This window comes from Ctenopharyngodon idella, chromosome 7 (assembly GCF_019924925.1).
Source record: "Ctenopharyngodon idella isolate HZGC_01 chromosome 7, HZGC01, whole genome shotgun sequence".
Lineage (NCBI taxonomy): Eukaryota > Metazoa > Chordata > Actinopteri > Cypriniformes > Xenocyprididae > Ctenopharyngodon > Ctenopharyngodon idella.
Window position 1 is genome coordinate 39599314 of NC_067226.1, and position 68720 is coordinate 39668033.

The 68720-nt window shown below is 36.8% G+C and overlaps 1 protein-coding gene and 1 long non-coding RNA gene across 23 annotated transcripts in view; one reads left to right on the forward strand and one right to left on the reverse strand.

The window, feature by feature from the left end:
• The window catches only part of LOC127515855 (adhesion G protein-coupled receptor L3-like), a 342582-nt gene extending 312282 nt beyond the window's left edge, over positions 1 to 30300 (reverse strand). For 16 of the 22 annotated variants that reach the window (XM_051899977.1, XM_051899970.1, XM_051899965.1 and 13 more), the window contains exon 1: positions 29791 to 30299. The gene's annotated coding sequence lies outside the window, so the exon portion shown is untranslated. Of the gene's footprint in view, positions 1 to 29790 lie in introns of all 22 variants that reach the window. The other 6 variants (XM_051899982.1, XM_051899979.1, XM_051899981.1 and 3 more) reach the window with 2 other exon arrangements.
• A 2461-nt stretch (positions 30301 to 32761) lies between these two features.
• On the forward strand, positions 32762 to 60505 carry LOC127515862 (uncharacterized). The gene is made up of 4 exons (XR_007930874.1): positions 32762 to 33023; positions 33705 to 33775; positions 35484 to 35658; positions 59284 to 60505. It is a non-coding gene; the product is annotated as an uncharacterized LOC127515862 (long non-coding RNA).
• Positions 60506 to 68720: the final 8215 nt, after the last annotated feature.

Here is a 68720-nt window from a genome sequence, read left to right on the forward strand (position 1 = left end):
AATAATATTTTCTGGATGTTCAGGTTCTTCCTCTCAGTCTTTATTCACCTTTTTTTCCACGGTTTCTCAACAGAAATTCGTAAAAGTTGATTATGCCAGTTGTATCGTAACTGTATAGAATAGCATAGTTCTAATAGCGGAGCACATTGTAACGCAGTGTTACAACGAACCCTATCTGCGCAACTGGAATTTAAACCTGGTTAGTGTCTTCTGATAGTTAGTGAAGCATTAAAGAACTACCCAGACTGCTAAACAACAGATAGGAGATTAAAATAATATCAGATTTGTCTAATTTTAAATAAACACAAAAAATATAGATGAAAAAATAGCTTAAGTAAGAAATTTACTTTTGCTATTGTTAAATAAATGTTCAGTGATATCTTCCAAAGATTTCTGAATTTTGGCGCAATTTTTGCTCTATATATTGTCGATATGGCAACTAGTAAATATGCTAAGTTTCTTCATGCTAGCATGTGAGGAAGTATTTAAACCATGTGTGTTACAACTGACCCCGCGTTAGTTTGTGCCCTGCGCAAAAAAAAAAAAAAACAGTTCATCATAACATCGTAATATACATCATACACCCGGCATATTGCCAAATCTACACGATTTTTCATATCAACAGAAAAAAATATACCAGGATAACCTGGCTTCTCTCGAGACTCCCCTGCTAGTTCGTTGTTAATGATATGCTAAAGCCCGCCGGCACATTGACGTGATTGGTTACGAGGTATTTTGTGACGTCACAGACACCAGCGATTTCAAATCACGTCTTTTTTTTCACTGCAGTTTTAAGGGAAAAAATACTCAGCAATGGTGTTGACATATGAATTTGCACATGGTTTGTCTTAAAGCAGTGGTTCCCAAACTGGGGTACGCGTATCCCTGGGAGTACGCGAACAAAATGCCAAATTTTGCCGTTCATTTAATTCTACCCCACCTTAAAATAACATTAAAACCAAGCATGTATTTTCTAACAGGCACAATGCTGTGACTACATGACATCCAATCAAAATACCACATCTTTTGCGGTCAAATCTGACAGCGTCCATTTCCACATAAGCAGCGTTCATATGGGTGCATATATGTTGCGTGCAGAGTCTGCCTTAGCAAATCGCTCTACATTACTGCAGCTCTCGACAATGTACAGTAGATTTAGCACTTACTAGCATGAAGAACAAATAGCCTTGCACAAAAGGTGCATAAAGATCAATTTAAGATTCAAACTCTTGATACAAAACATACCTTTTGTGAGTTCTTGTTTTTAATGTTGATAATATTTTACGAGCAAGAATGCAAATCCAAATATCCACACGATTGCAAATGTGACATTGATTTTATACAACAGTTCAAAAAACAAAAGAGTAATATTAAGTTATGTTCTTCACAGTATTGTCAGTATTTGCTCTATTGTGCAATGAAAGCCACAGCAGAACTACAACACAGCGGTAATTCGTGAACGCTTTGAACGACTCATTCGTGAAAGTCATGATTCAATGATTCATTCATAAATACAGCCACTTGCTTCGCTAAACAAATGACTCGATGACTCACGCATTAAGACAGTGACTTACCGCCATCTACTGGCAGTTTTAGTATTTGAAATAATCACTTTTCACGTTTTTATCATTGCATGTCTCTATTGAACCTTTAAAAAAAACATTATTAATGTTGTAAAGGTATTTATAAAGATAAAAAAATGCACTGGAAAGTCAATTTAGGGGGGCAAATATTGTCCCTTAATGGAAAAGGTGCAGTCTAAGCGGAAGAATGGTTAAATGCCTCAGGGGGTACTCCAGTTTGGGAACCACTGTCTTAAACCATATTAAAAACACCACACAGACATATAAACAAAAATTAAAAACTTGATTTTCACCACAGGGGGTCTTTAAGAGTCAGAAATCATTACATCCAGGTCACACTTAAGTATACTATTTCCGTAATAAGTATCTTTAAAAGTATACTTTTTTTGGCAAGGTTTGGGTTCCTCCTTCAGTGTCAGGATACATGATGTTCCAATCCCAGTCTTAATCTGAATGATCTGATATCCATTCTTAAAATTATTGATCAATCTATGCCATTTTATAGTTGGTGTGGCATGATTAGCATGAAATATTATTTGTCTCTCACAAACCCATAGGACTTGGTTTGGAGAATGGATGTATATTATTTGTCTTGTGCTTCTCGTTCAGCAGATGTCTGTGTATCAGTGGCAGATTCATGCAGGTCTCACCATCTAAGGAGGTCTATAATACCTAGAAAAAGCTTAAGAAACCAGATGGCATAAGTATGAGTCTACCTGCAGGGAATAACAGGATATGCAAGGATGTACTTAAACTCCCTCTTACGTTTTTAATACTTTATACATCCGAGCCAATAAAAGCACATTTCCTGAGGGTGTGGCAACAGAGGAACAGTGTATGATGGGAAGGTGAGAATGTTTAAGACAGGCAGAGAAGTGTGTGACATTTAGTCAAGAGGAGGCGGTGATGTGACTGCGTGTGTCCTACTGCGCTGCATCTGTCTGGTGCCAGATCAACCTGTGACATTTCTAATCTGCCTCTCGACTACTCCTACAATTCCCCCTTTCATTCACACAAGCTGCTCTTTACATGTCTCCATCACACACACAGTCCCCGTTCAGACAGACTGTAATATTTAAAGGTGAAGTGTGTATTTTCTTAAAGTTTAAAATACCATCTTAATACGCAGAGACATTAGTATTCCATTTGTAGGTCGATTGCCCCTGAAAACACATTGTGGCTTATCAGAACAGAGCTATCTTTGTATAAATATACCGACCAGCACCGACATCGCAACACAGGCTCAACCAATCAGGTGAGTTGGGGGCGTGTCTATATGTTTGTCTGTCCAATGAATCACAGAGGGAATGTTTGGAAACAATCATTTTTCAATTCCATTCAGTGATGTTAGGCATAGTCCATGCGTACACGGTTATTTTTATAATCTACGTTTTTCCTCCATTTTAAAAAAAGAAATCGCGTCCACACGAAAATGCAAAAACATGCTATGAAGCCCTGACAAGAACATGCCAAACCAATAGGTGGCGGTATATCCCTAACAGTAAATCCACGTTGGCCAATCAGAAGCCTGGAAAGAAGGTTATTACTGGTTCCGGTTCACAAGCCAAAATCTCCAGTTTCGCCGTCTACATGACAACACTGTGTGAGTTGATGATGAAAGAAAGAAAAATGTGCAAAGTTCTTAAAAATGTAATCTTGTATTAATGTTGTTGTTTTTTTTTTTTTTAATATACAATATTCAACAAAGGTTTCAATGTAATGACTCTAAAATTATGTGGTGTAATCAACAAGTAAAAAGTAATAACATATTTTTGAATTCATGTGAGTGTGCACATCTGATTATTTTCAATGTTTTTTAATATATTTTTCATGAATATATGTAAACCATATATATATATATATATATATATATTAAATATTATGAATTGTTAATTCATAAATATACCATTTCTGGGGAATAGTACCACACAGCAAATTTGTTGCTGTTTCTGCTGTTTTGCTTGTTTCTGTAAGTATTAAGAAGCAGTGAAGCAGTTTTGTTAGAATATTGTTTTTTAAAAACAATAATAAAAGAACATGCTAAATTACTTGGGCATGGAATTTAATTCTTTCAATGAGTTTTTTCTTAAGATATCATCCTGATATTTTTGCCCCAAAAAATATCTATATTAAATATTTAGAAATTAAAACCATGCCCATTATATAAACAACTATATACATTCAAGTCATTGTATGTATAAATTCCATTTTAAATATTTTGCATAAAAGTATTTTTGAAGAAATTAATACATCAACAACACCATGTCATTGACCTGGGTATTACCAACTACTGCCGCAATGTGTCACAATTCAATATGCTACAATGCACTGCGATATCATAATTTTAGTTTAGTACGTCTGTGGCTATCGCCAGCCGAAGCATTTGTTTGCCCGCATTGTCCTGTAAGTAAATGACATCTATAAGTCTGACTAATCCATAGACACTAAAAAAAAAACTCAAGACAATCATTATACTTCCAGAATGATCTCAAACTTTTTCCAACTCAAATATTGCAGAAGACAGCAGAGTATTTCTCCAAACAGGGCCATGTCATAGCACAGGGGCGGCAATTAAGCCATGTGTGAAGATAACATATGTGGGTGTTTATGCTGACTTGAGCTGAACTCCACAGCGATGCAGATGGAGACGTGTTGGCGATTAGTGAGTGATTGAAGGTGAAAGCAGCATCTGAAAACATAGCGGAGGAGAACAGACTCCCACATGAACGTGTGACCACAGCTTGAGTCTCGGCCCACCTGTTTCTGTGTCTGCAACATGATAAATGTTTGTAATATGATACTAGCGACCCCAGCAAGCCGCTCTGCCGTCTTAGAGGGTAATGTCTCGATGGCAGTCCTTGTGTTGCAATATGCTGCTATGAAGGAGTAGGTCGAGAGTGAGTTTTTATAAAGGTTACCATACAGACAGCGGAACGGCTCGTTATAGCCATCTAGACACTAAAATGATAAATAACTTCAGAGGATTGGCTCTTTTAAAGAGGCAATTGGAGTCAGGTTGTTCAGTTAATGAGATAAAAATTGTGAGTTTAGCCAGACTTGCCCTATTGGAAGAACAGAATTGCATTGGTCACAATTGGGTCTCAATGCACCCATTTCTATTTGCACTGTACATAAAACTTTTGCTCTGTTACAATCATCTTAATGACCGAAAAGGCTTACAAAGACTTTTGGGTCCAGCAATCTGAAGCAGATTACCATAAACAAAAAAAAATAAAATTGAAATTCAAAACCACTGTTACTCTACCTTAAAGTCACCATCCAACAAAAATCACCCCAAGAACCAGACAAATATTTCAATAGGTCACAAATAACTAAGAATGGGTGATGTGACAAAATCTGAAATTACAACAAGTAATTTTATTTCACCATAACGATATATATCACAATACAGTTGTTTTTGCTGGAAATAAGGTTGTTATGGTCAAAGTCCCTTTAAGACAAGTCATTTCACTCGGCGGCCATCTTTGAAACGCATTTTGGGCATGCAAGTGCAGCTCCTATCTCTTTTGGGAAACATCAAATTCTCCAAAGCTGTTCGCCAAGCTTTCAATTAAATTTCATATTTGAAATCACGAATGAAATCTGACAACTGTCACATGAATTTTGTTTCTAAACGATTGAATCTTGACATAAAACGTCATTTTTTAGGCTGGATCAACATAACGCGCTTGCGCAGTCCTAAGTGGAAGCGTGCGTCTGACTGTTTCTATAGGAACCGGAGCTTCTAACGGCTGCTGCAGTGACGCAATGACTTTACCAATTGGCGATTGGCATTTATTTAGAAGGCAGGACTTATTCTGCCATAGTGCGCATTGCACTTTCTCCCATTCATATTAATGCGAGTGATACATTAATGCTCCCATACATATTAATGCGACTAAAATTTTAGAAAAAAATTATGTTTCTCGATTATTTCAATACCACAGCAAAAACTAAAAGTAATATAAGTAAAATTTCTCAAGATTACTGAAGACAAGTAAACTGTCACTAACAAAGAAACTAATGACAAGCAATGACAAAAAACAAAAATAATTTGTTAGATTTCGGAACGGTTTATCGCACACCCCTACAAAGAACCATATATATTTAAGGATCTATACATCTTACTTGCATTGACTAATATATTAGTGTTCATGAGTCCATCATCAGGCAAAAACTGAACATGTCTGAGCATGTCATGATATGCTAACAAAGATGCCAACTCTCAAAGAAGAACTCAAGCTTTCAGTAAGTGGGTCCTACAATAAGAAAACAACACTGCCCACCAAATCACAAAATTGAAGAGCGACGTAATAAGGAATGGGTCAAAATTCCTCCAAGCCGATGAGTAGGTCTAATCCACATTTGGTTATAGTTACTGCTGCCCGAGGGTCACGCCACATATACTGAAGTCAAAAGTTCACATATTTTTACCAGCTCAGATATTCACTATTGCATCATTTGGCTTAATAAGTAAGTAAAAACTGTGCAATGTCTGCTGTTACCTGTTGAATTAGGCTCTCTTGATGTAGTTATAAGATCTGATCTCAGTGTAGGTTCAAATTTATGCAGAAATACAGAAAATTCCTAAGAGTTCACAAAAAAAAACTTTCAAGTATGATTTTACATATTGCATCAGAGATTGCAATACCCAAAAATCTTGTCATTTATCAAATCTTAAAAAAGTTGGATAATTCAAAATTGTTTCTGTCAAAAAGAAAAGTATGTTTCACTTTAGAGACATTCTCACGATGTTAATAGCAATTAAAAGTGAAGAAAAGTTGAGAAAAAGTTTTAAAGAGTTTTTTTTTTTTATAGACAAGAAAGTCGTCAGTGCAGATTTGGGAAGATAAACAAGAGATTCGGTGGAATGATTCAGGAGGTATTGTTCATTAAATGGATGAACAGATTTGCAATCTGTTCATCCATTTAAAGAACAACACCTCCTGAATTATTCCACCGTGTCTGTTGTCTTTTTCCAACAAGTTAAAAGAGCTCTTAACACATAAATTGTTGTGATATCAGTGTCATGTTAACAATCTGAAACATTACTGAATATTTTACTGACGGATATAAATAGTAAATGGGGTCTTACACTAGAGCCTACTGTTTCATACAGTATTTGATATGCACATTTCTAAGACCTCTAAATGATCAACATGATCAAAACTTTTCTGAAAAACCTGTTGCACACAATCTACTACATGCCTTCTGTTGTCTGATTATTAGTTTATACTTTTTTAGCAAGTAAAAGAACTTTGGTATAATAGTAAAAACAGCCATATTCAGGATTAAGTATCATTTAAGGAAGGTTTTTATGTTCATCTCTCAATCATTGTATTGAATTGCATTATAGTTTTAAAACTACAGAGCTTTGATCATAAAACTAAGCATTTAAATATCATCTTACTAAGACATATTATTGGAAGATATAGAGGGACAACTGATATTTCTATGCATTTTATGTAAATAGTCCATTATACTGTTATAAAGATCTCATTGAATTACATTACAAACTATCAGTATTTCATCTTACTTTTTGGCCATATAAATATCAGCATCTGCACCAAATTCCATATTGTTGCTCAATTCGGGCCTCTGAATAAAATAATAAAGTGTTTTTCCTCCTCGAGTTTGAGCTCCATATTCTAACTATAAAGCCATAAAAGCCTGATGTATCAAACGTGATACAAAACATAAAACACAAATGCAAACTTTTAAAAAATATATTGTCTAAATGTTCAATAAATTGTTCCATTAAAAAAAAATAAAAAATTGGATTCTGACTATTATTTCATGTGTCATGTTAAAAATGTTTTGTGAAACAGCTCAAAATCGAATACAACAGCTAAATACGGTTGCCAAGAAAAGAAGCAAATAAAGGCCTTTCTTTGTCCTCGAATGGTGAAAATGTGGCGCTTGCTGCAGTGTCTCAATTTTTAGCTCTCTGTCGGTAAACGGGCCACGCTTGGCAGAGCTGCCCACAGCGGTCCTTTATTCGGCGGGGCTGTTCATAGATCTGCCTGCTCATTATTAGCCTGACTGAGTCGGGGTCTCGGCACTGACATCATGACTGATTACTTTCTGTTACCGCAGGCACCCCGTGAGGGCGGCACCTCGCCGGGGAGCACGGAGACTGCCACGCTCTGACCCCGTCGCCGCAGTACCCCAACACACGTGCAGCCAACATCGCCACAGTAACCTGACAGCTCGAGTGATGTTTGGGGCGACTGAGCACTCACGCTAGCTATGACAGCTTCTCTCCTGCATGATTTCGCTAGGCCATGGTGAGTGATGGGTTTATTTCGTGTCTCTCATCTAACACATTGGGGAACGTGGGGAATTTACGACCGTTAAATCTTTGACAACTAAACTCCCGAAGACAAATGGAGCTCTGGACACTATGGACCTGTTCTCAAAGTTCATCTGACTGTTACGCAAAGAGGAATAGGATGTTCAGGCCAGGGTTATTATAGTTAACTAAAACTATAACTTTCGTTATTTAAAAAAATAGTAAAAAAAAAAAAAAAAAAAAAAGCAACAACAGTAATTCATTTTTAATTAATAAATACGAGTGCTGTCAAATCGATTAATCGTGATTAGTTGCATCTAACTTACTAACTTAAAAGTTTATAAATATGTGTGTGTGTGTGTGTGTGTATATACATACATATATATATATATATATATATATATATATATATATATATATATATTAGGGCTGTCAAAATGATATTTTTCCTGTTTAACGCGTTAAAAATAACAATTAACAGCATCCTTTTTTTTGGTCATCTTTTAGCTAATGTTACATTATATGATCAAGCTGTCATTCATTCAAGTGCTATTAAACTATTTAAGCATGATAAGATGCAAAAAATAACTTAAATCTGTACTGGCGCGCTGTCTTTGAATCTCCTGTCTGTGTGACAGACATGACTTGTGCGCTCAGAAAGCACTTAAATAAGTTAAATAAAGTTAAATGACTGTAAAGAGTTGTGAGGACATCAAATGTGTGTCAGATCCGCACCGTGTGTCTGATCTTAAAGTGACAGCAGCCTAATAAACCTGCTGCTATCTGTCATTAATGTTAATCAAAGAACAAAAGATAAAAAAAAACTCACTGCTCTTGACTGAATAACTTTTGTAGCTTTAATAAGGATTCATCTATACTTAATTTATAATTTATACAGTGAAGACTGTGAAGTGTTTGATAACTTTCTGTATTTCTGTTTATTTCCTATCTGTTAGATCAAATATTTGAAATACACTGCCTTTATGTTGTTTCTACATTAATTTGGAGATTAAATGTGAAATTATTACAATATAAAATTAAGAACCGTAATGTTAGGTGCGATTAATCGCAATTAATTACAGAAAAATGTGTGATTAATTAGTTCTTTTAATCGATTGACAGCACTAATATATACAGTGTGTGTGTGTATGTGTATGTGTATATATATATACATATATATATATATATATATTATTCATACATATATGTATATACGTACATACATACATGTAGGTACAACAAATTTATATAAATCTAACAATAAAAATTAATAATTATTTTAATTCATTAATGTCTAGAAAGTTTAGACATTTAAAAAAAAAAAGAAAAAGAAAATTACTTAAAACTTAACTAAAAATAAAAAGAAAACAGAAAACTAATTCAAAACATTAAAAAAAAAAAAAAAAAAAAATCTATAGCATTTCAATGATACTAAAATAAGGCCACCCCTAACTCAATCAAGCCTCGTCCTTGTGTTCTGCGTCTGCGTGACCTCTGCTTTAAATGTGATGGCTCGCTTCATCTGCGGAGTGCTCAAGAAGGCCCTGCGTCGCTAACAACATCCAACCCCTTGCTCTCTGACAGGCGCGATCCTACCCGTCAGCATTTCCGAACTCGGGCTTTGAGACAGTCAATTAGGTTCAAGGTGAGAGAGACGCATGTCATCGTTTAAAGCGCTCTGCTCCGCTGGGCTGCGCATCAATCTTCGCCTCATTGGCCGGATGACGGGAGCGGGATCAAACAAGAACCGTTATTGGCCGGAGGGTGACAGGAGGGATTTTGTGCAGAAGATTATTGGCTGGCAGCACTGGTGTTGCGGAGATCATTGGCCGCATCAATCCGGTGATGGATCGTATTCAAATGCACCTCCGTTTCGCTCTGAGGGTTTTTATTCTGATACCTCAGCCCTCCTCAGAGACCGCGGTCGGATCGGCAGGACGTGACTCGCGCTTCCTTCCTTAATTCCAGCTTCAAGCTATCGATCGGATGGAAATCAATTGAGTCGAAAGCCACAAACCCGCAGGGGGAGGAGGCCTGGGAGAAACGCAGCCAGGCAACCGAGAGCTCAGAATAAATCCCCCAACAAAAGAGGTGGAGACCGATACAACTCTTTACTGCATGAGGAGAGCGTTCTCCAAATTAAAAACTGAGCGGGAATAAATCCGACTTCATTAAGAGCTCAGCTCACATAAGGGCCCTCCAGAAGCATGGAGCATGGAGTCAGGTGATGCTTAATGGAACCTAGCTTTGTTAAAAATGAGTAAATGTTAATAAGATCTTAAAATGACTCAATGAGTCTGAGTGATAAAAGGAAATGACGCCATTTCTCTTTCCTGCAGGCCCCTCTTATCAAGAAGAGCCCGTAAGTGACCCAATTTCCATACTGAAGTCTTTGGAAAAATCTGGGGTGTTCATTGTTATCCGTTCATTTAGAACGATGTTCACTTTTTCCGTCTTGCAGGTCTCTTGTAGCTTTATCAAATTGACACTAAAGAAAATGTTACAAAAGATTTTGTAAATAAATGCTGTTCTTTTGAACTTCCTATTCATCAAAGAATCCTGAAAAACTTTGATAATCAAAGGAAATGTTTCTTGAGCAGATGTATCATGTGAAGACTGCAGTAATGATGCTGAAAATTCAGCTTTGTCATCAAAGGAATAAATTATATTTTACAATATATTACAATTGAAAACTATGGAAGCCCGTTTCCGCCACATTTAAGTAAAAAATATGATTCTTTAAGTCATAATATTGAGTAACTTTATCATAATTATGACTTAATATCTCATTCATTGAGAAAATTTCTCATAATAATGACTTACTATGTCATAATAATGAGAAACTTTCTCGTAATTATGACTTAGTATCTCATAGTAATGAGAAACTTTCTCGTAAAAACGACTGCATCAGATCAGTGAGCAGCGAGTCATAATTTCGATTTTGTTATGTCGTAATTTCAACTTTTTAATCTCATAATTTCAACATAGTATGTCAAAATTTCTACTTGGTATGTAATAATTTTGACTTTTTATCTCATAATTATGACTTTTAAATTCAAAATTTTGACTTTTTATTTTTTTCTTATGTGGCGGAAATGGGCTTCCATAGAAATGGGCTTAACATACATATTACCTCATTATAATGAGATAGTTTCTCATTATTATGAGATATTAAGTCATAAATATGATGAAGTTTCTCATTATTATGACTTACAGAATTATATTTTTTACTTAACTGTGGTGGAAACGGGCTTCCATAGAAAACAGTTCTTTTAAATTATAAAAATATTTCACAATAGTAACATTTTTACTGTATTTTTGACCAAATAAATGCATCCTTAGTGAGCAGAAGAGAAATCTTAACAGTAATTATGACCACTATTGGCTCTTGACTCATTTTCTAAAAACATTTTTTTACCATCTCACTTGTTTAATTTGTCTACTAACAATGTGTGTGTGTGTGTGTGTGTGTGTGTGTGTGTGTGTGTGTGTGTGTGTGTGTGTTTACTGCCTAGAACAAAAAAAGTGTTGTTGAAGAAACACCCATAACCTCACACCTTTGTTTAAATGTGATATTACAGAGTTCAACAACTCTACAATGTGGGGCTGAGATTAATCACTGTAAAAAATATTGCAACTAACAATAATTAAAATAGCTACTCGTCGTGCTCTCTGCAAAAGATATAGCAATGCGTCATTTATTGGGAGTGCGGTTTAGCTTTCTGGTATTCTTAAAAAGATAAGCATGCCTAAAAGTTGTGTGGTTTGTTGCACTTAAAAAATCTGAATCATATTTTTTTTGGCTGTTAATTGCCTAAAATAAGATGTAAAGTAAAATAAGTATGTTCAGTCTAATTGGATTGTTTGCCACCTCCAGTAAAGCAAAGGCCCAATATATGGCATGCTGCGGACTAACTATGAGAATGAATTGAAGGCAATATCAATAAATATTGAGTGAACTGCTCCCACAGCTGAAATATGATGGATTATGTTGATCATTTAGAACTAGAGTACATTACACCATACCAAGAAAAACTCAAACCAGCCAGTGTTCTGCTGTATTTACTGTATTAATGGCAAATAACATCTGAAAACATGTTTTTCAGCCAAAAAAGTTAAACTACAGACAGGATTCTGCTTGTGCTTATTTTCAAGTCATCTGTGCATGAATTTTACTGGCAACATAAATATAATCGTGTGGTATTTTAAAACGTGGCTTTTATCTGTACGTTCTTTACATGCTTAAAATGACATTTTAAGGTCACATCACATTAGACTGTATGTTTGGCATCTGTGAAAGAGAAATACTTTCATATTAAAGCCATTGCTTTACTGGATCTGGCCAGCAATTACAGTGATGAGGACATGCTTGCGTGTGTGTGTGCAAACACACATGCATCAGTATTCCACTGAGGTTGTGTTCTTATATTACGTATTCAGGGCAGAACAAGCATTCCAAATGCACCATAAATTAAGTTCTCAGAGACCTGCGACCTACATGTGCTGTCTCGTTACCAGTGCTAACCTCTCCAAACTCGAGAAAAACAGCAATACAGAATGCAAAGAATAACTACATAAAAACCCTGACCATAGCCACATCTGTCCATGCAGAAATTACAGAGACATTAAACAAGAGTTTCTGGATGATAACGATGGAGAACTTAGACAATTTAGCACTGCCGCAAGATACATCTGTCAATAAATGCACTGACTCACTAAAAGACACTTTGATTTACTGAACATAATGTCTTGGAGGTCAATGTGCATTAGATTCTCAACAGAAGATGATCAGCAGTCACACAGCAAACAGACTACAGCATCTCGCAGATGGAACAGTTCACAGAAAAATAACAATTCCTTCATTATTTACTCCTTATTTACTCAAACACATGCTGAAAAATGCAAGAAAAGGAAAAAAGAGAGAAAAAAACCCTCACAGCTTGAGTTATTATTGCGTACTTTTCTTACTCTTTCACCTACGATGTATGAAAGCTTGTTTCTAACTTTTTTTTTTCTCAGAATTGCGAGATATAAACTCACAATTCTGAGAAAAGAAGTCTGAATTGTGAGATGTAAACTCGCAATTATGAGATAAAAAGTCGCAATTATCTTTTAAATTGTTTTATTCTGTGGCGGAAACATATGGAAGCCATGTAATAAAAAAAAAGTGACTTCATCTCACAGACTTTTTTCTTGCAATTGCGAGTTCACATCTCACAATTCTTACTTTTTTTCTCAGAATTGCTTGATATAAAGTCGCAATTGCGAGTTATAAAGTCAGAATTGCGTGATAAAAAGTTGCAATTGCATGTTATAGTCAGAATTGCGTGATATAAAGTCGCAATTGCGAGTTATAAAGTCAGAATTGCATGATATAAAGTCACAATTGCATGATATAAAGACGCAATTGCATGTTATTGTCAGAATTGCATGATATAAAGTCGCAATCGCGAGTTATAAAGTCAGAATTGCGAGATACAGTATAAATTTGCAATTGTATGTTATAGTCAGAATTGCATGATATAAAGTCGCAATTGTGAGTTATAAAGTCAGAATTGCGAAATACAGTATAAATTTGCAATTGTATGTTATAGTCAGAATTGCATGATATAAAGTCGCAATTGCGAGTTTTAAAGTCAGAATTGCGAGATACAGTATAAATTTGCAATTGTATGTTATAGTCAGAATTGCATGATATAAAGTCGCAGTTGCGAGTTTTAAAGTCAGAATTGCGTGATATGAAGTCGCAATTGCATTTTATAGTCAGAATTGCATGATATAAAGTCGCAATTGTGAGTTATAAGTCAGAATTGCATGATATAAAGTCACAATTGTGAATTATAAAGTCACAACTGCATGATATAAAGACGCAATTGCATGTTATAGTCAGAATTGCATGATATAAAGTCGCAATTGCGAGTTATAAAGTCAGAATTGCGAGATATAAATTTGCAATTGTATGTTATAGTCAGAATTGCGTGATATAAAGTCGCAGTTGCAAGTTATAAAGTCAGAATTGCATGATATAAAGTCGCAATTTACAGTTGTGAGAAAAAAACTCAGAATTGCGAGTTTATATATCAGAATTCTGACTTTATTTCTTGCAATTGCAAGTATATCTCGCAATTCTGACATTATGACCCGGTTTCACAGACAGAGCTTAGCCTAAGCCAGGATTAGGCCTTAGTTCAGTTAGGGCGTTTAAGTAGCTTTTTAAAACTTTCACTAGAAAAAAACATTACTGGTGTGCATCTTATGACACTGACATATTTTAGATATGTCAAGACAAGTTGCTTTCAGTTAAAACAGCTCAAACATGCATTTTAGTCTGGGACTAACTTAATGCCTTGTCTATGAAACCGGGGGCATAACTCGCAATTGTGACTTTATATCACACAATTATAAGAAAAAAAGTAAAAATTGTGAGATAAAACATCGTAATTATCTTTTAAACGTTTTTATTCCATGGCAGAAACAAGCTTCCATGCAATGAAATAGATTCAAGGTTAAATATGTATGTATGTATGTATAAAATTTTATCTCAACACATTTATAAGACCACACAGAGTATGCAATTATTCAATGCAAGTGGTTTCAGTATTCCCTACATTTTTTCATAAATTTGGAATACATTTTAGCATGAACGTTATTGGTGAATCATGATTTGTTCGTGAAAATGTTCATACGCAGATTTCATGCACAAATTAGTGAATGAGACCCACGATTCAAATGCGTGACATCATAACGCACTCCCATTTCAAAGGAAGAGTTTCTCGTGCACTTGAATGCAGCATTAATTACATATCAATAGGACTATCAAGACAAGAATGTCATGACAAGGTCATTGTATTTGTATAGCAGTTTTCACAATACACATTGTAGCTTTACAAAAAAATATGCCTTTTTGTTTTAAAGAACCCAGTAAGGAAGTCAGAGTCGACTTTGGCACAGAAAAAAGAACCTTGAATGCAGAACAATTTATAATGCATCTGTCATTAAGGATGCGTGTGTGTGTGTGTGTGTGTGTGTGTGTGTGTGTGTGTGTGTGTGTGTGTGCGCGTGTATGTGTGGTTCAGGTATACCCTACGATATATGGGGACAAAATGTCCCCACAAAGATGGCAATATCCAAAATCCTTGTCCTTGTGCAGACATTGTTTGGTCCCCATGAGGAAAACAGCTTATAAACCATGCTCGATTTACTCTTCATTCATTTTAACCAATCAAAAAAAAAATCAATGGATATTCGGGCACCTCTCTGATTGGTGGATGATCTCACATCGGGTCCCAGCTGGTTGTACTGTACACAATTTCTATCCTTATATTTAGCATTACAACATAACCTGACACAAAAGCTTGTGCTGTCTGTTTTTTTTGCACGATGATTAATTGCATAGTAAGTAATTAACTCTAAAATCATCAGGTATATCAGCGAGAGAGGGACAGTTGCGGGAAGAATGTGAATAAAGATGTGTTTTTGGTTGGTAAATGTATTTGCAGTCTGTGTTTCTCTTTGTGAGACATGAATAACGAAGTGCACCATCACACAGAGAAAAAAAAAAAAAACAGTAGGCTACTCTTGAAAAACTAACACCAAGTATAATTATATAATTGAGAAATGAGCATGTTAAAATGTTGTAAGGGCCATTTGTTGCATATGTGTCACCTTGCCTAGCCCAGTTATCATTTGCTCATGGAAACAGAGGTGACTAAAGATGTGGTTGTATTTGGTTGGCAATGTAGTATTTGCACTTGCAAGTTTCCAATAAAACAAATTAAAGACGTAGTGCGCAGGGGGTGGGGGTTGTTATGGGGAGGGCATTGGTCACCCAACAGTAGAAACATAAATCAGCACTTGTGTGTGTGTGTAGTATGCAGGTGATTGACCTTCAGACCATAAAATCCTAATAACAATTTGAATGATTGAAAAGGATACTCATTCATTCATATCTCTCAGATTCCCATCAGGCTCTTGATCAAATTGGCTGCATAAATAAAATCACACATAATTACAGCAATGACCTTGAGAAACACCTGATTTTTACATCTTCCTCAGCAACACACCACATCTGATCAGAATTAATCAGCTATGACATGCTCGTGTTGTCATGATTTCACACACAAAAGCAGAAATACTTCCATGACATCAAGCCTTTTCTGCATCTCCTTCTGAAGTCCTTTAACACTAAGGATTATCAGTAAATCCTCCATATGGCGGCCCAGCTGAAGGATCCCAGCGGGCAGTGGCCCTGCTTGATTTTTGATTTGATAATCCTCTTCATTACAGACAGAGAAAGAGACGTCTTACCATCAAGAACAAAGGAGGGGTTATAGAGGCCAAAAGACAGGAAAATTCATTCAAGGGTATAATGAAGCACAACCCTGCATCCATATTAATAATAATAACTATTATTATCTATCTAAAATCTAAAAATGTTGTGAAAATTTGATACCATCTACTTATAATAATAATAATAATTATATTATTATTATTATTATTATTATTAATATTATAGGTATTATATCAATAATACATTTTATTATTATTAAAATAAATAAATAAAATATAATAATAAAAAGGTTAATAATACCATTATTATTAATAATATTATAGGTATTAATAATACATTTTATAATTATTATTATTAAAATAAAATAAATAAATAAAATAATAATAAATAAAATAATACAATAAAATAAATAATAAAAAGGTTAATAATACAAATACTTTTATTATTATTATTATTTGTATTGGTATTAATAATAATAAATTTTATTATTATTATTATTATTATTATTATTAAAAATAATAAATAAATAAAATATAATAAATAATAGAAAGTTAATAATAACACTTTTATTATTATTATTATTATTATTAAAAAATAATTTTCCATTAAACATTAAGGCCTGGTTTCACAGACTGGGCTTAGACCAAGCCAAGAATAGGCCTTAGTTCAATTAGGACATTTAAGTAGCTTTTATAAACTTTCCTTAGAAATAAAATACATTATTGATGTGCATCTTGAGATAAAACAATGGCACTGACATAATTTAAGACGCACTATATTACCAAAAGTTTTGGGACGCATGCCTTTACATGCACATAAACTTTAATGACATCCCATTCTTAATCCGTAGGATTTAATATGGAGTTGGCCCACCCTTTGCAGCTATAACAGCTTCAACTCTTCTGGGAAGGCTTTCCACAAGGTTTAGGAGTGTGTTTATGGGAATTTTTGACCATTCTTCTAGAAGCGCATTTGTGAGGTCAGGCAGTGATGTTGGCGAGAAGGCCTGGCTCACAGTCTCCGCTCTAATTCATCCCAAAGGTGTTCTATCGGGTTGAGGTCAAGACTCTGTGCAGGCCAGTCAAGTTCCTCCACACCAAACTCGCTCATCCATGTCTTTATGGACCTTGCTTTGTGCACTGATGCGCAGTCATGTTGGAACATGAAGGGGCCATCCCCAAACTGTTGCCACAAAATTGGGAGCATGAAATTGTCCAAAATGTCTTGGTATGCTGAAGGATTAAGAGTTCCTTTCACTGGAACTAAGGGGCCAAGCCCAACCCCTGAAAAACAACCCCACACCATAATCCCCCCTCCACCAAACTTTACACTTGGCACAATGCAGTCAGGCAAGTACCATTCTCCTGGCAACCGCCAAACCCATACTCGTCCATTGGATTGCCAGACAGAGAAGCATGATTCGTCACTCCAGAAAACATGTCTCCACTGCTCTAGAGTCCAGTGGTGGCGTGCTTTACACCACTGCATCCGACGCTTTGCATTGCGCTTGGTGATGTAAGGTTTGGATGCAGCTGCTCGGCCATGGAAACCCATTCCATGAAACTCTCTACACACTGTTCTTGAGCTAATCTGAAGGCCACACGAAGTTTGGAGGTCTGTAGCTATTGACTGCAGAAAGCTGGCGACTTCTGCGCACTGTGCGCCTCAGCATGCGCGTCATTTTACGTGGCCTATCACTTCGTGGCTGAGTTGCTGTTGTTCCCAATTGCTTCCACTTTGTTATGATACCACTAACAGTTGACTGTGGAATATTTAGTAGTGAAATTTCACGAATGGACTTATTGCACAGGTGGCAACCTATCACAGTACCACGCTTGAATTCACTGAGCTCCTGAGAGCGACCCATTCTTTCACAAATGTTTGTAGAAGCAGTCTGCATGCCTAGGTGCTTGATTTTATACACTTGTGGCCATGGAAGTGATTGGAACACCTGAATTCAATGATTTATAGGGGTGCCCCAATACTTTTGGCAATATAGTGTATGTCAGTGCAAGTTGCTTTTAGTATGGAACTACGCTTAAGCCTTGTTTGCGAAACCAGGCATAAGTTATCTTGTTTTTTTGAAGTTCCCACTTCTGACTTTGGAGATATTTGGGATTGCAATTCAGGTGTCCAATCACATTTCAGGGGTTTGGCTAGAACCACCCCAGACCACCCACCTGGACACGCCCCTGATTACACAACCTCATCCCTCCATTCTGATGAAAACTGAAAGAAACTAATGACAAGGGTGTGACTCATAGACAAGTTTTTGCAGCTTTCCTCTTTTCTTTAAGTTCTCTCATTTTGTCTGAAGCTCTTAACGGCTCAAACTGTCACTCTTTCTTTCTCGGGGTTTTATTCAGCATTCAGCGTAGCATGCAGAGAGAAACAGTTGATGTCTCTAACGCTTCACTTAAACCTGAATAAAAGGCATCCGAAATCTTCTTCCTGATCTCATGTGACAGTGTGACTGCAGAATAATGCAACTGCAGCCGCCCTGAAAACACTCACCCTTGACTCCATGATGACGCACAGATCTTAACTCGAACCTAAACAAAAGTTTAGAGCAGACTGGAGCCATTCAAAGCATAAAATACCATTTTGAAAGGAATCTTAATGGTTCCTCCAACCTTTCTGAACAGCAAGTGTGTCAATATGACATTAAAACTGACCCCAGGTGCTTTCTTAATACACATCCCTTAAAACATTGTTTTCATTCTAACAGTGAGTGCGCACAAATGTTTTCAGATTTGCATATAATGTGCATAAGCTATAATTTATGCTATATGCTATATAAAGTTATGTGTAAATGCACAAGCTTCGCACCATGTCATCTCCTCAAATTAACCATATATCAACCATACATAGGCCTATGCATATTTCCATCCAGAAATGTGACACTAATGTGTTTATTGGCATTAGAAACTAGGAAAAAACAAAACTAAGTTAATTCAAAGAATGTACCTTGAATACAGGGGAAGATACACTAATAAGACTGAAATCTAAAGAAGACAGAAAACATGCATGACATAAATTTATTTGTTTCAAAGCAAAAGCCGTGAAAATGTGATGCCATCTAGGACACGGTTTGAGTGGTGCTCACAAACATACAGTAGTTACAGTAATAAACAATGAACTACATTACACATTACATTACACAATATATTTAGAAGCTTCTTGCACAAAAAAGCAAGCTCTGTTTATAATTATAGTCTATATATAATGTTTTTGTCAAGTGGGCTTACTCTATTGACCCCTATTGTTTCTAATAAGCGCATCTATCTAATGAACCCCATAAAAAAAGCATTAACTGAATTCATTGTGCTCAAAAGGCATAATTTTAATGCATAAACTTTACCCACTTACATTAGTTTCATTGTGGGGACAAATGGGCCAAGCAAAAACAATTATAGAGGCTGTACTTGAGACGCAAATGGGCTAAAATGGTTTCATATGTAAGGAATAATTTATGACGGGCCTTTGAATTATTAGAAAAATAATGCATCCTGAGGTTGTGAATTAGTATATAGTGTACACAAATTCAGGCACTAGTAAGGACCCTAGCTCACTACACATTGGGACACTGATGACTATTTCTGGTGACATGGCAACGTTCTCATTGTACAACATCACTACTGGTATTTATGAACAACAGCAGAATCTTTCTGACATTATTTTTTAAATGTTATTTAAAGTACATTATGATAAATACTTTGCTTGTTACATATACCTGCAACATTTCAGCCGTAAATAAATTATAAATGTTAACTAGATTATGTTCACTACCTGTCAAGCGATGTATGCTTATGCTGAAATATATTTAAATAATGGTTTGTTTGTTTTTTTAAAACATCTATCATGTGTGGTGAATTGGCTTGAGTGATTTATGTTTCTATCTTTAGAAGTTCCGTTAAGGGATCATAGTGAGCATCGATGCTCCCTGGTTTTTATTGTACATTGTGGGACTTATTAGGGAGCGAAGATTTCATTGCATTGGAAGGATTTTGCGACTGAAACAGCCTTTAAAATGGCCGACTCCCTGATCACCCAGAGTTTGTGGGAAAATAATTAGAACATTGGTCAGCCAATCAGAATCAAGCATTCAGCTATATATATATATATATATATATATATATTAGGCCTACACACACAATTTTCATAAAATGAAGTCCTTACTTGTTATTTTCTATAGCCTCTTTCAAGATACTTCCTAATAAGACACAAGTCTAAAAAAATACATATTTTTCTGCTACATCTCTGTTTCCCAACATCTGTGTTTCTCTGTTCTCTGGCAGTGCATGAAGCAGGACACGGATCTACTGGAGCAGCACTGCAGTGGCTTTACCCTCTCACACATACACTGGCCCCTACGGACTGACCAATGTCACCTAACAGGCGGATCCGACGCACAAACCCCACAGGGCTCAAATCTGACACTGCAGATAGAGAAACACAAGGAAAGGGAGAGGGAGAGAGAGAGAGAGAGAGAGAGAGAGAGAGAGAGAGAGAGAGAGAGAGAGAGAGAGAGAGAGAGATGAACTATTGTGCTGGAACAGCCAGGTGGTTTCTGTCAGCACTAGTTTAAGCGTGAATGGACATAAAGACTCATCCTCAGTGAAGAGCCAGAACAGCTGTACCAAACACACATATTTACTTAACTTAAGTGAAGACATACACACTACCATACAAAAGTTTGGAATAATTAATATTTTTAAATGTTTTTGAATTAAAAAGTTAATCTGTGAAAGTTAATCTGTAATCATTATAATTAATTTGTAATTCATTTTTTGGTCAAAAGTTTGAAATAATTACGATTTTAAAAAATGTTTTAATGTCTCTTATGCTCACCAAGGCTGCATTTTTTTTTTTTTTTTTAATCAAGATTACAGTAAACAAAAATATGAAGCAACAAAACTGTTTTCTATATTGACAATAATAAGAAAAGTTTCTTGAGCAACAAATTAGCATATTAGAATGATTTCTGAAGGATCATGTGACACTGAAGACTGGAGTAATGATACTGAAAATTCAGCTTTGACATCACAGGAGTAAATTACATTTTAACAGAAAACATATTGTATATTCTTATAATTTTTCACAATATTAATGTTTTTGTGTATTTTTGATCAAATAAATGCAGCCTTGGTGAGCATAAGAGACATTAAAACATTTTAAAAAAATCTTAATTATTTCAAACTTTTGACCAAAAAATTAATTACAAATTAATTATAATGATTACAGATTAACTTTTTTGTTTCTTTTTAAAAAACAAAAACAAAAAAATCAGTTCAAAATTCACAATGCAAAAAAAAAAAAAAAAAAAAAAAATATTGTGGCTGTTAGGCAGAAACCTTGTATCTCCATATTTTGTGTTTTATTTTTATTTATTTTATTTATTTTTCATAAATTATTGCTATTGGTCAACCTTTAAGTCTGTCTGTTGGTTTTGCAAATATTTAACCAATGAAAAGTATTTAAAAGAGCTGGTGATTAAACCTTGTAACTCCATTGGATCCTCAAACTGTCAGTAAAGCCTCATAACTCTGCCCCGCCTCTATTGTGAATGAAGTGCCGCACACATTTTGGATGGTCTCTGCTCGTTTGCAAAGTAAGGGTAAATAAAGAACTGTTTTTTTGATTATGCACAGTTGAAACACACACATTTTATATATATATATATATATGACACATATACATATGTATTTAATACAATGCTAATGCTAAAGGGTAATGCTTTTAATAATTTGGAGAACTGTGTCTTGGTTCAGCATTTGTCGCCGAGTCATAACCAATAAAATAGCCTGTGCGTAACACTTTTTCCTTAATAACATGAGATTTTGGCCAAATTACAGAAAAAACTGAGCGCCTACATAGCTACAGTAAATTTTATTAGGCTACCTGCAAGTTGATGAAAACATAATGCAATGCACTTACTGCCTCAGATGTGGACGTTCTAATGACGCACAAAACACGTAGTCTATGTCTAAAATTCTCAGAAATTCGCTGGTCAAAAACCTTGTGACTCCATTTGAGCTTGATTTTGGTTAAATGTTTATAATATTGACATGTGCAAGTGTATGACCATATATAAAGTCACAATCACACAACGTGGTCTTAAATTATTTTAAAAAATAGAGTTTTTTTTTTGTTTGGTTTTTTTCAATTTCCTGAAAAGTAGCAATCATGGAGAAGTTTCCGCCCGACAGCAACAATATTCTGGATGACATTACACTCAGGGACACAGGAGTTCAATGTACACACCACCAAAACAAAGATAAACACGCTGTGATGACCTGCTCTCATTTACTGCAACACAATTTTGTGAACAAGTGCAATTTTAATAGACAAATGGAGACTTGGAAGGAATAATGACACACACACAGAGACGGCAGGTGTTTTGGCAACGCCCAGTGCAGTAATTGTATTTCTGGCTTGGGCAAGAGATTGATTTAGTTAATTAAACAGAATGTATGTGGAGACATTTAGCTGCTGTCCCTGCTAACAAATGGCTATGCTAAACACCGAGCAGCTGACAATGTCCAAATACCCCACACTGGACACAAGAAATACACTGAGTTAATCAAGCACATACACCTACTAGCTACAATTCTTTAATTCCTGTAACTTCACGCTTTTTAACCCTGGATTAAGCAACATTTCACACTTGTCATTTGTAAATTCAACAAATTGTGGTTCCAATGGTATGAAGTGTGAAACAATGCAGTGCAAGAGCAAACTGCGAGAGAGACAAATAAGAGTGTCCAAGATAAAGAATTTTTTTTTTAAAAAACTTTCATACAATTTTCAAGATTAATGTCATGAGGTGTAACTATAAAGTAGAAAATTAGCAAAAAAAAAAAAAAAAATTCCATACAATGGTCTACAAATGAAGAAGCCATCTTTATACAAGAGGTCACATGATTTCATCACATGGTGGCCAAAAACACATGATCACAAAGCAAACCACTGTACATGAATAAATAGCTAAGTCTAAACAACAAATTAGTGGTTATGAATGTCTGTTATAATTCATTGGGTATTGGGTACTAAAATGCATGTATAAGAAATCTGGACTTTGGTAATTTAAAATTGCATGGCTACATTTGTTTAACAATAATATTCTCTTATAAAGGCAATAACTTGACATTCTCAACTCTTCAAGTTAGTCTTGGCCAAAATGAAGGAAACAATATAAGATAGACAAAACTTCACACCAAGTTCTCTTAGAAATCCACAGCCTAGAGAAACAAAGGCCGTCTATGTTTATAAATCTCAGAGATATGTTGCTTTATCAGCCAGTGGAAAAGGGAGTCTCAGCTAGCGCAGTGACCTTCATCTGAATGCAAACTACATCTTATCACTCCTAAACCTGCCCAAACGCCCTCACAAATGATTCCAGGCCTGCAAGAAACACAAAAAAGCGGCCCTGTGAAGCGAGTCGTTCTGCAGTTCACATCACCGCAATGCAGAGCCATTATTTAAAAGAGATAAAGACTTTCTCATTCAATAGTATCTGTCATGAGGAAGAATGAGTGGGATTCCCACCCTCCAGCCTGTTGGTTTGGTATATCAAGAGCAAGTCCACTTGAAGGGAAAACAAAATAATGTATTTCCCGCAGGCAGCAGTTCACTTGCATGAAGTTGGGGCCATCTACGAAAGTTAATTGAAGAGCCCATGTCTCCTTTCATTATACAACAGCAAGACCTATTCAGTCCATGGTGTTACAGTGTCCATAGCAGAATCAAATCAAGCAATGGAGATGCAAATGAGCCAACAACTCCATCCTAAAAGTGAAGCCTCAAAGTGTGCAGACAAATACATATAAAAAAAATCAACACAGCTTAAATCGCAGGGCTGAAAATTAAAAAGCCCTTATTTGGGCACAAAATACAATGGGAACGATGACGCCTACTAAGTTTCACTTTAACTGGCCAAAGTGTTAACTGGCCGAGATAGCCAGACTTTTTTTATTATTATTATTTTCAAATGATGTCAAACTCTGTAATAGCCGTGAAAATCAAATCAAAAACGTGATTAAGACTGGCAGGAATATAGGCAAACCATCCAACCCAGACTGACTGGAAATACGTGACATTTCTGCAAAGTAGTGTTGTCAAAAGTACTGACTTTGATACCAAGTCGATACTGAAATTTTAAAAATGTGAAGCTTTGAGCGCTGTTGAGCGGATTTGTAAACACCTCTGACTGGCCAATGTGTTCACACGCTCAACAGATATGTCTGTGATTGGCTACAATGATCAACACACGGTAGCGTTTGAAAGCACATGGAAGTGTTTGAATGTGAAAGCGTTTTGAAAGCGGGAGTGTTTGAAGGCAAGTGTGTATCAGCGTCACTGATGTCTATTTACAACATGACATCACAGACATATCTGTTGAGTGCGTGAACACAATGGCCAATCAGAGGTGTTTACAAATCCGCTCAAAGAGTAACATTTTCAAAATTTCAGTATCGACTTGGTATCGAAGTCGGTACTTTTGACAACACTACTGCATATCCTGAAATACGTTGCTCCGGGTACATTTTGCTGCACTTTTCAGGTGCTTTAAGTGATGTTATTTTTTCTTTGAAACAGTTAAAGTGATTTTGGCAAAATTTTAATTGTTGGTTGTTGTACATATCACTTCAGTTCAGAAATTAAATGTCCAGTGAGCGGCGCTAAAAGGTTAATAGTACATCACTTTTGAAATTAACATACAACCTACCCTAAACCTAACCGATAGTGTTAACAAAACCAAACGTGAGAACACATTTGCTGAAGCAATTTTAGCTTGCTTCTATGAGTTTGAGCTATTTTATCATCACTTGTATTTCATGGGACTCGTACTTCACATCACAAGTGCAATGCTGTACCAGGTGAGCTACAGAGCAAGTTTACTATATCAGAAATTGACATATGGAGCTGGTTTTGCAATGCAAACATCAAAATGTATTAGTTTACAAATCATGCACTATGGTAAAAGTGTTTTGAGGTCAAAACATATTGTGCAAGGAACTGTATGAAAATAAGTCTTTATTAATAAATAATCTGAGCCGTAATCATAAATTGTATGAAAATGAATAATAGTCCTTATTGTTTTACTGCCACTAATCTTCATTTCAGCTGCAAAACTACAGTAAATTGTATGTATAGGTACGTTTTTAGAGTTTTGCAAAAATCTAGGTAGACACACGTATTTCCAACAGAAAATATCAGAAAAAATGATCAAAAAATGGCAGCCTGGAATAGAAGCAGCGGCAAATTAGCGGCCGAATGAAATTGCTTCATATGGAAACAGTCAACAATACTTTAACGAATAGCAGGCCTCAGTGTCACCCAGGCTGTGAATTAACCACCCGGTTATAAATTTCCTTCATTAGGGCACAAAGCACACGGCAGCCAATGGGAAGACGAAGCCCCTAAGGGGCCCGATGGAGACGCACAAATTCATTTCAGATGCTCAGAGAAATCTGGCAGAAAATCACAAAACATAGAGAGAGAAAAAGCGAGATCCAGCGAGCATTTTCAGGGCACCAGTTCAGCTGACAGGAAGACAAAACGAGAAAAGCAATATCTCACCTGCTCTTCAGAGGAGTAAATAGCAGATAGCTCTTACAAAGGAAACCCTCAACTCCCATTGCATCTGAAGTGACAATCTAACAGAGCTATTGGATCACTATAATAAACCGCTTTCAACATCTCAACCCGCACCTGCACCAGCACAAATGTACACATAACCTCAACAACACAAAAAGATTGCATCATGTCTGGGATCTCTCAATCTGTCGTATTTTTTGTCACAGGATGACACATCCAGACTAGAACTGGATCACATTGCCTGTTGATAATATATATATATTTCAGAGAAAGTACCATTTTGACTTTTCTTGCCAAAAATGTTGAAGGTCTTTTAATTAAAAAAGTAAAAGCATTAAAACTCCAGTTACAAATAATTCACATTCTGGGTCTCATTCGTGAAACACGAGCAGAGCTAATTTGAAGTTTTGTGAGTTTTAGTAAAATGTGCTCATTAAGTGGTAAAAATTGATTGGTTATTATTCTTACATGAGCTTAAATGAAGTGTGACATTGCAAAGCATTTTTATCTGCCGTTTTTCTTTTATTCATTTGTTAAATTAAGCAACAATGTGATTAAAAACTGTGGAGACTGTGAATCAGAATCAAGTCAAACACTTCTCAGTCAACTGAAAAGAGAGAAGCCTCATTTGAAAGTGATGTGAACAGTTCATGGTTCTACATCGCATTCACTATGGTACTTCGAATTCTTTAGTTACAATCACATTACAATGAATCAATCATAATTCAGAACAGACTCTGAAGATTTATTTACAATACCACTTTGTGTCACTATTATATGTAACCAAACCCAGGGTATTTTGCATAATTTCCATAATAGTTCACCCAAAAATGGTGAAAATTCACCCTTAAGTTGTTCCAAACCCCTATGAACACAAAAGAAGATATTTTGAAGAATATGGGTAACCAAACAGTTTATGGGCCCCCATAGCATGGGGAAAAAATACTATGGAAGTCAATGGGGCCCATTAACGGTTTGGTTACCAACATTCTTCAAAATATCTTCTTTTGTGTTTAGCAGAAGAAAATAATTCATACAGGTTTTGAAACAACTTGAGGGCGAGTAAATAATGACAGAATTTTCATTTTTGGGTGAACTATCCCTTTAACTACATTAGTTAACATGAACTAACAATGAAAAATACTACTAAAGCATTTATTAATCTTAAAATTTACTAATACATAATTATATAACAATAGTTGTATCTTTTAATATTATGTAATGGACCTGAGCTAACATGAACTAACAATGAACTGTATTTTTATTAACTAACGTTAACAAATACTGTAACAAATGTATTACTCACTGTTGATTAATGTTAGTTAATGCATTAACTAACGTTAACTAATGGGAACTTATTGTAAAGCGTTACCTTTAACTCTTTATTTTAAAAAGCCTTATAGGCTTTTTAAAGTATTTTTGCGCATTTGAAATGCTTTGAAATGCTTGAAATTGTTCACTTTTTTTATTGTGAATTTTCTAAAATGTTGATTAATACTCGATTAATTGACATAGTGACAGTCCAATTCATTGCTAGCTTACCAAGTCTAGTGCAATTTTGCTATTGATGTTTATTGTTTTTTACAAAAGCCCTTAAACGTGATACAAGGATCGTGCTATTCATAATGTTATTTAATTCTACATCATCAGCAAAATCATCATCCTGAATGGATTATGAATATTTGATATATCGCTCAGCCATAGGTCACACTAATGGCAGATCACACATTGCAATTCAACCCCATGACCCAATAGTTATTGATTAATGTGTTTCGTTGATTTAATTTGAGACCAGTTGGGGTCAAAGGATCCTCTGTAATCAATCAACCCTCTGAGGAGCTGCCGGGAATGCAGGAAAAATGAAGTGGAAGGTTTCGTGCAGGGGTTCATCAGCGAGGTGAGGGAGACATGAACGGGGTGGCTGAACTAATCTTATTTAGACCAAGCAAATAAGAGCGAGCACACAGGAAGCCACTCAGGAGTGCGTTTCCAAAGCCCTCAGCCCGTATCGGGTGAATACAGTCGGTATGTTGACCGCCCGTGCTCTGATTCTCAGACTTAATGAGAAAATGTGTTTTCAGTTTAGTAAAGTACTGCTGGGTTGTATTAAAATGACTAATGCGGTCAGTGTGAAGGCCGTAAACGGCAGATACTGGAGCAGACATCTATTCGCTGCAGAGATGAGGTCAACGGCTGCTCAACGCAGTCAAACAGCACACTCACTAAGACACAAAGCGAAAAATCCATGAAGACAGGTTACGCTGTAAGCAAAGCTCAGGTTGACAAGCGGTGAGACCCAAAGCATTACATGTCTCCGCTCTTCAGGGATGACATCAACATTCAGGATGCCAGACAGAGAGATGGCTCTGTTAGTGCACAAGCGTATGTTTACTTAGCTAGATGAGAACTATAACAATAACTATATTAGCATCCAAACCAACGCACAAAAACGTTTTGTTTACTATAAGAGCGTGCTGCTGTTTTGTCATCTGCCACTTTAAATGCTAAGCTCTTTAAAGCAGGATTGATTCTGATTGGCTGACTGTTTTTTTATTGTTCGTCAGCTGGGGAAAAAAAACGTTCGAAAAGTGATTTTAAGAGTACTGTTCCTCTGTGTCATTATTGTTATAGCTGTGGTGTAGACTTCACCATTCTCGTACAATTAGAATGATAGTTGTCGTTCTTTGTAACTACGATATTTGCGTCCACACATTACAACACATTAATGCTTTGTTTATGTCGTCTGCCACTTTAAATGCTTGAGTGCCAGTCGGGTGGATTCTGATTGGCTGTCTTTTTTTTTTTTTTTTTATCGTTCTGAAGGTTATTTCGACGATATTGTTGCTATGTCGATATCGTGTGGACTTCTGTTCTCTGTTCTACTCTCGTAGATATATTTCTCATAGGCCCTATCGTCCTTTATTTGAACGTGGCTTTATACTTTTTTAATAAAGCTAAATACCTAGAGCATGTCATCTTCCTGGCAACTCTGTTTCTGTGGCAAAGCGACGAGCCAGTATCTGATACCCCATACTGCTTTTTTTCACCATCTGAGGGCCAGTTCCAAATCGTACACAGTTTGAAGGTTTGTTCACCCTGGTTCTCTGAAGAGCAAGAACGTTCCGCTGAGAGCAAAGTTACTACATGAATGCTTCAGGCATCAATGCAGAACACATTCGCCCATTCAATCTCCCTTGTCTTCCAGTAGAATGTCAAGCAGTAGCTCTCCAAGGAAAGCAAGCATTCAGGTGAGACTAACAGAGAGAGCTCCTAATGTCCCTTCAGAGGCTCCTGGAAAAGGCCAGCTCCATTATTCCTGAAGTATGGGCATTTATGCAGTTTCCTTCCAACAACAGAAAATCTACTGAAACTAATACAGCGCAATGAACCCGTGGATCATAGAGGAACAGAATCAGTTTTAAACGACATTTTTTCCACAGACTGCGTCAATTTGCATGGTTCGCCTCTGCGCAGCTGCGCGCTTCAGAGAAAGCGTCAGTATTTCAATTATCTTAATCCAATAGTTCTAAAGGAAGTTAATTGGAGTCTTTATTACGTAATGAATATATAAAAAATGGTAATTGAGCACCGATGTAACGTACAGCGCAGGAGAGTATAAAAGGTGAGCGCAACGGAGCCACATGCACATATAATGAAGCATTGCGGTAAAAGTACTCAAAACACTCCAAAGCTCAAAGATCTGGCATGATGTTTAATAGGAAATTAAAAACACAAACTGATATGTTGGGTAACCAACCTTTTGAGTACAATCCATGAGCTACTCAATGATAGTCATAAGTATTGTAGCCTATTTTATAAGTATGATATTAGGAATTGGGAAAGGACAGGGACTTGAAAACACGCGCAGAGGTTAATCATCTTAATAACCAGCGGGCGCGCGCCCTCAAACGAGCATCCAAACAACACACTTTTATATAAAACAAAAGGATAGAAATTTCTTAGTGAAATTCAATAGGTGATAAAGGACAGATTTCCAGGGCACACTGTAATCAGGCTGAACTTACCCGCGTCTCCGCGAAGCTTCTTGGTGATGGAGGGTCTTTTTGCGCACCGGGCGCACAGTCCGCACACGCGTCTCCGGACACAATCAGTCTCTTTTATGCGATGAAAATCGTCCTTGCGCGCAGAAATAAATGGAGATACTCTGTTTCTCCAACGCAGAGACCTTCGATTCCTTTCTATCCTGTAAGGTTAACTCCAAACTGACGCTCTCAGGGTCATCAATGTCCTGATATCCAATTGTTTTACAGGAGCTTCTGAAAAGGAATAAAAAGGCTCCTTGTTTGGATCCCCATCATCAGTCTGAGTGCCACCTCGGCACACCGTGTCCCCATATCGCCCTTCTCCAAAACAAATCAAATGTCGGGCAGCGGTAAATAAGTATGTACATCCAAAGTTCTCCAGCTGAATGTTAAAGCAGCGTGCTGGTGAAGTCCAGGTGCAGCTCCGGTATAATGCGCCGATCTGAGCGCGGTGACAGTCCGATCTAAGCGCACACACCAAGAGAAATGCGGGTTGAAAGAGGGTTGCCAGATACTCCTGCAAAATGACACAAAGCGCTCGTCGGAAACAGCGGACAAAGTTAATTCCTTTTTAATAGCTAATTCCAAGTGCCAATGTAAATAGAGCTATAATAGATATGTAACGAAGTAAATTTTAGTTTAGTGGTGTCTGGCGGTTTAAGAATGTTTCTGAATTTAGAGTTTGGAATCGGTCTTTATTGACTCAAACAAGAATCTTAAGAAAAGTTCTATAAAAACTGATATGAGTATTTAATTATAATGTATTTCATACAGGATTTCTGTTTGATTCCTTCTCGATTTCATCCATTAACATCACTTTAGGATTTTAGATGTTTTAGACTATTGCTTTATTTGGAAATATGATAATGGTAGACTTAAAGACCATTTAGCCTACTCAAAAATAGACGAATTATCAGCTTTATTGAGCTGAATGAACAAATTAAACCCTTGATTCATGCTCATGATTTGTGAAAGGTAACGAATGTTATGAAATAAAATTATGACCATCGTCATGTCCATTTTCTTTGTAAATCATTAAAACACTCGCACTCTTCTTCAAGAAAAGTCAAATGACGATTACATTCACTAAAAACAATCTGGCAACCCTGCGTCGAGGAGCAAGGTGGATAGACTCCAATGAAAAGACTAGAGCTCCCCCTAGCAGTACAAAAGAAATACTCAATATATTTCTCTCCGTCGCACTGAAAAGCTTTTCACACAACAGAACGTGTTATTAGCTTACAGTATTTTAAAGAGTGCATCGTCTTACTGGCCCGCTGACTCTCAAATGAGCTTTTACACCAGCAAACATGCCTCAGTCTTTAATCCTCATTATTACGGCTCGCATTCATAAAAGAGCCAGCTGAGATCTGAGATTACCTGCAGGGTTGCATTCAGTGTTTTGTTCAGACACAGAGGGGAAATGTGCAACCTGTCACAGTATGAGAACACATACAAATCCATTTATTATGGTAATAAAACAAAAGATGGTGTTTTCAGTAAAGCAAGAAGTGACATCACATTTTTGGGCTATTGTCTTTCTTTTTTTCTTTCTTCTTCTCGAAGAAGCCGGTGCTTGATCTGCTTGGCCTTGTTGACGTTTTACAGTAGGCTATTTTTAAAGTGAGATTCAGTATAAAGCCAGCTTTACGCTTGCTCAGATATTTCATAGGTTATGTTAAAAGTGAGATTTTAACCTTTTATCGCCAAATGTCTCAACATAATTGTGAGGTCTCCTGAAATCTTTTGCAGCATTCCTGCTTTTTACTCAGTTCATTTTGACGTTTGCATCACATAAACCAGCTCCATATGTTTGGCATGTCATGTGTCTTGGCTCATCTGGTACACAGCCCGTTCACACCAAGAACGATAGATACATTCCAAGCGCAATTATGTCCTCTGCTGCTCGAGCTCTAAAAAAAAAAATGGATTCTGATTGGCTGTCAATTTTATTATTGTTCATTTGCTGGGGAAAATTTAGTTCAGAAAGTGAATGATATTGTTTCTCTGTGCTGTTATTGTTATAGTTGAGGTGCCTTTTTATCTCACGTTTGCTTTTGTTAGGTTGAGTGTAAGGTCAGAGATGGGCATAAATACAGGAATATGTATTTAAATTAAAAATACAAAATACCTCAGTTGAAATGGATCAAACATACTGTGTAGGAAAAAAAATGCATTTAAATACAAATTCAGTATTTTGTATTTTGAAAATACGCAAAATATATGTGAAATTGGCCATTCAGTGAAGTATCACTATTAGGCTGAAATCTGTCTAGACCTATTCTGAATGCAAAGAACATTTTGGTGTGTACAACTGCTTAGAAACATTTGTTTTCATTTCAGCTACCTCTACCACCAACCTGGAACCCTACCCCTCGCGATCTTCCTCCATAGCCACACTTTTCTGACGTAGCTAATGCCGCTTTTGCCCTGTCCCAAATGGCACACTTCAGCTGTGTCCAAATTCAGAGGCTGCATACTTCGAAGGTCACATTCGAAGGCAGATTGCGTAACAGCAGCGCAACAAAGGCTGTCCCAATTCGAAGGCTCCTTCAAATGCGGCCTCCAAATATGTCTTCCGTGGATCCTTCCACGACCTTGCCTACCCCAGAATTCATTGTGCTCCAGTGATGACAGGATTTTTTTTTTTTTTTTTGAGAGAAATTGCTGAATGACACTTTTAAACATAAGTATTGAGTTTCAGCTTACTCAAATATCTAATTATACAAATGTAATAATAATAATAAAAAAAAAACTTTTAAGCAGTTCAAATATTGATTCATATCTTACTAAAATGCGATTACATGTAGTTTACATATTATATACAGAAATGGACCATGGTAAACACATTTAGACAGTTTGTGAACCCTGTTCTCTTTCATAGGTTCACTCGACGCTGCGTAGCTTATGACACAATGGGAACGCCCTTGGGGCGGTGCTGATTGTCTGAACCCGTATAGAATCACGCCAATTCATTGGCTGATGGCGCGGGCGCCTAGTCACTCACTCTATACAGTGAACGCGCCACCTGCTCCTCAGTTTTTCTTCTTCAGAAGAAGCGGTTTATCTGGCCCGTGCTTTTCTTTTGGATATTCTCTCTTTGTGCTTCTACGACCGCATATAGTGGAACTTGCTTCGTTCTCCTTCCGGTGAAGCATAAAGGATCTGCGACGTTGCCAGCCGCCGTGCTCTTATTTCAAATGACGATCCACACGGTAAGTGCACGGAAATGCATTGGCCTGTCGCATGCATGCGAGGCTATTTATGGCGCGTCTGGCTGCAAGTTTTGAAAATGTTTTACAATTAAAACTCTACCGTGCGAGGCTTGCTTTCGTTAAAAAAAATTTATCCATTCTTCCCCGTCGCTCTGTGGAAAATGAAGCGGCTAAAGCCCTTCATGTGCCCGAGGCCTGGGGATCGGATGTAGAGAGCGAGCAGGCCGGATAATCTCTCTCTCGCCCGAGCGCCGGGCTGTTTCTCCACGATTATTTATGCCCCAGTCCAGAGGTACGCTATGTCGTTTCTTTTGGAATGGAGGATATTTAATTCACCGCGGCCTCTGATTCGGGGGATTTTGACGCGGCCAACGCTGAGGCTTCGTTACGTCGTAAGTGTTTCGAAATTTCAATGATTCACCCCTGGGGGGCGTGACTTTGGCAGCTTGATACGCGTTCCGCACCACTGATTCGAAACAAAAGATTCGTGAAGCTTCATGAAGCAGTGTTTTGAAAGCGCCCATCACTAGATATTGTTGAATAAAGTTTTTTTGGTGCACAAAAAGTATTCTCGTCTCTTCATAACATTAAGGTTGAACCACTGTAGTCACATGAACTGTTTTAAATGCGTCTTTAGTAGCTTTCTGGGCATTAAAAGTGCTGTTAATTATCTTGTTGCAGGCCTCACTGAGCCATTGGATTTTATGAAAAATGTCTAATTTGTGTTCCGAAGATGAACAAAGGTTTTACAGGTGTGTAACGACATGAGGGTGAAATTTTCATTTTTGGGTGAACTAACCCTTTAATATTGTTCAAATAGAAATCTTTTGTAGATTCATTCAGTTCACATGCTTTAAAGGGCTTCACAATAATTTACTTTTTGTCTCAAAATGTATTGTCACGTTCTGTTGCCTTCTTAAAGACTGTTATTTTGATGTTCTTATAGCTACTCTGGGGCTGTGTCCGAAATTGCCCCATATACCCTCATTCTCTACATTAGTCCACTAATATAGTTCACTTGAGGGAGTGAGTGAAAACGAGTGAGCAAATTTGGACACTGATTGTGCCAGAAGGGCTGCCACTTTTGCATAGTTTGTGCTTGCTGTTTAATAATCATTTGAAACTTCGCAAACTGGTAGCTCCAGTAGTAAGATGAAAAGGTTGATATTGAACTCTGTCATGAAAACGATGTATAAACCTTAAATCAACAATATGATAATCAATTAAAAAGGAATTTATACCTGTATGATATTACGCCTTAGCCACATAGAGTACCTCAGGGATGACGTGTTTTTGTAGGCAAAACCCGGAAACGAGTTAGCATTTTAGGACTTCCGGTTCCATCGCCCCGAAGTCAATGGGTTTTTGCTAAATCGCCTGAAATAAGGTCTGTGGTTAACAAAGCCTCTAAATATTTTCACGTTTTGATCTATGACATAAAACACACCAGTTATAACCCGCTTGAAAAATTTTTTAAACCTTTATTGTGTCTTAAAAAATGGCGGTTGCTAACAAATTGCTATAAGGGACTATTCCTTTGGCGGAGGCTTTAGACCTCATGACAAACAGGACATTTGGACAGCATTTCTCATGAAAAAGTGGATAATTATTCATACACAGCGCAGATCATAACCAGCAAGCATGTTTTTAAATAAAGTTGTTTTCTAAATAAAGTTTGAGGAAGCTTGGTGGTGGTGACGTTGATCCACGACCATGGTGTGCTGTAGTCCGTTTATAGCCTACTGTTAGCTTTTTATATCTGACGACTTTATTTAGGCTTCAAAATGTATAAATGTTGTGTTAACTTGTAAAGATTATCTTGATAGACAAAACGTGTAAGTGTCATAACCCTTTGTTAAACACAGAGCTTATTTTTTGATTATGGGTATTCTCTAGCCGCTGAGCGTACATCGGTTGTACACTCACCATTGTGGGATTGAATAAGTGCACTCAATAACGTCCACTATGGTTTCGGACACCACTACAAATGGCTGTCCCTTCAAATAATGCCCTATTTAAGGTTATGGGGGTGATTTCGGACACAGCCTGAGTTTGCGTACACATTTTCCTGTTGGTTTATTTCCTGTTTACATTGGTTACCTTGGTTAGTAAGTATGTACTTATTGTTCCCTTGGTTACTCATTTTTGTTCACCTGTGTCTAATTTAGAGCCTCTTTTATAGTCCTGTGCTTCAGTTCAGTCTTTGTACCTTCATGCAAAGCTGTTTTGTTGTCTACCTTTGGATTATTGATCTTCTAGTCTTCTTATTTTGAAATGAAAGCAGCAATTAAATCCTCACCTCGTCTCTCTTTCTCCATGACTACAAAGTCACAGTACTGTGGAGTTTGTTGTTATTTAATGTCTTGGGATGGAAAAATGCAAAAGCCCCATTTGTATCAAATTGTTAACCATGTGAGAGCTCATTCACGATTTATGCTTCCCTGTGTTTTGAATGCAAAGGTTAAGGACATAAACGATTCTCCACATAAACAAGGATAAGCACTATTCAGATTACTGACCGCAAGGTGAATACACAACAGCAATAACAGTCGAAAATAAAGAAAGGCCAAAGTATCAGAAACTGAGCCGAGATGGAGGACCCGATATGAATGCAGATGGTAAACCAGCATGTGAGGTGAGTGAAAATAAAGATGCCGAATACATAAATGAAGTGAATGAATCAACTGAAGTTATGTGAGTGAGAAAAGGGATCACACACTGCCAGTGTTTCAAAGGCTAAAAAAACTGTGCAGGGAATTTTAGAAAGATCTGAAACGTTAAAAAATTAAATGTGCATAAGACATGACATTTTTTACTTCATCAGAATGGTACGAAAAGTTTTGGCACTTGCTATGTGAACAAAAAAAAAAAAAAAATAGTAATCATGGACATGATTCGAAAAGGTTAAAGGGTTAGTTCACCCAAAAATGAAAATTCTGTCATTAATTACTCACCCATAATTTTTTTTTTCCCCTTTTTTGGGTGAACTAACCCTTTAAATGGTCCTAAAAAAAAAAAGGTCACAATTCTGCTGTTAAAAATGACCGCATTGGAAAAGAATGGGAAGCAGATTTCATCTAGTGGAAATGTTTGGTACTGCGCTCAAACAAAATATTATTGAAAGCTCATTTTTTGAGGTATCAACTTCAAATTTGGAACACAACTTGTTTAGATTAATGGCTTTGATTTTCTCACAGTTTTAGAGTAAAACATGTTTTGGAAAATATATATTTCATATAAAACATTAAAATAGTATTTTTTTTTTTTTTTTTTTTTTTTTTTTAAATCTTTAAAAAAAACAAAAACCCAAACTTCAGTCTGTGCTCCAAAGCATTCAAGATTTACAACAGTTTAAGTTGGAAATTTTATTTTCAGGTCTATGCTCAAAAAGTGATTAACATTTAATAAATGGAACATAACTATTGTATAAATATAATTTAGCACCATAAAATCCCCTAAAATACAAAATATTAAATAAAAAATATTATCAAACATTTCATTGAAATAAATAGGTATAAAAAACAAAATAGGTAATTTTTGACCGCATGTGAGCAGCACCAGAGGGTTAAGTTAAAAGATGTATTTGTCACATTTATACCATCAATGCACTTTCTGACAATGACAATGCTGCTGCATTTAGCAAGTATATCATAACTACTAATTCTCTGGCACATATGGGCCATGTATGATACATGCTGCCATCAGCTATCAGAAAATCATTCATACTAATCTGAAACTTAACTGGCTAGCCAGCTAACCCGGCTTCATGGTACAGGCCCAAGGAGCTCTGTTGACATAGACTTAGCTAACGTTAGCTACAGCTTGATGAATTGAGTCATTGAACACAGCAGGAGAGAACGCAACGTTAGCCAACTAGCTAAAGCTCCGGTGGAAAATTATTAGCTAACGCTACCATTTTTGAGGAGGTAGATTTTGAGGTGAGGGGACTGACAAGGCAGAAGGTAAAGTGGTCCACCGTTCTATCAATAAGCAGACCTGCCAACCTGTATGCAATTTGCGTAGCGGATACGCGTTTTGACTTCAAAGTACGCTGGTATGATTTGTCACTCTAAACTACGCAAAAACCTGGTGACGCCTCTGTGCACGCGCAGTCCTCAAATCAAGCAACAGCAAAAGAAGAAGAGTTCGACCAATCATAGCACTAGGTTCTTCCCCCAAATAGCAAGTGGGGATGATTGACAGATGCGTAAAAGCCTATCATTAATAAGAGACTGAAAATCAACACCAATAAAGATTCCCGCTCGATCCCCCTTCATAATACTTAGTAAGGAGGCCATAATAATTTTTGACTCATGGCTGAAGTTAAGTTTCTTCAGCTCTGCCCAGGTTGGCAAAAAAAGCATCTCAAAATGCATCAGATTGATGCTTTAAAATATGGAATATTTACATTTTTCTTCTGGGGGACCATGCCCCCGGACCCCCCTAGAGGGGTAATATCCTTCTCACCTTTTTCACCCCTGACCCATAATTACGGGTTTGTCGCTTTCAAGTGCTTTGTTGTTGGAAAGGACATTCACAGCAAAGCCAAAATGTATACAAGTTAAGGTTGCCTACTGATCCTGACTTAAAATTTAATAGCTGCCAACTATACATGCTACTGTATGGTATACCATGATATCTAGATAGGAATTTCGGTCAAATATATGCTATTTTCGCTGTGTATAAAACACAATATGCTTCAAATTGGTATTCATATTTGTAAATATGCATTACTTTAATGACAAGTCAAGGCAATGTAGATGGAAAAAACTAATAAAGAATAGCAGTCACATCAGCAATCGTTCTTTCCTCCACCATGTTTAAAGTTTATGGCATGGCCAACTTGGAATCTCTGTTATCAAAATTGTGTCCAAGTTTCCCAGTGATAAATATGACCTGAGAGGGAAATTGTATTTATGATAATTCCAGGAAGGCAGCATTATTAGCGTGAACTGAATCTGTTCTGGCCTTTTGTCAGATGGTCTCACAAGAGTACACTAATCACTCAATTTGCCAAAGTTTGTGTTGCACCATAAATTCTTTGCATATGCCTGCCCTCTCTAATGACCATTGATACTGAATGTATAATCAGACAGATGGTTATCTATTGAAGGGGCCATGACATACCTTTTCCTTGCCGTTCACTTGTATAAATATGTATGTGTGTGTGTGTATATATATATATATATATATATATATATATATATATATATATATATATATATATATATATATATATATATATATATATTAGTTATATATTGTATATTTGCAAAACTTGATTGATTCTTCATGTCATGAGCCCTTTACTGTAAAGTCCATCTGCCATTGTAAATTTTTGGAAAACCATATGAATTTGTTGACGGTACCACTTACTGGTCAGAAGCAATTTGATTGCATTGTATTTTTGTATTTGTATTGTAAATATTTCTGATTTTGGCTTGTTAAACTTCTATTCTAAAATATTTTAGAAATGTTCATTCTAAAATGTTTTTGTCAGGAGTCAGTTCATTACCTTAGCAGACTTGCATGGCTCAACTTCTTTTGTCTTTGATTCAAAGCATTAACTTGGCAACTGAAGTGGAATCATGGCCTTTAGGCATTCAGATCATTAAAGCAAACTTGCTGGAGACTTCTGCTCCAATTTATGTGCTTCTAAGAAGTCAGAAGTCTTTGTTTACACTGCACACAAATCAGATTTGGTTTTCTGTCTTTAATTTGTCATTTTGGAAGTGATGAAATCTGATGGATTTGTTCAGACAGTGCAGGCAATGTCCAGTGTGAATCTGTATCTGGAACGATTCTGTTTTTTTTCCGAATGTATTGCGGTTCTCTCTCTCGAAACGATTCTGAGCTTAGTTTTTAACAGCAGAGATAGCACTATGTGCTTTGGAAATGCATGTAACGTTACTCTGCTTGCTTCTGGTTCCTTTACACACACCACATAAACCTAAAATAATCATTCATAAAGTTCAAAAAGGTTGAAGCAAATTACAAGGGTGTTTGCAGTGGGCTGTTTACGTTAATCTTGTGTCATAAAAACATTCGGAGCCAAGGTGGAAGTATATTTAACCACTTACATGCCGCCAAACACATAAGCGCTCTCCAGAAGTCATCTTCGTGAGCATTTGAGTGTGCTGTTAAAAACTAGAACGCCATCTGCTGTTAAAACTAAGTTCAGAATCGATTCGAGAGAGAAAATATCAGTATCCATCCAGAATCATTGTATCAAGAATCAGTGTATTGTCCCAGCCCTATCATTTAGAAATAATGTAAATGTCAGCACAATGCCAAAAGACTGTCAGCGTGGTTGTACAAATGGCTTAGCCAAAATGATAGGGGAAAAAAACTTTTTATATTTTTTACTATTTATTATAAAAATGTTCAAAATACACACACACACACACACACACACACACACACACACACACACACACACACACACACACACACAAAAAAAAAACAAGAAGTCCAAGATCAGCAAAGCAGAGCAGAAAAGCACACAACATGCAGGTAGCGGTGACGGGTCGAGTGACAGGTCTCAGTGGCAGCTGCCACTGCCACGCAAAGATTTTACCCCTACTGCAACATGAACCAAACAAATTCACCATTAGCCATGACTGTGACAAAGTCAAGTGAAGTCAAGTCACATTTATTTATATAGCACTTTATACAATACATATTGTTTCAAAGCAGCTTCACAGAAATAAGCAGGAAAATCTGTGTTGCAAAATTCAACAATTAGGAAATGACTCCAATTTCAGGTATAAACCCTACTAACAGGGAACGCTGTTAGATCTTTAGCTAACATTCTGGCAAGGTTCTCTCACCATGAACAAACTTTCTTCCAGTAACATTCATTATTCAGCTCAGCTTCAATATCACTGTCCATGATGCAATGTACATCAATTTAAAAAAATTCAATAGTAACTATAAACTAACAAACTCTGATTAATGAATTAGTAAGTAATAGTGCTCAGTTGAATGTTGTAGTTCCCTATTAGTTAATCAGTAACTACTTTTTTTTTTTTTCTTCTTTTTTTCTCATACCTCCTAGAGAACTACTAAGAACTACTATATATATATATATATATTAGGTTCATAATTAATGTGAATAATGTATAATTAATTCTGAAATGAAGATCATGGTAACCCACTAGTAATGACCAAAGTATTACCAAATCCTTCAGAAGGAATTACTAATTATTTGGATCAGTATTCTAAATTGAGAAACAGAACTCTCTTGTAACTACTGGAGTCACTGAAAACTTTTGAGGTTTTTGTAAAGTATTGGATATTAATAACTCAAGTTACTACATTCTAAAGGAACTACTAATTATTTGGATCAGTATTCTAAAGTGAAGATCATGGTAACCCACTAGTAATTACTTAAGTGTTACCAAATACATCAGAAGGAATTACTGTACAAAAACCTCAAGTTTACAATGACTCCAGTAGTTACTAGAGAGTTATCATGTTTCTCACTTTAGAATACTAATCCAAATAATTAGTAATTCCTCCTGAAGGATTTGGTAATACTTCAGTCATTACTGGTGGGTTACCATGATCTTCACTTTAGAATTAATTATACATTATGCATCATTCATGTTAATTATGAACCTGTATACAGTAGTTCTCTGGGAGGTATGAAAAAACTGTAGTTACTGATTAGCTAATGGTGAACTACCACATTCAACTGAGCATTATTACTTACTAAGAGTTTCTTGTTAATAGTAGTTACTAGAGTGTTAATAATGCATTACTCATTTGTTCCTGTGTAGTTATTCATTATTGATGGATCAGTATTCTAGTGTTAGCAAAAAAATTACATAGTCCTGGCTGAATTGTCCTTACTGCAAATGTACAACGGCTCATTCACCCCAGAACTCGCCGGGATCACGGTGCCATCAATATTGCCAATCACCTTAGGAATGTTGGCAGTGATTTGAAAGTGTTGTTTGGCCAACTGGATTTCTTGAGGCGTTTTGGGGAAAGCTTAAGATTCATAAGCCATAACGGCAAAGGTGATACTGCTGTTCCAGCCTTGCTGACTGAAGACTTGCTGAGCTCCAGACCATTACCAAACACCTCCATATAAAAACCTCACAGAATAATAATGCAGCACAACTCCTGAGTAACTAGTTCAGTTCTGTAGCTTCCCTGTAGCCCAAGCAGTAGGCCTAGAGCAGGGCTGTCCAATCCAGCTCCTGGAGAGCCACTGTCCAGAAAAGTTTAGCTCCAACCCTAATTAAACATACCTAAACGAGCTAATCAAGGTCTTACTAGGCAGACTAGAAACTTCCAAACAGGTGTGTTAAGGCAAGTTCAAGCTAAACTCTGCAGGACAGTGGCCCTCCAGGACCGAGTTTGGACACCCCTGGCCTAGAGCCAAGGTCAATGGTTCGATTCCAAGGGAATGCATGAAGTGAAAGGATACCTTGAATGCAGTTGAAGCGTCTGCCAAATGAACATTTTAAAACTAAAACTTTCACTGTTGATGAAGTTCTCATTGCCCGTGGCCCTCTGAAGTTGTGGTTTCATAATCTGCAGAATTTGAAGGATCTTTGTCTATTGGGATTTTGTCACAATATCCTCATTGGATAGAGCGGGGATTCCCAAACTTTTTGTTAGCTGACTCGTTTGACATTGAATATTTTAAAGTACCCTCTGATTTTTTTTTTTTTTTTTTTTTGATTGTTGCAATAATTTAAAAACACATTCACATGTTCAAAGAAAATAAATATTTGATGATTCAAAAAAACTAAAATGCAGCCTAAAATTTCAGTTTTAGATTTTTATGATTTAAATAATTATTAACTTCTTATCACCCCACGAACCACCAGGCATCCACGAACCCCCTTTTGGGAAACCCTGGGAGCGAGAGTCAAGCAGTCATTGATGTACACTACCTGACTTCTAGGTCTCCTTCTGTGCTCAAGATGTAGGACTCTGTGTAAATCTGCCATTGCGGAGCACTTTGAAACACATAGATTGTTTTTATAGGTAAGTCATTAGTAAACCTGCTGCTGATGCAACTGAGTGATGAATGGAAACACTTTGCTGTCTAATAATCAGGAATCGAAATTAACCAGCTATACATGAGTGATTCATCAATTTCTTGTGGCAGTAATAAAGCATAGTTTAACTGGATTGTTTCTCATATTGTAATTGGATTCTTAATAGGTTTTTAATTGCAATGTAGCCTTTTGTCATGCTGTTTCAATTTTTTTCATAGTTTAATGCTTTGGCTTGAAACAAGAGATCGGCCAAAGCATTTTCTTCATCTGCAGTCAGAGGAGGAACAGCACTGGCACCACCAGCTGCCTTATTTGCCTCTCTTTTACAAGCTGGAGCCTTCTGTTTTGTGACACTAGCAAAGTCCCTCCACCTCCTCAGTGCTTTACACGTATCCATGGCCAGCTGTTGTTTATGATTTTTCACCTCCTCCAAAAACACTTTAAGTTCAGTCTTTGAAAATTGTGGTTTCTGCATTATTTTTTACATTTTGTTATGTTTGTTTCTTTAGTACAACTTGTATGGTAAAGTTGTACTAAAGAAATATGTGTGAATCAATCACCTGCAGATCAGTACACTGTTATCTTGATTCCTCTGTGTGTGTGTGCGTGCGCGCTTGTTTTCATGATTTATGAGGACACAAATTTGTATAATGACATGGGCATTATACTGTATTACGATGTAAACATGATTTATGAGGACATTTCATGAGTCCTCAAATTTAAAATAGCTTTAAAGTGCCCCTATTATGGATTTTTGAAAATTACCTTTCATGTAGTGTGTAACAGCTCTAAGTGAATGAAAACATCCTGCAAAGTTTTAAATCTGAAAGTGCACTGTATATAAAGTTATTGCTTCTCAAAAGTAAGAGTCGACTCCTCTCCCAAGAGTCTCCCAAGCCGTTTCGTTGTGACGTCACAACGAAACATTAGCATATTGCCCGCTCATTTATCGCGTGTGCAGACACTAGGGAAATTTCATTTTTTTTTTAACAATACCACAGCAGTACAATCTTTAGTTGTGTTCCCGTCATTTTACTGACGACTGCTTCTCAAACCTCTGGGAGTTTAACGCAGGATTCACAAAACGCTTGGTCTTAAAATATTGATCAAGGATGGAGCACGACTTTTGTTTACAAAGAGTAATGCATTATCAGCTGTTCACGTTTGTGCTCGGCTAACGTGGGAGTTTACAACATAGCTGTGGGCCGGTTCGCTTACATAACTGTTTTTTTTCATCTGCGTTTTTATTATTACAGTCGTATGGTAGTAGCTCTATGGTAGTAGTAGTAGTAATACAGTAGTAGCTCTATCTGTATTGTAATAGGATGTTAAGATGCTAGTCCGTGCTAACTAGTTGAGGTATTCTCTCTGTAAACAGTAAACACCCATTGTAATGTAAAAGAATGAAATAGCCAATTTTTACTTTGTTAATAGTTATGGCGAAAAAGTCTGTGTACACATCTGACCTAAATGTTTATCTTATGTTAGAGGTTTTCAGCTTTGCTTGGCATTCTGATACAGTTCCCATGGGTGCACCTACATAAAGTATAACAATGACACTGCTATCATGTGTTTTAAATAATGCACTTACCATATAGAAACATCCTACTCCAGTTGTGATTGCGAATCAGTTTCTGGTTGATTGATTACTTCAGACATTTTATTGTCGGTCTGGGGCTCGAATTGATACGGTAAAATTGATGCTATCTTTACTGTCCATACATTGTATACCAGCTGTCTTGCGAATTGATAGCTGTCATTCAGTTATGGCAATGGGCACGCGGTGTGTGCAGTAGACCAATCACAAAGGATTGGGCCATCTGACCAATCAGAGAAGTGTAGGCTCACGGAAAGGAGTGGTTTGGAGAAACTGATTCTTTGAACTGCTTCTAATGAATCATTTACAAAATATTGAGATAATAATAGGGGCACTTTATAAACATACTAAACAAAAATGCAGAATTTCTGTGATGGGTAGGTTTAGGAGTAGGGGTAGTGTAGGGGGATAGAATGTACAGTTTGTACAGTATAAAAACCATTACGCCTATGGAATGTCCTCACTAAGATAGCAAAACAAACCTGTGTGTGTGGAATACAGACCACCTGTATTCCATACATGAAGAAACATATTGAAAGAAATACAATTAAGAGTCATTTTTTATTAGAAGTAGGTGTTCCAAAGGGAGCTACATGCAAAATATGTGGGGGTGCCCTCTTCAAAATTCCAAATGCCCCCCCTTTTATATTCCAAATGCCCCCACTCAGGGCTCGAAGTGGGCCATTTTTGTTGTTTTTTGTTTGTTTGTTTGTCCCCCTCCCCCCCCCCAGCCTCACTTTGAAATTCCTTCAAAATTCAAAATGGCCCCCTTTGAAATTCCAAATGCCCCCTTCAAGTTTTGTAATGCCTACTTCAAAATTCTAAGTGCCCATTTCAAAATTCCAAATTTCCTTTTCAAAGTTCTAAATGCCCCTTTCAAAATTTTAAATCCCCCCCTTTCAAAATTCCAAATGCCACCTTTGAAATTCCAAATGCCTCCTTTCAAAATTCCAAATTTCCCATTCTAAACGCCACTTTCAAAATTTTAAGACTTTGACACATGCTCAATCTCCGCAGAAGTTATTACTTTCCCCTATGTAACATCATAAACAACATTGTTAAACCAACGTAATTCGAATGATGGATGTGTGATTTGTGATGTAGCTACAACGCTTTTGGGAAAGAAACTCATTTTAATGCATTACCTACAACTGGAAGTGCATTAGCCCTGAAATTCAGAATGAGCTGCTGGAAGTTGCTATGGGGTTCAGGCAGACAGAGGACATGACCGCAGTAAGGTTCTCACAAAAGTTTTCTGATGTCTTGCAAGCACTCAGGCTTGACCCAGAGATGTGCTGTGGATTTAGTTTTGACGGTGCATCAGTTATGCGTGGCCTCGGAGGGAGAAGTTCATGCAATCCTGATAGAAACATTTCAGGAAGCATATGCTCACTGCATTTCACATGAACTGCTGTTAGATTTTTGGTAAAAAAATAAAAAAAAATTAAATAAGTAAACAGTTTTGATCATTTTAACAACATTTACAGCTTTATTATGGGGTCTCACAGGCATTAAAGCTTTCTGGAAATCCAAAAGCAAGTGAAATCAGACAAACTACTACTTGAAAATGGCCTGTAATTTACAAATGGAGCTTTCATTAAGAGTAAAATTTTGACGTGGTTTAAGGAGATATAAAAATGTTAGCTTAATTTGCTGATAAGCTCCAGTCAGACTCAACTTGAGGCTGAGTCTCTTAATGCAAACAAAGACAAGTGATTTTTCCACAAAGGAGCTATAATCCCTCAATCTCTTCATCATGGGCAGTATTCATTTGATCGATGGTCTCAAGGATAGTTTTAAAGCATGCAGGGATGATACAAACAATGACTTTGATCAAACTGACAAAGGATCTTATGATGAAACTGGGGGTGTCACAGTAAAAGAAAGTTGCTCTCTTGGCATACTAAGTTTCTGGCTGCACTATTCATGAGATTAATAATTCAGGTTATTCAAGATTCTTGTGGACCTAATTGATTTTTTTTTTTTTAAAACCCTTTGTGGTACAGTCTGTTCCATAATAACTAGTTCTTTATGATTTCAGCTTTTGATTACCTGTGTGATACCATAGTTATGTTTGCCAGAGCCAGGCCACCCGCGTGGGCAGCTGAATTTGCTGACCAACTTTCTAAAACATTGTGTTCTTTAGATAATGTTTTTCTCTACTGCAACCTGCTAAAAAACTTTATATGCTGGTACACATTTGTAGCAACTCATAATGTAATAACTGCACATAATGCAATAAGTATTACATTATTATTGTAGCTTTTACAACATAAAAAAAACATTAGTATTCCTTTGCAGTACATTTTTAAAAATCTAAATCTAGTCTTAAACTACCTGCGAAATGCAACACACACACACCTAATTGCTACTGTGAGGTGTTTTTAAAACATTTTTACACAGTGTTGGTAATTAACACTGTTTGCCATTTAACAGTATGTATACCATATGTATACAAAAAGTAGTAGTAGTAGTAGTAGTAGTAGTAGTAGTAGTAGTAGTAGTAGTAGTAGTAGTAGTAGTAGTAGTAGTAGTAATCTGATAGATTTTGTAGGCAGGTTAAGACTGGATTTAGATTTTTAAAAATGTACTGTAAGGAAAAGCTATGTTTTAAAAGCTATTACAATTATGAAAATATGACATATTTTTGGTGAGTTCATAATGTAATACATTTCTCATAAAAATTATTACATTATGAGCTCAAGATTTTATTACATTTTGAGAAATTATTACATTATGAACATTGTATAACAATAATAATGCAATACTTATTACATTATGTGCAGTTATACTATGGGGCTGTTGAATGCTCGAATCTGATTGGTTGACCAACGTTCTAAGGTGTGCAATTATTTTCAGGGAAACGCACGACTTAAGTAGTTCTAGCAGGTCTTGACCGCATTACAGTTCCATATTACTTCACCAAATGATTTCAGTTATCTCAGTAGGTCCTTACAGCTGCAAAAGTACCAAAACCCACAACAACACAGACCAAGCAAATAAATATAGTAAACAATAGGATGAAAACGACAGTTTATTGTCATGGTTTTTGCCACAAAATAAGTTTTATTGTGTCCTGAAAGAGCGTCTCTCTCTCTCTCTCTCTCTCTCTCTCTCTCTCTCTCTCTCTCTCTCTCTCTCTCTCTCTCTCTCTCTCTCTCTCTCTCTCTCTCTCTCAACTGTAATAACTGTATCATCAAGCCTTCGTTACTAGTTCTGAAATCACGTTTTGGAATTAGCAACGAAGGCTTGGGAAGAGATGCATAAGAAATTAGTCCCACACACAAGTGTTTTAAGGACAAAAACCTGGCAAATGTCTTGAAATACAACATCTGAACAATGTCTTGAGGTGTGGTAACCGTAGTATAAGCAGAATAATTGACTCCAGGCCGTTGAATTCTTAGAAAATAATGCAAACCCGCTTCGAGTCGTGGCCGCACTACCACCTCGGGTGTGCATTATTTTCTATGAATTCAACGGCCTGGAGTCAATTATTCCTTACTTATTACGTTGAGTTGCTACACACATTTTTGAAGAAGAAAGTCAAAAACATAACGTGATTTAGTTTTAACAACCTTTAAGAATTACATTTTGTAAAAAGTGTGGGTGACTCATTTGTTATAACTATAATTTCCATTTACTTCTACTGAGAAATGATTAAACAGGTGCACTTTTAACTAACTAACACAACATTGTTCCAATGCCTTTTACTGTAAGGGAACACACTTTGGCTGATTACATAGCACCATTAGCAACTACACCATCAGGGCCTACAAATCTTTCTTTTTTTTTTTTTTTTTTTTTTTTTTTTTTGCAAGCATAAACAAAACATACAGTAGCCCTAAAAAGTATTTGGACATGTAAACAAGATAAAAAATCACAATATAAAAAATAGTGGCATTTATTTTAAAGCCACAATATGTAAATTTTCACCGCTAGAGGTCACTTATTCAAAACAAAGGTGTGTCTTGATGACGCCTTGATTTCGTGGAATCATGGGATGTGTTGTCTTCACGTCTACAGCCGGTGGAAAAGAATCGGGATTGGACTCGGGCAGAAGTCATGTTCATGGATGAGATTATTAACGTTACTGTAGTATGAAGCAGAGCAGGGCCGAGTGCTGTGGGAGCAGAACGAGGCAGCTGGAGCGATTGCTAATGAGAGACGAACGTGACGCATCTCGAGAGCAGTGGAGCTTTTATTATGCCGCAGTCGCTGCTTCCGCTTCTTCTGGTCAAGCGTATGTGGGGTAACGCAGCGCTGTTTTATCATATTAGATACATTTGTGTGTTGAAAGTTGTTAAAATGTTGATCTGTGCATTCGCTTGGTGACTACTATGAGACATTTGTTGCACACTGCAGTAAGTTAGATCGAAATTAGGCGGTACCTGTGGTAAATCAAGAAAACGAGATTTAAACAATAAAACTTACTGTGTTGAGCTATATACCATGATTAGTTTTCTGTTGATGAATGTATCCATCCAAACAGTTGCTCACCTCTCTAATAAAACACATAATATACTAACGCGTCTTTGGTGTTTCCATGGTTTCTACAAAATAAAACTGGAAACCGGGGATAACGTGGGTATGATGTCATTGATAGGCACAGACACAGCCTGTGTCCTGGTTAAAATTGCTTATTTCTCTGGATTTAAACATTCTTGGAAATATTTGGGATACTGTACACAAGTCAACAAAATATATAACATTGTTCTAGTGGTTTTTGGATATTTTAATCCAAAAATACTACATATTTAAGGAAATGTAGCATAAGCACACTTTTCAATCAAAACATTTCCCAAAATTAAGTTTAAAAATATGAAGAAATAGATTACTGTACATTCTTCTAATTAAAGTCTTTGACACTTTGTGGTTGTCAGTCTTTGTTGAACATGTTGATAGTTAATGTGATGAACTACACCGATGGTTTTTCTGATGGGGCACCTTATCAGCGTTATTTTAGCTTCATATTATATATTTTTTTAAATTTTTAATATTTTGCATTAGTTTTTATTTTTGTATTTTCAGTTTTTATTTTTATTTTAGATAAAGATTTAGTAATTTTGTTGTGTCATTATTATTAGTTTTTTTTAAATTGTCTATATAGTTTTTATTAAGTTTTTGTTATTTTGGTACATCGATTTAAGCTAAATAAAACTGAGAAATGTTGCTTTGACAGCTAGCTGAAATAAAATAAGCCTTACATTTTATTCACATGTACATTTTACTTTACATATGTATACCATGGGCGTTTCCTCCGAGGAGGCAAGGGAGGCAGTGCCTCCTCAAAAAATAGGATGAGAAAATAATCCATATTACATATAAAACAACACAAATATTACAAATTATGACATTAAAAAGAGCGCAAGTCACTCGTATTTCTTAAGGAACACTGCCCAACAGCGACACCCGCAGGTAAAGTTACAGCAGGAGACATGCCTCCCTTTGCTCTCATAGGAAACAATAGAAAATCATCAGACCCCCGGCGTGCGGTGGGTTTTGTGGGGGGTAATTGAGAATGAATGGGGGAAAGTCACGTGAGAGGAGGCAACGTCTTCATCGCGCTATGATTGGATGTAATTGGTTTTGATTGGATATGATTGGTTTGTGTGATAAATCCCGCCTCTTGTTGACGTGCGCGTTCCGCGCGTCAGTTTGAATGAACAAATGATGGCGTCAATGGGAAGACTAATTGAAAAGTAAACAGATCACCCAGTTAGATATCACTGCTTTATGTCACGTCAAAATCAAACTTGAAATAGACTGATAGCATGATGACTGCGGTTTTTTTAGTGCAATCAGCTTGGTGCAAATACATCTCGTGTCTGTGACAGACGGTGTTTATGGAGCATGACTGATGATCCAAAATAGCCTAAGTTGACAATTAAAAAGAAAAACATAAATACACAAATAAAATATATTGTTTAAATTATTATTGCCTTTAGTTATTATTTTGGAATGAATGTAGAAATGCTTAAAACACTAACTTGATGAGATTGACTTGGTTTTGATAAATAAAACATTACATTGTTAATGTAAAATTACAAAATAGAATTGTCTTTGGTTTCTTTTTTGATGTAAATTAATGTTCATTTAACAAGGAAGATGTGTCAACGTTAAGAGTAATGCATGAGTAATGCATGTGCCTCCTCATTTCAGAACACCACTGCACGCCACTGATACATATTGCTTTACATTTTACTTTACATATACAAGGAGTTGTTGGATTTTATGGCCTGTGCCACTACTAGATTGGATCTGGTGTGGGGGCACAAGAGAGAAAAAAAAAAAAGAGTGATTCCTGGCAGTTCATAATCGTCCTCCTATGAGCCTTACGTTTTTTCTTCCAGACCTCTACATAGAGGTGGAGAAGTCGTGGAGGAAACTATATTCAGCTTGCATCTATCCTTTCCAATATTTGAATGGTTCGAATGTGAGCAAGGATATTTGGGGATGCTTCCTGTTAAAGATACGCTTGTGGGCTGAGGAGAAGTAAGGGTGTGTGGGGGGCACAAGAGGTTGTAACATATGCTTACATCAGGCCCTGAGGCTGGACTGATAAATGGCGTGCTCAATTATTTTATGATCTGCCTTCTGACAGGTCTGGCACAGGGCTTGAGGCTAAAGCTGCTAAATTCCTTCCCCAATAGAGATTAAGTAAGGAAACACCTGGGGTTGGGAACCAGGTAATAAGAATCTGGACTGACTGCAATTTTGTTTCTCCATTTTTATCTCTAGTATTGTTCTTGATATTTCCAGGCAGTGACCACAAGGGTAGCCTTGGCTCCCCTTTCTGGTTCTGCTAAAATACCCTTTAGGATAGAGCAGAGTTACCCTTAGCAGTTACTGTGGTGGGCTGAAATTTCTCTTCTTTGGTGGGACATATTTGTAAGAATAAATGACGAGAATGTTGAAGATCTTGATGAAGAAGTTTATTGCAGCTTAGCAGTGACAAAGTACACGTAGCACCTTGGGTTCATCGGTGTAAGAATGAACCCAGAACATCCAAATCTCAAGCCTTTTATCCTGTTTACAGTTTACCACTCATCATGTAAATGTAGTTTCTCATGTTTTACCAGCTGTGGTCTGTATGTTAATAAGTTGTGACATCTCATTGTCTGAGATGGTTCCCACTGTCCCACACTCATTACCATTCTACAACTGATCACCATTTGTTCAGGATGTGATTATCCCAAATGATGCAGAAACAACATAACTTTCTTCTTCTCTATGATAATTAAGCCATTTTGGGGATGAACTCATTCTAAAATATACTTTGGAGTGGAATCTGGGTCGAGGCAGACCACAAATTCTTACATATTCAACTGCGAAACACCCTCTCCAAAGATAGTTGGATTATGAAGAGGGGCCCTTATCCCCTTAGAGTACTTGCTCAAGGTAGAGGCATGGTGAACTTGGATTTTAGGGCATTTATTCCATCTTCTTAGTTTGCCTCCCTCCCCAACCACAGGTAGGCTTTAAGTAGGCATATAGCTTCCCTTTAGACAAATAGACCCATCTAGTTGACATAGCTAATGAGTTCAGGATGTCCCTCCTTGTTTTCTGTCACTGACTATGACTAGTGCTAATTTAATCAAGTACGGGCTATAGTACCCCATATGAGTGTGTTGAGAATGTTGAGCTGCCTCCCCCAGGACTCTGGGGTCTTTAAGTAGGATAGCTCCCCAGTGGCCTTTTAGAAGAGCAGCAGTATCGAAGGCTGTAGCTAGCTTAGCAGGTTCCTTTGCCTGTTCTTCAGGGTTAAATGTAGAGTGGATCCCTCTCTCACTGTCAAGGGTTTTAAAGTAGTGTCCTCCACTCCCTGTTGCTGATGTAGAATCTAACAAGCAGTGGTAATTTGCCTTATAGCATCCCTTCTTGTTATTGGGCACCTTTGGGAGTGCTGGGAGTCTTTGGATCCTGGACTAGTCCAGGCAAGGCATGAGTACTTTCCCCAAATTGCTCTGGGGTAGTAGAGCTGAAGCTCCCCTGTGGCTCACTAGGGGTTTGAGTGTTTAGGAATAGGATAGTAAGTAATTTTTCATACAGTTCCTCTATTTTGCTCCCCCTTGAGGTAGTGGTGGGCCAAGGTAACAGTCTAAAATGATCCCCCTGGGCCAGTATTCCCTATGGGCTGTGTCAAACAAAAGAGACTGACATAGCTAAACCTTAAAGCTCTGCTCTTGGGCAACATATGGCTAATGCCTGGCTCACAAGGAAGGGAGGAAGGTTGTGAAGGCCGGGACTTTGCCTTGTCACAGAGCATAGAAGCTTGGGTAATGGCCGAGGGAATATTACCACTTGACAGTCTATATGAGTCTTAGGATGCGCCTTGTGTGATTGACGTGTCTGACCTCGGCTAAGTAAGTCTGTAGAGTAAGTTTATGCTATGCACATTATAGTTGTGCATAGGCACAGCTAATGAGGCAGGCATTCCCCCAGCATGGCGAAGTGGGTATTTGTTTCCCATAGCGTCAATCCAAGATGCAGTGTTGAGTTCAAAAGTGAATGTCTCAGGTTATGACTGTACGAGTGTCTCTAACCTGAGACATTTTTTTTATCGTTACAGTTAACTATAACGACCCTGTCGTGAACTTGAAGAGAACTGACTTCATACATCCATAAAACACGAGAACAGTTAAAAATAATTTTGTGTGGCTCAGAAAAGTGAAGTTCTGAAAAAAAAAAAAAAAAATCATCATGTTTGCAGATGCAACTTTTTTTTTTTTTTTAATATTAAATATTTTCTGCATCTAATCATTTTTAAGTCCAAATACTTGTTAGGGCCATTGTATCTCACTAATATTTCCTTATAGTATGTTCTATGAGTGCCTGATTCTTGTTAGAGCCTCTTAGTTGTGAAATAGACTTTCAACTCCCAGGGAATGCACAAACTGAATGCAGTGTAATTCGCTCTGGATAGAAGCTTTTGCAAAATGCATGAATGTAAATGTAGGCATTATTTGTTTCACTGACTGCTGCTGCTCATGTCACAGATGAAGATAATTGCTAGTAAAGGGTTTGGGACTGCATGTGTGTGTTTTTGTGGTGACAACAGTGTTGTCATGCTGTAATTTTCCTGTAGCTCCAGAGTGATTAATCACATGGCTACAGCTCAGGTTATTGGTCTAAAAGGTATGAGAAAAGATGCTATTCTGATGAATGGGAATACATAGGTTTCTCCAGGTAATGCCCTCCTTGTTCCGTTCTCCTCCTAATACTTCCTTTCTTATTTCTCACCTATCACACTCTTTCTTTACTTCCTCCACTCATTTCACCTCTTCTCAGTCCTACAATTCTTCTTGCTCTTTTTCTAGAGGCCTCATTTTCATTGCTCTGGGTTTTCAGAGGTGATCCTTTTATGCATAGTGAAGTCATGACAGTGTTGTGAAAAATGTAGTAAATTGTGTTGTGTATGTTTTGGCTTTAACTTTAGTTGGTGTCAGTGGTTTTGAAAGGGTAAATCTTGGATAGTAGGAATTTGTGTATTGTTTTGGCTGTATTATTTTCAGAGCACTAACCTTAAAAAGGCCATATTATTCCCTTTCTTGATTTGGTTTTTGGGGTCTACTGGAATAGGTTTTCATGCTTAAATGTTCAAAAAACACCTTATTTTTCCCATATTTTACTTTATTGCAGCACCTTTCTTTTTACACTGTTTAGTTCCTGTCTCTATGATGCCCCTCCTTCTGAAAAGCACAATGTGCTTTGATTGGTTGGCTGGTCCAGTGTGTTGTGATTAGTCAACCACTTCAAGCGTGTTTCGGAAATGCCACGACCCTTACCATAACCTCAAGTTTCAACACACTACTAACACAATTCAAGCAGGCCTTTTTTGCATTTGACTTGGGCAAGAGTTATTTAAATGAGGAATATTGTAACGTGTACATTCCTGGAAGACTACAGTTAAGGCGTTTCAGGGAGTTCAGAAACAGTGCTTACTGATATAGAGAAAAACTCCCCTTGAAGTGACTGTTATTTGTAACTTTGCAGAACTTTTTCATGATCAAACAGCAACATTGCACACTAAAGAAAGGTGAAAATGTAAAAAGCATAATAGGTCCTCTTTAATGTTTGATTACAATTTTTATGGTGACTACTCTCATAGGGCTTGTACACATTTAAGTATATAAACATAAATGCAAAAATGAGACGTCGCTTTCAAAATTTATACAAATGCAAGGACTCATTTCACAATACTTTTTTAAAACTCTTCACACAGTTCTTCTAACTAACATTTATGCTTGTCACAGCATTAAATTTTACATATGTGTGGTGCCCTCACCAATGTATTGGCTCAAACTAAATTAAAGATAATCTGGTGAATGCCACATTTCTAAATTTACTTAGTCTGTAACTTGAATTACTTACCAAGTAATCAATAGTCATTGGATACAAACACCGGATCTCAGATTAAATGTTAATTGTCCAGTTTAGTGTTTTATATTTGGAAGTTGGAAGTGACTTAGAATGGAATTACAACACTGGGATCCACATATTCCAAGAGGTAAATATTAATCTAATCTAGTACATTACACACGTTCTGTAGCATTAACCATTACATTTTCTCTTCACAGGAACCACAAGAATGTGAACTAAACAATAAACATACATTTATTTACTGTAACTCTTTTGATTCTTTGTTTTTTTTTCTTCTTATTTGACAATAAATCAGTTAAACCACAAATCAACAATTTACTATCAACACGCTCATCAAATCACTTTAAACCCCAATAAAAATAAAAAAAGTAATAGATTACCCATCTGGGATTTAGTCTATATGTTGGCGTGCTTGTTGGAGGTCATATGAATTTGAAACACAATAGAGTACTTACTCATCCAGTGATGGGCAAATTCGAAAACAATATCAAATTCCAAAAACACGATCCAGCAAGGAAAGAACACTAGAAATCCACACGCCATCTAGCGATGACGATGAACTCTGCAACGGGTCCCGAAAACTCTTGCCAAGAAGATTCTTGATCTGTAGCACAGCAAACACACAGTGGTCTCGAACTCTCCTTCTCCAATCACTTCGTCTTTCAGAGTGTTTTTCACTCACATAAACGAACTCCCAACATTAATAAAACGATCAACTTGACTTATATAACAAACAAGAGTAAACAGTCTGTTCCACTCAAAATGAGCTCAACTCAAACTGCACTTGACACTCTCCATTTTAGTGTTGTCAAAAGTACTGACTTCTATACCAAGTCAGTACTGGAATTTTAAAAATGTGACGCTTTGAGTGCTGTTGAGCAGATTTGTAAACACCTCTGATTGGCCAATGTGTTCACATATACATATGTCTGTGATTGGCTACAATGATTAACGCACGGGAGTGTTTGAAAGCACACGGAAGTCCACATTTTTTAAATTTCAATACTGACTTGGTATTGAAATCAGTACTTTTGACAACACTACTCCACTCAACTGACTGACGACACCAGGCTGTGTCGCACTATATTTATACTATGGGGCTGTTGAATGCTCGAATCTGATTGGTTGATCAATGTTCTAAGGTGTGCAATTATTTTTAGGGAAACGCACGGCTAAAGTAGTTCTAGGCAGGTCTTGACCACATTACAGTTCCATATCACTTTGCCAAATGTTTTCAGCTATTCCAAAAGGTCCTTACAGCCTATAACAGCAAAAGAAACAAAACCCACAACAACTGACCAAGCAAATAAATATAGTAAACAGTAGGATGAAAACAACCAAGTAGTGTCATGGTTTTTGCCACAAAATATGTTTTGTCCTGAAAGTGCACATTTGTAAAATGTCTTTACTGTCCAGGCCACATAGACTTCATTGTGTTAATTTTCCCCTAAATAAGTTAGCCTGATTTATTCAGTTGTGTTCAGTCTTGATCCTGCATTGCATGGACTATCAAGTTCAGAAAGTTAAGTTCTCTGGTGTTTTTGCCAGATTTAATCCAGCTTTTTCCACAAATATGAATGTGCATTTCACCTGGATTCCATCTTCATTACGCTCCAAAATACAGTGTCTTACCGTAATTAACATTAAGCATAGCTGTGTAAGTGTGTATGCACCCTGTTTGGTTATCTTGACATGTTGATGGGGTTTGTTTTAAACACATTCACTGTTTCTCTCAAAGGGTACAGTGTACAACAGCTTCATCCTAATTTTTTTGTTTCTCTAGGACTTTGGTAATTGTTGTTGTAATGACTATATTCACATTCTCAAAAGTGATATTGTCCACCAGCACTCTGTCCCGAATTTCCAGTTTTATTGAATTATTGGCAATTTCCTGCACACCTGAAAAGATTCAGCCTCTCTGTCCTGTGAGGGACAATCTTTGGATCCTAAGACACAAAACAATTGCTGTAATATGTTTCAAAATGTCAGAAGATGTAAAAATATAAACATACTGTTTTACTAATTTGTGATTATATTTCAACTATCATTGAAGGATGCACATCTCACCAGTTGCTTTGCTGGAAAATGTGTACTATTGATGCAACTCCTTTTTCTATTGAGCCACTTCTTTTTGCCCTTCAACCTGTCTTCCTTGATGCATATTTCCAAACAAAATAATTTCGAATTCGTCCTCTCTTACTAAAACATATTAATGAGACTAATGCTGCCTTCACATGCTATCAGAATTATCGTAAATATGACTTCAGGGTGCATTCATGTGCAACTTTCAAGCAGGATAATCATAATATAACAAGGAAACTCTGAGATAATTTTGATACCTTATTTTCCATATTGGCTGGGACCATACATTTTCAACATAGTGAAGAAGAGTATGGTTTCTGTAGTAAATTGTAGGTTTTATTCATTTTTTTACTAACTTGTTATAGCATTTGTCATTTCAGTCATACATGTATCTGTGACCATTAGTTGCTATTATCCCTGTGTAAAAATGCACAATATGCATGAATTTTATTTTGGTATATGCTACAATAAACCTGGGTTTCATTTTTCCAACATCAAAACACTTGCATATGGAACATACTTATTATTACAACATTAATGAAGGCAGCATTAAACAGAAGGCTTTCAGCTAAAATTATGATTAGCTGTGATTGGAATGATTATTATTTATTTTAAAGGGTTAGTTCACCCAAAAATGAAAATTCTGTCATTTTAAGATATTTTTGTTTAAATCCGATGGCTCCGTGAGGCCTACATAGGGAGCAATGACATTTCCTCTCTTAAGATCCATAAAGGTACTAAAAACATATTTAAATCAGTTCATGTGAGTACAGTGGTTCAATATTAATATTATAAAGTGATGAGAATATTTTTGGTGTGCCAAAAAAACAAAATAACGAATTATTTAGTGATGGCCGATTTCAAAACACTGCTTCAGGAAGCTTCAGAGCGTTATGAATCAGTGTGTCGAATCCACAGTTCGGAGCGCCAAAAATATTCTCGTCGCTTTATAATATTATTATTGAACCACTGTACTCACATGAACTGATTTAATTATGTTTTTAGTACCTTTATGGATCTTGAGAGAGGAAATGTCATTGCTCCCTATGTAGGCCTCACAGAGCCATCAGATTTAAACAAAAATATCTTAATTTGTGTTCCGAAGATCAACAAAGGTCTTACGGGTGTAAAACGGCACGAGGGTGAGTAATTAATGACAGAATTTTCATTTTTGGGTGAACTAACCCTTTAAGGTAAACATTTTGCTGAGATTTTCTATTTCAATATAATTACTGCAGAAATGCACAGATTTGCCATCATGTTTTGAATGTGTTTAAAAGCTGTGTGTTAGCATTTGAAAAATGTGCTGCGAATATATAGTGCTTTGCAGGTGGGGTATAAATGACAAGAGAGTTAAATTTTGGAAGACCACTGAATAGTCATTGAATGCATTTTATGCCAAAGCAATGAAACATGATCGACGGTTTAGCCCACATAGCCTGCTGTTGTGCTGACTCAAGTCAAACTCATTGTGTCAAAGCAGCTTTACAGTGATAACTGGCAAATAATTTTGGCTGCACAGCAGCTCCAGAAGAAAATAGTATCATTGTCCAGCTTAAATAAATTCAGTATTGATTCATTCCATTGTAAAAATCAATAGTTATTCATTTAGTTAATTTATCTATATATCAGCACTGGAGAAAACAGTGATGTCATCGTCCAGCTCAGTTCAGTTCGCATACAGTGGTGTCAATGCAGGCAGACCAAAAACATTGTTGAATATCAAGTGTCCCCAACTAAGCAAGCCAAAGGACAAAAGGCGGCAAGGAACCCAAACTCCAACAGGTGACAAAAATGGAGAAAAAAACCTTGGGAGAATCCAGGCTGACTGTGTATGTTTTGAAAAAGTGAAGAAATGTGTCCTAGATTCTCAGAAAATTTTACCTTTAGGGCAACAACAGCTTGTCACGGGGCAGAACCCAGACTTGCTAAACAGCAGAACTGTTTTAGAATGGCTGATTTCAAACAGGATTTGAGTTTTGGGACAAGCTGCAGGAGAGTCTGACTCTATTCACCTAGAACAAATGGTGAAAGTGACCCACACTGTGAGCCAATATGAAGGTGTGAGAGTCTATGGCATTATATAGGGTTAGAGGAGAAGGATTTGTCACTAAAGCCATATTCGGATGGGTTTAGATTTACATGGAGAGGTGAGGTAAAGTAATTATTACCAGAGCTTCTCACTTATTTTAGTCCCATTCGAATGCGCCATCTAAATAATCATCACGGACAATGTAAATAAAGATTATGTCAAATTTCTTTAAAAAGGTCCAGAAAAATCACCCCAGGTAATACTAATCCCGTGTGAATAGATCAGCTGTAAATATGTATGTAAATATTCCATCATTTCTTGTTTAAAAGTAGTTTTCCACTGTTTTTCAAGTGTGGATGTGCTTGAAGAAGCATTGCATTCTAGGCGGTGGAACAAGTCTGTGGCAAACCTCAAGTTTTCCGCATACCATTCAGATCAAAAAGAAGGTCTAAAGCACTTGTTAGAGGTATAAACATTAATCAACACACACATCAATTATGGAAAACAGAAGCTCAATCATGTTTGTTTGATGTGCGAGAACCAATGAAGTTCATTCTTGTGTGTTATGCAGCATGTTTGAGCTTCCGTAAGAACCAATGAGGTTTGTTCTCACGTGTCAAGCAGGTTTGGTTGAGCTTCTGTTTATGTTTGCTGATCAATGTTTATATGTGAATAAAAGCCTAAATTAAATCTCTTCATCATATAAAGCATTCGAGTCCCTTAAGAAAATTTGGACTAAACCGCTCAATTCATATGGATTAGTTTTACGATCTCTTTATGAACTTTTTGAAGCATCAAAGTGGTAGTTGCGTAGCTGTCAATGGAGGGACAGAAATTTCTGAGATTTCATTAAAAATATCTTAATTTGTGTTCCGATGATGAATGAATGTCTTACGGGTTTGGAATGACATGAGGGTGAAGAAATTACAGAATTTTCATTTTTGGGTGAACTAACCCTTTAATATAAATTTGAACTATAATACATTTTCATTTAACTGCAATTAACATTTAATTAAGAGTCCATTCATTTCTGACTTAAGTATATTCTTTTAAAGTATATTATATCTGAAATAACTACTCTTTTTTAAAGTATGCTAAAGTGTACTTCTTTTTTGCAACTGATGGATGGAAAAACTTTTTCTTCTTCCACAGAGGTCACTGATCATCCTGCTCCAAAACTGAAACAATGAGTGGGAATGTGAATGTCTCTGATGGAAATGAATGGCCATCCTGCAGTAACAACACCTCAGAATTTTCCATTGTGTGCTCCAACTCCTGCTATCCCAATACAGCTCCAGTTTAAGAGCTTTTCCATTTAATCTGAAACATCCTGACTATCTGACAACCAGCACTTCTTGGGTGTTGGAGTAAAAAATCCTAGATAAAGTCCAAATTACTTTGCTTGCAAGGCCAAGAATTTGCATTTAGCATCAGGGATTCATATAAGTTGTCGACAGGGGCTCAATGAAGGATGTTTGCTGCCACAGATCGCATTTTTGGCAGAAACGATTCACATCACTCTGCAAGCTAAGCCAGTGGAAGTGGCCCCTAAAACAATCTACAGTCGCTTTTATCCTCAGATGACCTGCAATGGGAGGCAAATGAGCCAGTCTTAATACAGTTTCTGTTTCAGTGTTTGGTACGACCAACAGTTCATGGATACAGAGCTGACTTGTTCCTTCCAGTGTAGAAGCTCACCAAAAAGCTGTTTAAACCCTGGGCAATAGAGTGCTGCAGGAATGATTTGTTTTTATAGGCCAAAAGCTGGAACTGAGTTAGCATTTTAGCACCCGTTTCATTGTCTTGAAGTCCATTGTTTTTATAAATGGGTTTTTAGTATACATGAACTAAGTTCTGTGGTTAACACAAGTTTAAGATATTATCATGTTTTATTCTACAACATAAAATACATCAGTAATCCTTGTTTTTTTTGTTTTTTGTTTTGTTTTGAAGCTTGTCCTGAAAAAGGCGGTTGCTAACAAGTGTCTAAATGGGAATACAGAGGTTATTGGGAACATGAAACATCATCACACAGAAAAAGTAAATTCATCTACTGACTAGTTCGCTTTTACAGCCTTGTGTTTATAATCTAACTCTTGCAAACTATTCAAACTTAAACTTTCAGGGACAGTTTTTAACATTTTGACATGTTTTTAACAAATTATTTTAACAATTGAGGACAACTCTGTTGTCCTTGTTGGAAATGCATGACTTGCAATGCAAAAACTTACATACATACAAAACACTGAACCCTTTTGATCCTTTTCACACAAATTATGATTAAGGGGCAGATTATTGATTATTACTATGTTATTACCCTTAAAACACTTTTACTATAGTGTATGATGTGTAAACTAATGCATTTTGACCTTTATTTCACATAACCAACTCTATATGTATGGCTTTTCTGATGTAATAAACCTGGTAGCTCACCTGGTACAGTATTGCACTTGCTTGCTCATTTCATTTCTGAACTGCTGCAATATTTACAACAACCAATGTGATAAAATATTGCCAGATTCAAATTTACCTTTTTCAGAGAAAACTGAACATGCTTTTTAGTGCCAGTCATTGGACTTTTCACTTTGAAACTGCCGTGAAACAAGATACAAGCAATGTGTTACGTCCTTGTGCTGTGTGTGTGTTTGTTTTTCCCTCTATCTGCTTTTCCCCGTCACTTTTGGCAGACCCACAAATACGTTTATTACACATACTGAAGCACGTGTGATGCTCGCAGTGTTTTTTCCAGCATCTGCCATCTGGCTATATTACGACATGAATATAAACTTCATCTCCAGAGCTGCTCTGAGAGCCACTTCATGAGCATTTACAGTTTCATTTGAGAAAAAAACTATTGTCATATCATATATACAAACAGAAACTTCAAGATCATGGCAACCCATCAAAATAAAAGTTCGCTTTAACTTGTAACAGAAATATACTACCTGAATTCCGGAAAAGTTGGGATGTTTTTTAAATTTGAAGAAAATGAAAACTAAAAGACTTTCAAATCACATGAGCCAATATTTTATTCACAATAGAACATAGATAACATAACAAATGTTTAAACTGAGAAATTTTAACATTTTATGCACAAAATGAGCTCATTTCAAATTTGATGCTGGCTACAGGTCTCAAAAAAGTTGGCACGGGGGCAACAAACAGCTGAAAAAGCAAGAAATTTTAAAAAGATTTAGCTGGGAGAACATCTAGCAACTAATTAAGTTAATTGATATCAGGTCTGTAACATGATTAGCTATAAAAGGGATGTCTTGGAGAGGCAGAGTCTCTCAGAAGTAAAGATGGGCAGAGGCTCTCCAATCTATGAAAGAGTCAAATTGCAAAGGCTTTGCAAATCTCATCATCTACAGTGCATAGCATCATCAAAAGATTCAGAGAAACTGTGCATAAGGGACAAGGGCGAAGGTCTGACCGTGGTCTTTGGGCCCTCAGACAAAATTGCATCACTCATCGGCATGATTGTGTCAATGACATTACTAAATGGGCCCAGGAATATATCCAGAAACCACTGTCAGTAAACACAATCCACCGTGACATCTGCAGATGCCAACTAAAGCTCTATCATGCAAAAAGGAAGCCATATGTGAACATGGTCCAGAAGCGCTGTCGTGTCCTGTGGGCCAAGGCTCATTTAAAATGGACTGTTTCAAAGTGGAAAAGTGTTCTATGGTCAGAGGAGTCCAAATTTGACATTCTTGTTGGAAATCACGGACGCCGTGTCCTCCGGGCTAAAGAGGAGGGAGACCTTCCAGCGTGTTATCAGCGTTCAGTTCAAAAGCCAGCATCTCTGATGGTATGGGGGTGCATAAGTGCATACGGTATGGGCAGCTTGCATGTTTTGGAAGGCACTATGAATGCTGAAAGGTATATAAAGGTTTCAGAGCAACATTAAATGAAAAATATGTCAAAGATAACCACAAACTCTTCAGCAGCTGGAAACCTATATCAGGCAAGAATGGGACCAAATTGTAACACCAAAACTCCAGAAACTCATAACCTCAATGCCCAGACGTCTTCAAACTGTTTTGAAAAGAAGAGGAGATGCTACACCATGGTAAATATGCCCCTGTCCCAACTTTTTTGAGACCTGTAGCAGGCATCAAATTTGAAATAAGCTCATTTTGTGCATAAAATTGTAAAATTTCTCAGTTTAAACATTTGTTATGTTATCTATGTTCTATTGTGAATAAAATATTTGCTCATGTGATTTGAAAGTCTTTTAGTTTTCATTTTATTCAAATTTAAAAAACGTCCCAACTTGTAGTTCGGCTTCATGGTTCTTTGTCCTGCACATTGTTTGTATGTTTCTTTTAATGTCAATTTTAAATGTTATACCCCTGTACCCCTAGACCATTTCAGGGGTTGTGACACAATGCAATATCATTTTGCACAAATTGTTGTTGTTGTTTGTTTGTTTTTCATGAAACTGGGCTGTTTAATAAACCTTTAATAAACCAAGAATTGGAAATCCATGTGGTGGAAATGGGATTCCATGTCAATCTGCACCTGCAATGGAGAAAAATATTCCTTTTAGCACGTCTTGTGGATGAGTCACCTGAAAAATCCAGTGAAATGCATTTGAGAAACGTAAGTCACATATTTCCAACGAGTCTGAGTTTCAGAGACACATAGCTTGTTTTCAGTCTGTGTGTGTGGATTTCAGAGGCACAGCAGAGGTTTTTATAGTAGTATTTTTATAGTATAGTTTTTATAAAGGAGACTTTCGTCCCCCTCAGGACTGTGATACATTTAACTTTGAGTTCCATCAGCGGCATTGTCACTTAATTTGATTTGATCAAAATGTCACAACTGGTACAGAGAGGAGACACTAATCCTGTTAAACAATGAGTGCAGGGGACATTTCCATCTCTCACTGTCTTCTCCAGGTGTCCCAGGACCCAGAAGTGAGATAAATCTGACAAAACCTCCTTTTGGGGACATCCACATATGTAAAAATGGTATAAAAATAGGGAAAAAAAGAAAGAAAAAAAATGGCGAATGAAGCTTCTTTTTTGTTGTAACAATGCAGAAAGTTTTCTGTTAGGGGTTAGGTGTTGGTATAGGTTACATTTAATCCCAGATTTACATAAGATTTCTATTGTTTTTTTGTTTTGTTTTTTTACTGTTGACCCCACTGTATGTTCCTGCAATGAGCATGTTAGCAGATGTGACCTGCACCTAAAATTCAAGAAAACCAGCAAGACCATTCATCAAAGACTTTATAATGTTCCTGTTTTTAATTTCAGTGTCAGGATGACAAATTAGCATGTATAGAGAATATCATAACTAATTAGGCATCCTGTCTCTCTCTCTCTCCCAGAAAATACCTTGAAAATCATTTTAGAGATTGCTACCTGCATGAATGACCACGCTGCATCACAAGCTTTCAGACAAGACTTCATCCTGATCAGCAATGATTCCTTGGCTATGTTTGGAATTAGCACGTTTAACACCTTTACTCAGAATTTGTTCTGTGTGATTTCTAAACTGTACTAACATCACAACACAGCAGTGGACAGCAGGCCAGAGGCAAAAACAACTTTATGCATGTAAGATTACATCCATAAAGTGTTGGAAATTTTGTTTTAATACTGAGTTATTTCAGATTTGCATGAATTGAGTGTTTCCATTTACTATTGGAGCTTTTCCACTGCATGGTACGGCTCGGTACCCACTAGATTTAAATATCCAGTAACAGCCACCGCAGTATCATTTGTTTGCACGACTTTTTTAAACGACTTGCATTAAACGACTGTCGCACGCAACTTGAAAAAAGAAATGGCTGTATCGTGGTCAGTTGATAAGGAGCAGACGTTCCTCTCGTTGGTAGCCAAGGTGCGGATCCACGGCAGTAGAGGCGGCATAATTATAATGATCAGTCTATAATCCCATCCACTTTAAACTGCAGTGGAAAAGCAAACCGAAAGTAAGCCGAGCCATGCCATGCCGTCATCTTTGTCATCTGCTTAGGAGTGGAACATGCTCGATCGGCTCTCAAGAGAGCTGATTACCCTCATTGTGAGAAGCACACTTTGACGAAGCTCCGCTCACATATAGCTCTCTTCGCAAGCGATGGGATTCAGGTGTCTGCGTCCCGTGGTTAGGGGCGGTTTAAATCATGATGATCTCTGCCCTTTCTCTTGCTCGATCACCTAAATCAGAGGAGAGTGTTTTGGATCCGGAAGCTTGGTTAGTGATTTCTTCCAATTCAGACAAGGACTTTCGGTCGCCTCTGGTTCTGAGGAGCTGGGTGGTGACCCTGATGCCTCAAGCGCCCCTCAACAGCACAGTCACTTAAAGTCAGCAGCCCTGTATAGAAACCTGCCATTCTTCCCAGACCTCCATACTGAGGTATCGAAGTCTTGGCACAACCTATACTAGGCTCGAGTCCATTAACCTGTCATGGGGCTTAATATGAGTATGTGGCATTGATGCAGGTTGAACATATTTCAAATCAGCAACAAAATCTGACATGAACTATGGAGCTAGAAATATGACATAATAATCTGAATTTGAATTGTGTAAATTTGAATTATTGACAAGTGTCATTTAACAGTATTGAATATTAAGTGCCATTTTATATAGATTTGAATTAGAATTTTTTAAACTTGAATCCTGGACATTTGAAATTGAATTTTTTTATGGCATAATTTTCTACATATGTATTTTCAAACAGCATATTTTTTATTCTGAATTCTTAGACTGCAAATATTCACTTCTTAAAAATACAGCTTCAAGTTTTCAACATGAATAACAAATTCAAAACACCAAATTCAATATTCTAAAATTCAAAACGCAGAAATTCAGATTGTACTGAAAGTAGGTGAGAGGTCCAACTTCTGGGTTCCACATGGAAGAGTAGAGGATCTCGGAAAAGTCGAACATTGCATTTTGGCCAATTACAGAGCAGCAATAATTCTCAGCATGCCAGACATTTATCTCTGGGGGTCTCTGCTACGCCTATTTGTTTTAGTATAAAGTATATTTAGTATGGAAGTGATTAGCATGCATAACAGTCACACATAACTCTATAATTACTATATTTCTGCTGCATTCTGTTATTTCACTCGCTGGCGTTTTCAGCTCAAGAACGTCACAAATGATCATTCAGATATATGTAACATAGCAGGCGTGATTGCATGATTTATTTCCGCTCAATATCATGCAAATTGTATGCTTATTAAGGCGTTTAAAGGCTAATTCAGACTCCAAACTCCAACAAACACCACAAACACAATTGGATGACTGTCATGTTCACGCAGACAGTGCCATGCCCCGCTAAATAAATAAATAAATAAATAAAAATAACTTAATAAGCAGTGAGCCATTGAACCAACAATGACCCATTTTAAGACTGCACAAGGTAAAATGATTTTGTAAAATGATGTTGTCAGATCAGCCAGGCTCTACTGGTTATATCTGCTCACTTCAGACAGTGCAGCTGGTCCCATCAGAATAATGTCAGGTTTTTATGTAGCCTATATTTTTTTAGGATAACTTAACATCATTTGTCCTGTGGGATGACCACAGGCCCAGAGTGGCCATCGGAAACTGATCGGGAGACTGATATGGTCTGCTGCCCAGCTCACTGTCATTTATTTAGCCTATTTAGAATCTTTGTTATTAATTTTATTATTAGGCTACTATTATTATTACCTGCCCGATGTGCACAAGTGATTTCTGAATTTGGCATTCAATTTAGCCTACGCTATCATCTCTGGCGAACGACTTCCGCACACAAAAGAAAAACTGTAGGCCTACATGAAGACGCAGTGAATGGGTGGCATTTCATGATGGATCTTCGCTCTAAAGTTGTGCATCTCTGATAAATGATCTCAGATAAATAACATTTTAGGCAATTGCGTTCCTTCTCCGTACATGCAATATATGCACATATTGAATGAGTAACATTTTTCTAGCATATTTACTTGAACTTAGCTAGTAGGCTATATGATTTAACCTATTTCAGACGCAGCAAAAATTAGAATTTAAAATGGTCTGAGTAAAGCTCTCTTGATTGCAACTTCTACTCATCATTGTGTAAACACATTATGGCCTATAACTTTTGGTATAATGTTAAAAAAATGTTATCTGGGCTACTTTAGTTGCCATTTGCTATATAGGTAATAGGCCTACTATATGTTATATATTATATATAAATATATAATGCAAGTAAATATAGAAAAAAAAAATATAGGCCTATACAATTATAATAATAGGCTATAAAAATGTATATAGGCTAAATTGTAAAATAAAGCACTAACTATAGCGTCATTCATTATAAACAACATATAGCCTAATGCAAAGCCAAAACTAATTTATTTAAAAGTGAAAGAAACGGTATTGGGCTTTCTCTCATTAAGCACTAATCCAAATGTTTCCATATTATTCGAGATATAGGCTAACATTTGGTTGCTAAACTTTTACTTAGTAAGCAAGTTTTTGTACTTCACTCTTGTTCAGTGTCCTCGTAAAATAGCATTCTTCACGTGAGCAAAAATGTGCTTGGCATAACACCACAGTGAGGTGGTGGTCACGCTGAACTCGAGCAGTGTCATTTTTATAGGCTATATTTGGTTGACTGCATTTTATTTTGATGAACAGGCTGTGATGTCAATTTAACAATCCATCTGATAGCGTGTTGTGTGTACTGTACAGGCGTGAGGCGCCGGCGCGATCACTTGGATTTTTTCCTTAAACAGCAGTAGGCTATAATAATCCGTCATTTATGGTCATACAGATAGCACATCATCATTGGAAACTTTAAAGCATGTGTTTACGTTTATTTGTTAACACTTACAAATAAAAACAAAACACTGTGCTTTTGTAAAATAAAGAAAACAAACAGGATGCGCTTCCTATCATTTCCATGAACAGGTTTGTGGAGTGCAAAAATTAACCAAAATTCAGCACAGCCTTTACTATGCAGTTTTCTCTTTTGTTAATCTGTTAATTAATTGGAGTAACATAGCCTATGTTTCATTTAGACCTATTCCTTTTACAGGCTATAATTTAGTCTGTTTTTCTCTGTTCACAGAAGTGCAGCGGGTGCGATGTGACCATGAACAGGCTACCATGGTATTTTTAATAGGTCACAGACACATCCCTTCAGATTTAATTTAATAAACCTACAATTTGCATGATATTGAGCGGAAATAAATCATGTAATTGCGCCTGCTATGTTACACATATCTGAATGATCATTTGTGACTTTCTTGAGCTGAAAACGCCAGCGAGTGAAATAGCCTAACCTCCAACTTCAATAATAGAATGCAGCAGAAATATAGTGATTATAGAGTTACGTGTGACTGTTATGCATGCTAATCACTTCCATACTAAATATACTATATACTAAAACAAACAGGCGTAGCAGAGACCCCCAGAGATAAATGTCTGGCATGCTGAGAATTATTGCTGCTCTGTAATTGGCCAAAATGCAACTTTAGACTTTTCTGAGATCCTCTACTCTTCCCAGAAGTTGGACCTCTGACCTACTTTCAGTACGATCTGAATTTCTGCGTTTTGAATTTTAGAATATTGAATTTGGTGTTTTGAATTTGTTATTCATGTTGAAAACTTGATGTTGTATTTTTAAGAGGTGAATATCTGCAGTCTAAGAATTCAGAACAAAAAATATGCTGTTTGAAAATACATATGTAGAAAATTATGCCATAAAAAAAAAAAAAAATCAATTTCAAATGTCCAGGATTCAAGTTTAAAAAATTCAAATTCAAATCTATATAAAATGGCACATAATATTCAATTCTGTTAAATGACACTTGTCAATAATTCATATTTACACAATTTAAATTCAGATCATTATGTCATATTTCTAGCTCCATAATGAACTTCCCATAAATGTTGTTTCTTATGCTCAAATAAAAAAAAGCTTATTTTTCAGGTTAGAAGAGCCAATGCACATGTGCAGTCCTAAGCGCGAGTCTCAGGTTTTTATGGGAACCGGAGCCTCTAACAGCAGCTGCAGTGACGCAATGATCAATCAGCGATTGGCTCTTTTACTTAGAAGGCGGGATGTATCCCGCCATATTGCGCATTGCAGTTTCTCGCAATCATAACTAATAAGAGTGAACCGTCTTTCTATATCTATAGTCTTTGGTCAAAGTCCTTGCCCTCCGTGCCACTAAGCAGACAGCCCACTCCATAAACCGTGCTATGGCTGCTATCGTTGCCACTGAGAGGCACCTATGGTTCAACTTGTCTGGCAGCAGAGAAAAAGAAAAAGCTTGAAGACGCCTGGTTTCGCCGTCGGGCCTGTTCGGCAACACAGCCAATGCTGTGGTAGACAGGTTTCATCTACATCAGGGAGCCGAGCACTGCACACAGCCATCTAGGGTGAGGCACGATCTTAAGATGATCATCACTTCTAGAATAGCTAGAAAGAAGCAGCCCTGGCTGTTGTGGCCACAGGGGTTCATTGTGTGCCTCTTTGGGCAAATTCACTAAGTGTATGGTTGCGGCTCTGGCTTCTCTGTGACATCATGGCTTCTGTGTACTTAATTATATTGACAATTGGCTTTAACAGCTCTGAAGGAGTTCAGGTTGGGTCA